At 41.9% G+C, this 72,089-nt stretch overlaps 2 protein-coding genes across 2 annotated transcripts; one reads left to right on the top strand and one right to left on the bottom strand.

The window, feature by feature from the left end:
• Nucleotides 1–20,060: 20,060 nt before the first annotated feature.
• Nucleotides 20,061–23,289, bottom strand: IAPP (islet amyloid polypeptide). Its single transcript, XM_065399162.1, has 2 exons — nucleotides 23,210–23,289; nucleotides 20,061–20,250 (listed from the first exon to the last, which is right to left on the bottom strand). Exons 1-2 carry the CDS (start codon nucleotides 23,287–23,289, stop codon nucleotides 20,061–20,063), a joined length of 270 nt encoding a protein of 89 aa, XP_065255234.1.
• Nucleotides 23,290–49,025: 25,736 nt separating this feature from the next.
• On the top strand, nucleotides 49,026–70,435 carry LOC135875033 (solute carrier organic anion transporter family member 1A2-like). Its single transcript, XM_065400016.1, has 14 exons — nucleotides 49,026–49,085; nucleotides 50,365–50,506; nucleotides 52,509–52,641; nucleotides 54,147–54,256; nucleotides 56,538–56,684; nucleotides 57,160–57,258; nucleotides 57,717–57,950; nucleotides 60,293–60,457; nucleotides 60,570–60,765; nucleotides 61,797–61,962; nucleotides 67,732–67,916; nucleotides 68,466–68,530; nucleotides 69,162–69,279; nucleotides 70,276–70,435. The coding sequence occupies exons 1-14, from the start codon at nucleotides 49,026–49,028 to the stop codon at nucleotides 70,433–70,435; spliced, it is 1,980 nt and encodes a 659-aa protein (XP_065256088.1).
• The last annotated feature ends 1,654 nt before the right edge of the window (nucleotides 70,436–72,089 follow it).

Here is a 72,089-nt window from a genome sequence, read left to right as displayed (position 1 = left end):
TGAGTCACTGCAATTTCATACTTGTCACAAGCTCCCTAAGAGAAGTCTATAGAAGGGCTCAAAGGGAGTTGGGCCTGCTAAGGTAAATGTGGTTGGTAGGCTGTAGCTAGTGATCTAGTCAAAAAGTTGGGTGAATTGTGGGATCCCACTCTGAGAGAAGTGCAGGTGTAGGACTGTCACTGGAATGTGCAAATGGAGAGACTGAGAGATCAAAGGAATAGTTCACCCCTGAAATGTAACAGAGAGATGTCTGATGATCTCCCTCCCAGGACTTTTCAAGATGAACTGAGACTGGAAAATTTTCCTTTCTACTATCTATTTTGAGGGTCAGTCTATAGAAATATCTCCCTGAATATACCTGCTAGTTTCCCTTGATGGTTGTTTCTAACATTCAGTGCAAGGTTTTTCAGTCAGGTAATTTCATTCATGACTAATACTTTTCCTCTTTTTTTCAACAGTTATACCTTAAGTTTTATCTTTCCTTCTGCCCATTCCATTTGTTTTAATCAGTCTAGCTGTCTGTTCCATTTTTTAAAATTGTTTTCATATACTTATACTGTATAATATCCCACAGACATATGCTGGGTACTATAGACATCAAATTCGTAAAATAAATATATAAATCATTTTATAAATGGAAGTCTCAGGGTGGGTAGCAGTGGGTGGGTGATATGGTTAAATATTGCAGAAGGGGCTGGAGATGAGGGATTTGGGGTGCAGGAGGGGGCTCAGGGCTGGGGCAGGTGCTTAGAGTACAGGAGGGGGTGTGGGCTCTGGGAGGGAGTTTGGGTGCAGGAGGGGGCTCAGGGCTGGGGTAGGGGGTTGGGGTGCGGGAGGGGGTGAGGGTGTGGGGTCTGGAAAGGAGTTAGGGTGCGGGAAGGGGTTCTGACCTGGGACGGGGGGGTTGGGTGCAGGAGGGGGTTCGGGGTGCGGGCTCCGGCTGGGTGGTGCTTACCTCAGGCGGCTCCCGGTCGGCAGTACAGCGGTGCTAAGGCAGGCTTCCTGCCTGCCCTGGCTCCATGCTGCTCCCGGAAGCGGTTGGTATGTCTGGCCCCTAGGCAGAGGCGCAGCCAGGCGGCTCTGAGTGGTGCTCGCTGTCCGTGCCCACAGGCGCCACCCCTGCAGCTCCCATTGGTCACAGTTCCCAGCCAATGGGAGCTGCGGAGCCAGCGCTGGTGGGGGGGAAAGCATATGGAGCTTCCCTGATCGCCCCTGTGCCTAGGGACCGCAGGGACATGCTGGCCTCTTCTGGGGAGCTGTGCAGAGCCAGGGCAGGCAGCGAGCCTGCCTTAGCCCCACTGCACTGCCAACCGGACTTTTAACTGCCTGGTCAGTGGTGCTGGCTGGAGCCACCAGGGTACCTTTCCGACCAGGCGTTCCGGTCGAAAACCAGATGCCTGGCAACCCCAGGTAGAACAGGAGATGGAAAAAAATCTACAAACAATGCAGGAGCAGGTGGGACTGGGAATTACGGGGAAGGATGGGAGCAGGATTAAAAAAATAGTCCCACTCAGGGCTCTAGCAGAGGGTGCAAATGTTTAGTTACGGCACTGGGGACCAGCTGGGAGAGAAGTTGACTGAGGGCTACAACTGGCCTGAAATGTAAACCAGCTCCAGAAAGAGAGCTTTGGACTCCTTATCTGGTGAGCATGAGATAACTCAGCTCCATGAGGAGGGCTGAGAACTCCTGATTTAAGAAGACCCTGACAGGAAATTCCTTCAGCCCTAAGAAGGAGGGCTAGGAAGTCCCCTGAACCTAAAGGGGGAGCTCTGAACTGATTGGACTAAATAAATTGACTCCAGGAGAGGGGGAATACTGTTTTTAAAGACTGGAGGGAGCTGAGGGCTGTGTACCTGCAGAGCCACAAGGAGATGTGCTCAAGGGTCATGTCCCATTTCCATCAGATTCAGGGTTGTCCAGTATCATGTTTCACACATGGCACTCACTCATGTGGGAGCCATGTCTGCATTCCTGCAGCTCAGCCACAATCTCCTGGTTTTCCTGAGCTGTGGGAAGGCCGCAGGCTTTTGTCTGCAGTTCTACCTTTTTGTCACCAGAGCTGCTGTGGCATTGTTGAGCAGGCAGGAAGGTGCCTCCTCTTTTGCTGCTGCAGCTGCTGGATCCCTCCATTCCCAGCTGGGAAGGAGCACTCAGGTGGTGGTGGTAGCAGCAACAGCACAAGGTGAGATGTCTAACGGTAGCCTCAGGTTCTCCTCACTCAACTACACTGGGCTCCCCCCAGACACTACACTTCCAGCCACCCCAGCACTCACAAACATCCAGCTGTAGATGTTCAATGACCCCATGCCCCACCCTAGCACCCTTTATCCCAAAACACCTTCTTATTAGTAAACCTGGTACCTCAGATGTCCCAGGAGCCTCTTACCCCCTGCATCCTTTGAGCTCCAGCAACCCCTCCCCTCCCAGGAGCTTCCTGTTCCAGCACCCAGGAGCCCTGTACCCTGCAGAAGCCACCTACCCAGCTGCCCCCAGATTCCCCCACAAGCTGCTATCTACCCAGCCATAATTCTGTTTAGCTCTGTCCTACCTCCGCCATTGCTTGGGGCAGGATGTGTTTGACCATAAGAGTAAGTTTATGGTTATATGCAAATCATATTTAAATATACCAACTAGCTCATTAAATAACTTGCATGAAATGTCACTCAGAGTGGTGCCCAACTTGGCCTCTATACCAGTCTGTTCCTTACGGTAATTTGCAATGGTTAGCAACACCATTATTGTGAAATTTTATCAGAAGTCTCATGATATTTGGTGTTTTTCTTAAACCCCTACCTGCTGCAACAAAGAGACTTTATGAATCTTAGCTTTACTTAAAAAAAAAAAAAGTCTAAGATCCTAGCCCTTGTGGTTGTAGAGAAAAGCTTGCTTATGTAAAGTCAGTTTTCTCCTAAACATTCAAACCAGAAAGCAAAGAAAAGACACCCCCCCAACCCATTTAAAAAAAATATCGCCTATTTTAGGAACCATAGGTCATGATTTTGAATGCTTGAAGTTGGCAATACTGTAATAATGTCATTTAGGTTCAGTCATTTAGGGGGAGTGTAATGCAGTGTGGCCACAGGAAGGCTTCCTGCTGTGAGGCTTGCAGTTTGAAGGTAGAGGAATGGTAAAAATGAAATTTAGAAGAGCCCAGGTGCCTAATATTCCTTAGCTGAGCAAGTGGGTGAGAAGGAGGCAAGAGAGAGTACTTGACTCCTTGTAACAGATTGGCTAGCAGACTCTGAGTTGCAATTCGTTGGGTGGAGCTGCTCTAATGTCTCAACAAGCCTTTGCCTAGCATTTTTTTATCCAAAAATCCCTGTGCACTCAACAAACTCTACGAAGTGATTATAGGTGTGTGTGAGCTCTCTCTCTTTCTCTCTGTGTCCAGGAATCACTTCATCCATCTCCTAAAAGTAGTCACTTCCAGGAGAAAAATAACTTTTAGACAGCTTGCAGCAATACTACTTAACAGAAAGGAAGCATGGGAGTTGAGAAGAGTGTGGTCACTGCAAAAAATTGTACCTTGACATGGATCATTGGGAATGGTCAACAGGGGATGGATCACTTGATGATTACCTGTTCTGTTCATTCCCTCTGCGGCACCTGGCCTTGACCACTGTTGGAAGACAGGATACTGGGCTAGATGGACCTTTGGTCTGACCCAGTATGGCCATTATATTATTATCTGCATGCAAACCACAGCTTCAACGTGAATCTTTTTATTTATTTTCTGATAATAGTCACATTAGGTGACTCTTTGTTTGCAAATATGTTTGTGGAAAATCAAATGCTTGTCAATAGTCGCATAGATACGCATTCATTCTGTTGTCTTGAAGTCTGTTTTCCCTCCTCCTGCTTTTAAAAGTTTGTCTCCTGAATAGGGAGCAGAAGCAATGCCATGAGATGTAGGTGACCGTTATTCAAATGGTGAATAGCTGAGGATGTATTCAAAGTGAATCACTTGTAAATATCTGATAGACAGAAATATATTTGTACAAAATGTTCATGAAAAAATTAAAACAACAAATTGAATTTGGTTCTGTGAAAATAATTCACAAAGGATAAAAAGGCTAAATTTGTTGAATAAATTACTTATTATTAATAGTTTACCTATATTTACACAAGATATCAAGGCTCTTTACCCAGCTTTGCCAGAGACTTGCTATGTAATCTAGGGCAAGTGACTGGCTAGTGCTTTTAAGTGCCTGAAGTTACGCATCCAAATCCATATTTAGATTTATTCGGCAAAGCACTTAAGCACATGTTTAGTTTAAGCATGTGCGTAATCCTATTCTTAGTCAGCGAAGCACTTTAGTATGACTTCCACTTCAATGATGTTTAAGAATATGGTTAAAGATAAGTTAATGCTCAAGTCCTTTGCTGAATAAAGTGGGATTACTCATGTCCTTAAATGCTTTGCTTATTTAGTTACCTAAGGCCAGCAGCACCTACTCCAAATGCCTGCAGCAACCCACATCTTTAGAGGTATCCAGACTTTTACAGATCAGTTTGTCCTTGTTGCAGCAGGAAGTAATATCAGTTAGAATTCTTCATTGCTTGCTCATTCTCATTGTTTACCCTAGTAAAAATGCTGTGAACACTCATGTTCTAAGGTCATATAGTTAACACTTGTGTCAGGTAATTAAACTACAGTGTCCCAGTATCTATAGGAGGGGAAAAGGGGGGAGTGTCACCTGAGATTATTGGTCACAGTGACCATAGTCCATTATTCTCGGTGACAAGACCTAGTATGTTGTCCATTTAAAAGGAATCAGCCCCAGTAGCCGAATGGAATAAAAGACCAACATGTACTAGGGTGTGTGAAGTATATACGCAGATAAAGAATCTAAAATGCATTAAGTCTTGAAATAAACAGCCTCAAAAAGGTTCATTAGTTAGTACATAAGAACGGCCATACTGGGTCACACCAAAGTTCCTCTAGCCCAGTATGCTGTCTTCTGACAGTGGCCAATGCCAGGGGCCCCGAGGGAATGAACAGAACAGGTAATCAACAAGTGATCCATCCCCTGTCGTCCATTCCCAGCTTCTGGTAAACAGAGGCTAGGGACACCATCCCTGTCCATCCTGGCTAATAGCCATGGACCTATTCTCCAGGAATTTATCTAGTTCTTTTTTGAACCCGTTATAGTCTTGGCCTTCATAACATCCTCTGGCAAGGAGTTCCACAGGTTGACTGTGCGTTGTGTGAAAAAATACTTCCTTTTGTTTGTTTTAAATCTGCTGCTTATTAATTTCATTTGGTGACCCCTAGTTCTTGTGTTATGAGGAGTAAATAACACTTCCTTATTTACTTTCTCCATACCAGTCATGATTTTATAGACCTCTATCATATCCCCCCTTAGTCGTCTCTTCTCCAAGCTGAAAAGTCCCAGTCTTATTAATCTCTCCTCATACGGAAGCCGTTCCATACCCCTAATAATTTTTGTTGCCCTTTTCTGAACCTTTTCCAATTCCAATATATCTTTTTTGAGATGTGGCGACCACATCTGCATGCAGTATTCAAGATGTGGGAATACCATGGATTTATATAGAAGCAATACGATATTTTCTGTCTTATTATCTATCCCTTTCTTAATGATTCCCAATATTCTGTTCGCTTTTTTGACTGCGCTGCACATTGAGTGGATGTTTTCAGAGAACTATCCACAATGACTCCAAGATCTCTTTCTTGAGTGGTGTAATAGTCTCTGCCGAGGTTCGGCCCTCAGCGGGGCTGTGGGGTATCCCACCGCCTCGCTCTGGTCCGCCGTCAGTCCTGGTCCAGTGGCAGTCTGGGACAGCAAACACACGGTTAGGGGCTCAGGCCCATAAGCAGGGGCTGAGCCAATAGGTCAGAAAAAGCCCCGAGCCCTCAATCAGGGCGGGGCAGTAATCACGCAGTCTGGAGCTCAGGCCCTCAAGCAGGGGCTGAGTCAGTAGTTCGGGAACCCAGGCCCTTAAGCAGGGGCTGAGTCAATGTCTATAGTAGCCCAGGCCCTAGGTCAGGGCGGGGCAGCACTCAAACAGTCAGTCAGGAACCCAGGCCCTTAAGCAGGGGCTGAGTCAAGGAGCAAGAGGTCCCAGCCTCTCTAGGCCAGGAGAAAGGGGGAGTCTGCCACCCAAGGAGTGGGTGGCAGGGGGGGACGCAGGCCCTCCCACTCCACTGTGTCCCAGCCCGGGGCCCTAGCAGTGGCGGAAACTCGCTGCTGTCAGTGGGGATCCTGGGTGCAACACACTGACATAAGCTCTGGCAGTGCAGCAGCCAGACTGGGGTCGGCTGCCCCCGGGCTACTTCCACACTCCCCCTCGTAAGGTACCTGGGCTGTAGTAGTGTCCTCGGTGCTTTCCACCAGCATCGGTTCCTCCGGGTAGGTAGCGAAGGGTACGCTCGGCTCCTCCTCGGGATAGCAGGAAAGGGGCAGGCTCGGCTCCTCCTCGGGATAGCTGGAAAGGGGCAGGCTTGGCTCCTCCTCGGGGTAGCAGGAACGGGGCAGGCTTGGCCAGTCCTCCTCAGGATACCGGGCGAGGGGTAGGATCGGCAGGCCTGGTGAGTCAGCAGGCCGGTCGCGGCCTGCTGCTGTCTCCCAAGCGGGAGCTCGGCCACAGACATCTGCTCTCTCCGCCGGCTTGTTCTCCACTGAGCTCTGCAGGTGGGCGTTTATACTTCCGGGTCGGCGCCGTGACCTCTGAGGGGCGGGCGCCGGACCCGGTGGCTCTGCCCATGTTGGTGTTAGCGGAGGTTCTGCCCTCAGCGGGGCTGTGGGGTATCCCACCGCCTCGCTACAAGTGGTAACAGTTAATTTAGACCCCATCATTTTATATGTATAGTCGGGATTATGTTTTCCAATGTACATTACTTTGCATTTATCAACATTGAATTTCATCTGTCATTTTGTTGCCCAGTCACCCAGTTTTGAGAGATCTTTTTGTAGCTCTTCGCAGTCTGCCTGGGACATAACCATCTTGAGTAGTTTTATATCATCTGCAAATTTTGCCACCTCACTGTTTACCCCTTTTTCCAGATCATTTATGAATATGTTGCATAGGACTGGTCCCAGTACAGATCCCTGGAGGACACCGCTATTTACCTCTCTCCATTCTGAAAACTGACCATTTATTCCTATCCTTTGTTTCCTATCTTTTAACCAGTTACCAATCTATGAGAGGACCTTCCCTCTTATCCCTTGACAGCTTACTTTGCTTAAGAGTCTTTGGTGAGGGACCTTGTCAAAGGCTTTCTAAAATCTAAGTACACTATATCCACTAAATCCCCCTTGTCCACATGCTTGTTGACCCACTCAAATAATTCTAGTAGATTGGTGAGGCATGATTTCCTTTACAAAAACCTTGTTGACTCTTCCCCAACAAATTATGTTAATCTGTGTCTGACAATTTTGTTCTTTACTATAGTTTCAACCAGTTTGCCTGGTATTGAAGTCAGGCTTACCAGCCTGTAATTGCTGGGATTACCTCTGGAGTCCTTTTTAAAAACTGGCGTTGCATTAGTTATCCTCCAGTCATTTCGTACAGAAGCTGATTTAAATAAAATAATAGGTTACAGACTACAGTTAGTAGTTCTGCAATTTCACATCTGAGTTCCTTCACAACTCTTGGGTGAATACCATCTGGTCCTGGTGACTTATTACTGTTTACTTTATCAATTTGTTCCAAAACCTCCTTTAAGGACACCTCAATATGAGACAGTTCCTCAGAGTTGTCACCTAAAAAAAATGGCTCAGGTTTGGGAATCTCCCTCACATCCTCAGCCGTGAAGACCGATGCAAAGAATTCATTTAGTTTCTCTGCAATGGCCTTATCGTTCTTGAGTGCTCCTTTAATATATCTCACTCATCCAGTGGCCCCACTAGTTGTTTAGCAGGCTTCCTGCTTCTGATGTACTTAAAAAAAATTTTGCTATTACTTTTTGAGTCTTTGACTAGCTGTTCTTCAAATTCTTTTTTGGTCTTCCTAATTATATTTTTAGTCTTCATTTGCCAGAGTTTATGCTCCTTTCTATTTTCCTCACTAGGATTTAACTTCCACTCTTTCAAGGATGCCTTTTTGCCTCTCACTGCTGCTTTTACTTTGTTGTTTAGCCACGGTGGCACTTTTTTGGTTCTCTTACTATGTTTTTTTCATTTGGGGTATACATTTAAGTTGATCCTCTATTATGATGTCTTTTAAAAGTTTCCACGCAGCTTGCGGGGATTTCACTTTTTGTGCTGTACCTTTTAATTTCTATTTAATTAACTTCCTCATTTTTGTGTAGTCCCCCTTTCTGAAATTAAATGCTACAGTGTTGGGCTGCTGTGGTGTTTTCCCTGCCACAGGGATGTTAAATTTAATTATATTATGGTCACTATTACCAAGCGGTCCAGCTATATTCACCTCTTGGATCAGATCCTGTGCTCCACTTAGGACTAAATCAAGAATTGCCTCTCCTCTTGTTGGTTCCAGGACTAGCTGCTCCAAGAAGCAGTCATTTAAGGTATCTAGAAACTTTATCTCTGCATCCTGTCCTGAGGTGATATGTACCTAGTCAGTATGGGGATAGTTGAAATCCCCCATTATTATTGAGTTTTTTATTTTAATAGCCTCTTTAATCTCCCTGGTGACAGGTTTCAGAGTGGTAGCTGTGTTAGTCTGTATCAGCAAAAACAATGAGGAATCCTTGTGGCACCTTAGAGACTAACAAATTTATTTGGGCATAAGCTTTTGTGGGCTAAAACCCACTTCATCAGATGCATGGAGTGGAAAATACAGTAGCAGGTATATATACACAGTACATGAAAAGATGGGAGTTGCCTTACCAAGTGGGGGGGTCAGTGCTAACGAGACAATTCAATGAAAGTGGAAGTAGGCTATTCTGAACAGTAGAATACCAAGGGTGGAAAAATCACTTTTGTAGTGGTAATGAGGGTGGCCCATTTCAAACAGTTGACAAGAAGGTGTGAGTAACAGTAGGGGGAAATTAGTATGGGGAAATTAAGTTTTGTAATGACCCATCCACTCCCAGTCTTTATTCAGGCCTAATTTGATGGTGAGAGAGCAAGGAGTGCATCATGACATGGAGGCTGCCGACTACAGGCTGATTTGGATGGAGGGAGGTGGCCTGCACTGGCATCATGGTTTTCCCACTCTGCAGTGTCTAACCTGTGACTGAAGAGGTTGCAATCTACCAGACATTATGGTAATTCAATTGGGTGGCAATGATCTGGCCCTTATTCCTGATGTATACCTTGTACGATGTATGAAAGCAGATTTGGACCGCCTCAGATTTGTGTCTGTGATAGTTTTCTCTGATTTGTCTGAATGTCCGAATAATTGGTTTAGTGACAATAATCAAGCTATTAAGTGTTGGAGGGTTCCTGGCTGACCAGAAAATGTGTTCTGTGCAGCATAGAAACATTACACACTCTAACACCTCATGTTTCTTAGAGATGAGGTACCTCCATTGGACAGGGTCAGATGATCTTTCTCAACACAAAGTTGTCAGTACTTTGGAACAGAAACCCTGTCTGATTTCTCTCACCAGCCCTGGCACATACTGCACACTCGAACCATTCCGAAACATGGCCAGGAACACCATTCCATTGCAACATAGCTGTCATTCACTCCAGGCATTGCAAGTGAGTTGGGTTGTGGGGTGGGGGTGTAGTAAATGCAAAAGAAACTTTTGTACGCCAGGGGGTGAGGACTTAGTGGAGAAACGTTCCCTGCTTGCGTCTGGGGGTTCTGGGTACAGTAGTGAGGACAGGAGGGGCCCAGGCTGAAAGGGGAAACACAGTGAATGGCTCAGAGGTGCGGGTGGGACAGGACTGTCTGGCTTGGTATGTAAAATGAGGACATAATATGTACAACTACCTAAATGACAACTAACTCCTACAACAAACATATTTTTTTTTCTTCTGTTCAAAAAATCTAGGAAATTCAATGGCAAAAAATGACAACACAGTTAAGGTTGCTTGGTGGTATGTTGGCCCAACTCCTTCTTCCCCCATTTATTGTGTGTACACCTAAAACACTGGCTGCACTGGGAGTATACCCAAATAATTCCCATTGGTTACTGCCAACTCCAGGGGAACAGAGGGAAGGTGGCATGGGCAACTTTTTTATTTTCCTCTTTAGCGTTGCATGGAATCCGATGGGTGAGAATAAATGGATTGTGAAAGGATACAAAGAGATTGTGCATTTAAATATTTAGGAAGTATTAAGTGGGGCTGGCAGAGTACACGTATGTGGGTTAACAGGGCATATTGGGACATTGCTGAAAGAGGGCAGAGTTAAGGTTGCATTAGCAAACTTAACTGTATTTCCTGGTTTTCAGAAGTTTGAGTTTTGCCAATTCATTGTTCTGCAAGGGGACAACACACCACCAAACAATCTTAACTCTGTGTTAACATACTTCTTATGCCATTTAGTTTAAATAAATTCATTCCTAAATAAATTGTCATCTTAGACTTTAATCAGATTTCATAGAAATAGTTGAAATTAGTGGATGTAATTGATCCTGAATGCTCACTAAGTTCACTGAAGACAATAGACTTTGGCCCACGGGACATATTCAGCTTACATTTTGATATCATAAGAAGGATTTAACTGAAGAAGGTATTACTTTTATTCAAACTGAAGTGCATGTCTGCATTGGGGTGGGGGCAGTTTAGCCACTTTTCAAACTTCAGTTCACTGTGGGGGAAGGTTTTTTTTTTTTAATGTCAGGATTAAACAATTGGAAGAAGTAATGTGTAGTAACATTGTGCTTTTTTTTAAAAGGTAGATGTGGCCCTGTAGATTCATTCTACTGAACTGCAGGTTTGTGACCATCAGTCTCTGAACAAAGTAAGTTCAGTAATGGGAACTTGTTCTATCAAATGGAACCATATATATGTTCAGAAAGATTGACCTTTATATAATATTTATACAAAGAAAAAAGTCGTTTGAATTCAAGACATTCCTGGCAGAGGCTATTTGCAAGCAATATTAATGTAAATGACAGGCTTCTTGGTACTCTGAGAAATAGGGAATGTTAGCAAAAGAGTGGCCTATGAACAATAGTTTTGTATAGTCTTCCGGAAAGACTCCCATACTCTTATTTGTTTAATTGATAATCATCCCATTGTGACTTTTTTCTGAACTATGATTTATTTACTCATTTAGGCCCCAATTCAGTAAAGCTCTTGGTAATCATAGAATCATAGACTATCAGGGTTGGAAGAGACCTCAGGAGGTCATCTAGTCCAACCCCCTGCTCAAAGCAGGACCAACACCAACTAAATCATCCCAATGATGAAGCACTTTACAAAGGAGATCTGTATCATTCTCATGTTAATTTAAACATATACTTAAGCCTCATGCTTAAACATGTCCTTAAATTCCATTGAAGTCAGTGATATTTAAGAGAATATTTGAGCGTGTGCATATGTGTGAATTTTTAAAATAAAAACAGTCTTAAGTATGTGCTGAAGTACTTTCCGCAGTTGAGGCCTAATTTGTTTATTTTGCATAGGACAGTTTGCTTCTTAAAAAACAAGATAAGAGAGAAACCAAATTTATCATTGTTCTACATGGACTAACTTTTAATACACAGAAAACTGAACTCTAACTTTTAATCCCCCCACCTTTTTCTGGCCATGAATCAGCAAAGCACTTAAGTGCATGCTGAACTTTAAGCATGTGCTTAAATCTCTTTGACTTCATTGGGATTTAAGCCTATGCTTAAAGTTCAGCTTCCCCTACCCCCAGCCCTCGACTTGGGACCCGAAAGTGCAATTCTGCTCCGAAAAGTGACTCTGGACAAATGGCATAATGGGGTTCCATGTTTATTGGCTCTCAGTGACTTAACATGCTCTATTTACAAAGTTAGGGATTTTTCTCCTTTAGCCTGCCAGCATTACAAACTCCCCTCGGGAACTGAAAAGTCAGACTGTTCTTTGTGGCACTCATATCCTTGCCAGTAACCCTGACCAAGTGAGGTGTCTTATTTTTTTCCTATCGTAACTGCTGCCTGTAATAAAAAGTAATACTTTTTCAAGCTCTACCAACAATCTGAGCTTCTGTTTGTGACACCAAACTGCAAATTGTGCAGATCATAATATGATTTTTCCTTGTTCTTGCATGCTTGTATAAGCAGTGAAATAGTTAGCAATGTTCACATTTGAGCTGCAATCATTAGGGGGTCAGGGTTAACAGCCTTAGTGATAAATGAGGGCAGTTCACACTTCTCTCAGGACTGTGGTTTCAGTCTATTTCCAGACTCAGGCAGATCTTACTTCTTCAGTGGGGTCTTTTCACAATCATAAAGATTAGAGATTTACTATTATAGTTATAAAATGAAAGCTGAGATTCTGGAGCTCAAGCTGGAACTAAGCATATAAAAGTAACAGGACAAAACCCTATGCAGCCCACCTGTGCAACTTTTGATTTCAAGTGTAGACAAGATGCAATTGTGGAAACCTCATAGGTTATTTATTTTTTTTGTATGATGCATGAGCCAAAAGAGAGTCCAGGTTGTTCACTCTGATCTGTTTTGGCTCTGCAGAGCTAACAAAGGTGTGTGTGTGGGTGTGTGTGTGTGTGTAAAAATACTACAAGGTTATTCTTGTCAATAAATAGATACAGGGAGCAGAAATGTGGACTGAGAAGGGTGTAGGTTTTTGATTAGAACTGCACTTGAAATTATTAGAAAGTGATGGATGCATTTGGATGAGGAGAGGAGGTTCACGGTTAGTTTTTGATTTCTTCTCTGTGAAGTTTACAACCTTAGCATTAGTCAGATGTACCCAATCTTCCTGTTCCTTTGATGCCATATAAATAACTGTAATGAAGGTGATATATATATATATATATATATATATATATATATATATATATATATAAATGTAATGTAGTATGCGAGCATCAAAACTGATGGGCATTGCTTGACCTAGCTGGAGTCTCCTGCTTATGTTTATGAATATGTTACAGAAAATGATTCCATCCAAAATATAAAATTCTCATTCTTCCCTATGAATATGAAGTATAGTATCAGTGGGCCAAATCCTGCACTCCTTACTCAGCCAAAATTCCCACTGAGAGTAAGGATTTAGTAGGGACTGCAAGATTTGGTTCTGAAGAATGTAATTCACCCTTGTGCAGAGGACCCATGAAAGGCTTATATTCAATTTAAACCCTATGTTGAGGACTTAAGTGGTAAATAGGTCTTGTGCTGGGGTGAGTTCGGAGGAATGAATGTCACCCTTAGTCAATGTAAAAAGATGCAAATATCTCTGTTATTGATGCTACCCTCAATACCCTTTCTGTTTTTCTTCTACTCATGCCTTCCTCCATGCTGTCCTTAAATGTGGAACACCATGTCTGTCCCATCATACCATCCTCTTTCTCATTTAAATCCCTTCCATTTTACCCAGAAGGCCAACAAACAGAAGTAGTAGTAATTTCATTAGTATTATTTATTAACTCCTTCCTCTAAGGCTACATCTACACTCAAAAGTTGAGTCTAAACTTTTTGATTTAGATTCATCTCTAGTTCGTATTCTAGCCAATTTTTTTTTGCCCCAAAGTTACAGGAACTCTCACCTGGGTGATTATTGACCTGAAAAGAAAATTCACACCGGAAGTAAGCTATGTGCTCTTAGGTCCCTAACTATACAACAGAAATAATGAACACTGGACAAAGAACAGTTTACAAACAACCCATAGTCTGAAAATTATTTAGCCCAACTGGTCAGGGCCAGATTTGTGATCCCCCTCATTGAATACTTTAAACACTGGGTAGACTCTGATACTCTTGCTCATGCTGAATAGCACCTAGGGTTGCCAACTCTGACTGAAGCTATTCCGGGAGATTTTTTTCCCCAACATGACATAAAGTCATTTTCTTAAATGATCCTATTAAAATCTCCTTGATTGCTTTCAATAGTCACTGGGAGATCAATGCCAATTCCGGGAGACTCCAGGCCAATCCTGGAGGGTTGGTAACCCCAGTAGCACCTTATTCCACAAGAGATCTCAGTGACTTCCATACACTCATGCAGTAAGGTACTATGAGAATCTGCCCCCAATGAAATCATTTGGAAACAAAACAAACAATAACCAGGAATGATTCACTAAGCAAAATATGGAGCTAAATTCATATGTCTAAATTCTGATACCTTTACTCTCACAGATTAGTACTTTGCAATAAATTCATTGAAGATAATGGGATTACTTGCACAGTAAGATACTAATTATTGTAAGGATCTTCGGATCTGAACTATACATAAGAAATAGTTCTAGCACTGAACCTAAAAGAGTCTCATTAACACAGAAGAAAAAATATTACCAGAATATAGAAGAATGATCTCTAATTTGAATAATTAAACAATCTGAACTTGTATGGCATTCTCTGAAGAAATAAGTAGTGACTTTATGGCAAAATCGTTACATAAATCAGTCTCATTGTTAGGATCAAAATGCATTTAAATGTATTCTTTTTGTTAGGAATTTTTAGTATTAAGAAGAATAACTGTTGTACAATGAACAGAATTTAAACTATTGTCTTAGTGTTACCATTGTCTCAGGCTTCATTGGTTTTTCAGGCTAACATCATGTGATAACTATCAGAAGATCACTACTTTCAGGTTTTGATGGCATGTTAAGTATAATGTGAATTTCCAGGTTTATCAGAATAGAATTATCATTCTGGTAAGGAAATCGTTTGCATTTAAAGAAACATCGCCTTCTTAGAGGAATATAATTCAGGATATATTTTTTTCTTCATGGCAGTTCTGAAACAGGCGACCAGTCTGCATAGGATTTTCAGATTAGTTTTACAGAGTCATAATGTTCAGAAAATCATCCAAACTTTAGGGTGCTTATAGAAACTGCCCTGATTCTCTAAGGTAGTGGTTGACCTGAGCCTATGGTTTCAGCTCTGGTTTTGAGTCTGGGTATTGAGCTATATCCTGCTCTACAAATATAGTTTATCTATGTTTTAACTTTTCAGTATACTTATCTGGATTTTTTTTAAGTGTGTGTGTGTGTGGGCAGGGGGAATTAAGAGCTAATAATAAGATGACTGAAGCAGAAGTTGTCTTTCGGTTAGAAAGATTCTATTTTATGGTACTTCAACCATTATTTTTAGCTTCTGTACACAGCAATGAGATGTCATTCTAACCAGAGCATTTTGCTAGTGGCGTACAACAGAAGCAATGCAAAACAGTCTCTTTCTGACATGATAACTAAGTTAGACAACAAAATTACTTAACTGTGTTGCTGTCAACGGAAGCAGTCTACCATAAATGTCAAGCTATATTCATATATGAACTAATAGACTCAAACAGCACACCTTCAAAAAGTGAAGACTGCAGCTACCCCAGACATGAACTAAAGCATTTCTGGAAACTGATTTTATTTATAGGATCACTTGCAAATGGTTTTAGAAAACCACTCACCAAAATCCATACTTGTTGCTAAACATTGTCTCCCGGACGTCAATGGGAGCATTTCCAGCCTAAGTTGGGTGCTAATTCAGAATCCTTCTGGGCAGCAGAAATATTTGTATTTCCTTCCTGGAAAATGAAAACATTCATTCAAAATATTTTTAATAAAATTTATTAATGTCACATGAATACTATGTGTGCTTTTCAAAATTTTAGTCCAAGCCTTTTAAAATGAAACCAATTTCTTAGCTAAGCCATATTCATCCAAGAAGATGCGAATTCTACCTTTTATGAAAATGTCGCAGTCCCTGGGAAACATTAGGCCTTAGTGCCTGCTACTGTTTTAATGCATTCTTCATACTCTTACTCTCCTGTTTACCTTCTGTGATAGACCCAGACCAGTTGGGAACAGCAGAGTAGTCGAAGGGAGATATACTGGCCACTGGATAAGCAGTTTTCTGTTCCCTGAGTGACCAGAGCAGGGGCTGCTCCAGGCTAATGAGAACACCTGACTCCAATTAACCTGCTAAGAGTCAGGTGAGGCAGTTAAGCACCTGACTCTAATTAAGGCCCCTCTGATGCTATAAAAGGGCTCACTCCAGCCAGGCCAGGGGGAGCCAGAGGAGAGGAAGTGTGTGAGGGGAACTGGGAGCAAGAGGTGTGCAAGAAGCTGAGAGAGAGTAGGCGTACTGCTGGAGGACCGAGAAGTACAAGCGTTATCAGACATCAGGAGGAAGGTCTGGTGGTGAGGACAAATAAGGTGTTGGGAGGAGGCCCTGGGGAAGTAGCCCAGGGAATTGTAGCTGTCGTGCAACTGTACCAGGAGGCACTCTAGACAGCTGCAGTTCACAGGGCCCTGGACTGGAACCCGGAGTAGAGGGTGGGCCCAGGTTCCCCCCAAACCTCCCAACTCCTGATCAAACACAGGAGGAGTTGACCTGGATGGTAGCTTCTACCAGAGGGGAAGGTCTCTGGACTGTTTCCTGACCCACAAGGTGAATCTGTGAGGTGAGCAAATCTGCCAATAAGTGCAGGACCCACCAAGGTAGAGGAGGAACTTTGTCACTCTTCCTTTTTGCTCCTTTGATGACTTTTTAGATTTATATTTTTCTCCATTCTTTTTACACTATTTAGTCTTCTCCATATTTTCCCCCTTTATTATGTAATTTAATGTCAGTGAATAAAAAAATGCAGAGCTTTCTTACCTGTATATTGTTTATTGTGTTTTTATGTCCTTGTTTTTTCCTCTGTTCCCTCTTTTTTTTTCCTCTTAAATTTTTCCCTTGGCCCCCAATGCTGCAAGCTGCTAAGCACCACTTCATAGGTACACAGCATCTTTAACTCCAGTTGAATCCAAAGGGCATTGAGGGTCCTGATTTTTGAAGGTATTTTATGGGCCTAAAGGTGCAGATAGGCACCTAGTGGGAGTTTCAAAAGCACCTAAGCAAGTTCGGTGCCTAATTCCCACTGATTTCAATGGCACTTCACACAACAGTGCCCCTATTCTGCAATGTTTAATATTATGCCATTTGTGGTTTTGAAGAACCAATGCTTTACTGTTTTCTATTTTTATTTAAAAAATAGAGACCAGTGTCATATGATCCTCCCTTCCCTATCTAAGGGCCATACTAAAAATAAGTAGTACCTAACTCTGCAAGTAGCCTCAATACAATCAATAGGACTACTTGCAGAGTAAGAAACTACTCTAAATGAGTAAGGGGATCAGAATTGGGCTGCAAATAGTGAATTCAAAGAAACAACTCTCACTTTAGGCCATTTCTCAAGATAAAGACACTTGAGCTGACAGCTTTATTCATTTGTCTTTTTTGCCCTCCAGGCACCTAATTCTTTATGGCTTTTTTGCATGTTTCCAGCAATGTGGACCAATCATTCTGATGGTTTAATAGCCTGGCTTGTTTTCCGTGGCACCAAATGGACTGTTGTCATGCTGAGCAAATCACACCAGTAACTGAGTCCAGATAGAACCAGAACCACAGCTCCAGAAGCTATAGCTGGAAAAGTCTTATGCATTGTCCAGCTTCATTTTAGATGTCTCAAGTGATTGGGCTTGAGAGACTGTTCCACACCCTGATAGATCTCCATGGTAGAAAGGGAGTTGGTGAGGGGGGCATGCAACAATTTGCCGAGAAGAAACTCTATACAAAATAGACCAACGGTTCTGTTCCGAACTCTTTATTCAGGCATAACTCCTATTGACCAAGTGATCAAAGGAGCACTGTCTAGGGCCACTAGAAATGTACAGTTTTGCGTTATAGTGTTCTAGATATGTTATGGCAGGCTCCAATCTTGTGAAGGATTGGCTATCTCCAGGCAGTTGAAGTTAATGGGAATGGTGGGTACTTGCACCTTGCAAGACTGAGTCTAAAGTGACATAGCTTTGGTGGGTGGCATCAAGGCCTTGATTTAGCAAAGCATATGCTTATGTCCCATTGAATTCAGTGAGACTTAAGCACATGCTTAAGTGTTTTTGCTGAACTGGGTCCTAAGTATATTAAGGTGTGACCCACTATTAGTTGATCTGTTGACTTTGAGGAAAAGTCCCCTTTCGGGGTATCCTTCCAACTAAAGAAATGGTACTAGTGATACCATCACAATCACTGGACGGGTGCATTGGACAGTCTAGAAAAAGATGTACTTGGTACCACTGAAATTGAGGAGGTGTTGCCAGTCTGTGCAGAGTTTTAGTGTGATCAGTTTTATCTGTGTGGTAGGGTCATCAAATGACAATCTAGAGACTGCTGATGCATTGATAGTTAATATGTATAAAGCTTTTAATTCTGGGATTACCAACATTCTTTGTAAACACAGTACAATAAACCTTGAAGCAACCACCTGCAAGATGCTATGCAATTACTGTAATGCACCATTACATTCTATCTGTGACAGCTCACCACTATTCTAACAATATCTGGTTGTTTGCTTTCTGGAGAGATTGTCATACTTGAATTGAAAAAAAAAATCAAACTAAGCTGGATACATAAAGAAGCTGTAGAACTTGAGTAAGAATGAAGTGAAAGTACATCTGTTTTTAAGCTGCCAGAAGTATTAATCAAGCGGAATAACATTTGGACAACTTTTTCAAAGACTTTATGAATAACTATCCTTTGCAATATCATTAAGGTTAGCCTTTTCTGAACAAACAATTATAATTAGCAATAGCTTGCACATTGCTTTAGTTTTTATTTCAATGTACTTCAAATCAGTCCATAAAATGAAGGCAAAACATAAATTAAAATAAAGTTTAAACTTAGTTTGTAATCTAAGGCACACTTTATAAAGAAAACACAACAAAGTGAATCAACCCATGCAGAGTATTCAGGTTTAATTTACTTTTCCGCTAATGGTGCTTTTCAACGAGAAGGCATGAGTGGCCTACAGAACTTCTGCTAAAAGGTTTTCATAATTTGACAGAATTAAGAAGCTACTACCCAGTATGTGGTTTCCTGATGTCATTAAACTTTTAATTGAGAATATGATGAAGAGAAACAAAAATTCCTATTGTAATATACTGGATGAGGCAGTTTTTCTGAAAGCCCACAACAGAGATTAAAATGACATGTACATTTCATAAACGTACACTGACGTTGTGCTGGGATAAGACCAAGGAAAAGCTTATGGTGTCAAACTGCTCTTAGATTTTAATGAATTGCTTAGTACTAGTAAATACTAGTTGGAAAAAATCTTTGTCATGAACAGATTTTTTTTTTAAATAAAGCTATCATAGATAGCTTAATGCTTTTGCTTGCTTTTTAATCAGTTTATTAATTCAGTTCAGAGAAGGGAACACACAAAGAAAGATGCCAGTTCTTTTGTAGGACATGCTTTTAAGAAGAATACAAAGTTCTTGTCACCCTATTAGCTGGGTTTGCTTGTGCTCCGCTTTATAATTTACTGTTTCTCATAGTGGTTAGAGTTAAATGAGCTAAAATTTAGACATAAGAATTTTAAACCCTTAAAACAGCATATTGCAATATGCAATGAAACCTGTACATGAGATCACCCTTATTAGACTAAAAGATTTTTCGGTGAGAAGGGACCATTATGATCATCTAGTCTGAGTTGCATAACATAGGCCATAGAATTTCACCCAATAATTCTTGCTTAGAGTGCAGTAAGGGACTATAACCCCTCTAAATCATTTCCAAAAGCACTGAGTACAATTCTGCTTCACTTACATTAGGACACAACCTCCATTAACCAACTGATTTTTGTTAGCTCCCTTAGTGGTTGTTTAGGACAGATTTCATTTTTTCCCCCTCACCCAGCTGGGACTATAAAGACATACACATCACAGTTGTCTTTTTAATCTTTTTAATTAAAAAAAACCCTATAGCAATTACATTTCAGTTTATTTTTGTGATTTATTTTTTTTCCACAAAGGAATGTAATGAGCAGATTTCTGAAGCTTTTAGTGAATTCAAAACCATACCCTATGCATGTCATCATACATGCATAGTGAAATGAGAACCATGAAAGTCACATACACAGACACACACACAAATAAAACAAGGCACTGTTAAGAATGTATAGGTAGTAAATGATTAAAAGATTATTTATACATTAAAAACTTGGGAGAAACTCCTAATGAGGAGTGCAGCAGGAATCATTTCAACACACTAAAGCTGTAGATAATTTAGGGGTTCTCTGTTTAAAAGCCCAACTCGGTCCCTCTTGCCATATGTATTGGATCCCACATCGGTAGGTGAATAAATTGCTCCGATGTTGTTGCTGGATCGAACTAAAAAGTCAGCCAAACGTTGCGTCACACATGTAGCAGTGTTGCATTTCCGTTTCTCCAAGCGGTGACTGGTAACATAAAACAAACAGAGCCATGGTGAAGTCTAATGATGAGCAATCAAATATGTCACCTCTAAAAGGCATTTTAACTGATAATGTAGGAGTTCTTTTAATGTGAGCACAAATTTGTGAACAGTACAATATTCCTGCCTCCTACTTTGTGCCTGAAAAAAAATCACATTGTATGCTATTATCTATTTTAATGATAGGTGTAGGTTAAATTCAAAAACCTCAGGATTCATATGTCATTTTTATTGATATTCAGCACAGTAGCTTCTGGCACCTAGAATAACTGTAATAATAGTATAGTTAAGTCAGTAAGTGACAACAATGATTTAGCTCCAAGATTAACTTTTATGGCTATTTAGAGAACTTGCTGATATCATGAGAATGATTAGCATTATAATAATCACTTACATTTATTCAGTTCCCTTAATCTCAGACAGCCCCATGCTGGTCCCATTAAAGTCTATGGCAAACCTTCAATTAATTTAAAAGGCAGCAGGATTGAGACTAGGGCTGTGGGCCAGATCCTGAGAGGTGCTCAGCATCTGCATCTTCCATTGGCTTCTGTACCACTCAAGCTTTGGCTCTGTACAAACAGTAATTCTTCACTACTGAAAATCAGCCACTTCTGTTGGAGCATAGCAGCATGGCAATACTGCTGTGGTGGGGGAGAGCCATTTTTGGACAGGGCCCTACCTTTCTTACAAAATGTGTCATTGAAACATCCGTGTGCAAAGAAAACCTCAGTTTTAAGGTCTTATCCAACTGACCCCCACACAGTAAGCTGCAGGGGACTCACTTCAGAAAGAGGAAGAGTTGAGTTCAAATCTTTGGTTCCGGGAAGCTCAGGGATTTCAAACTTCCTTCTTAGACCATTAAGCCATGCCCTTAAACAGACATACTCTGCTGTTGACAATAGTTCCTGAAATAAGGACCATCCGTTCCAAAGGATTTCCCTTTACTTCTTCAAAGTAATCTATATGCTGATGTGACATGAAGTAAATTACATTTTGTTGATGAATAGGTCAAATAATTCATTGCAAATAATATGAATTTTGGCAATGTTACTCTGACTAATTCCTGATTTAATAATTTTCCCATTAATTGACTAGGTCTAGTATTTAAAATGTCACATTATGTTTCAGCAGTGTGATTTTGAATCTCAGATCCCAGGTGAAATAGAAACTGTGCTAAATGTCTGAGCTATAACAGCTGCTGGTTAGCAAATGGGTAATAGTTTATAAGTGATTCATATTTTAAACATGTCATATTTCAGTTAAATGGTGATTTAGGGTCTGATCCAACTTTCCTTGAAGTCAGTGGGAGTCTTTCTATTGACTCCAAGGGGAGCTTGATCAGGCTCTTAAAGCCTAGTAGAAAAGACATAAAATTCTATCACACAGCCAGCAAACAATATATCATGGATGGGAAATTTGCTAAGTACTTTCACCTTAAAGGACAAATCAATCACTTATTCTCATGAAATTGCTAATCTGGTCATGAAGACAAAGCACCCATTCTCTTAAATGTTGTAGGCCCAGGTCCTAAAACTCTGGACCTATATTTTTATAATAGTTAACATTATGAAACTGATGCAGCAAGTTATTATATATTTTATCAATACCTAACATTATAACACAGTTGAACAAAATGACACAAAAACTCATCATGGCTGTGAATGGGGAGTACCATTGGTTTCAGTGGGGGCTGCTTACTTTGAAGAGGGCTGTTAGACAGGGACATTGATGAGTAGGGTATCAGACTCCACACTTGAAGAAAATATCTTGTAGAGAAATGTTTGATTTTAACTGTTTAAAATAAAGAGGACTAGCTATAAGAGTTCTGGGATTGTGTGTTCACTACCCATATTCTATTGGAGGATAATCATTTTGGTTTGTAATAATCATTCTTTAGGTTGGAAGAGATACTGTGATCAGAGGTAAGTATAAAAAGAGATGTATTTAATGTCTGGTGAAGGAAAATCACGTAAACATGCAGTAAGCAGACAGACCAGATAATATAGCTAATTTTCCTAGTGTTATTCAATACTGTTTAACACTTAGGATAAACTCCAAATTCTTTTAAAATTGCTATTTGTATACATCAAGAGTCTATTGAAAATTACATTTATGCATTTGTAAATGTACTACAAACTAGTGAAACTCTAGCATGACAAATTTTCTGTTGATTCTTGCTATGCTGAAATTGCTGTTTATCTCAAAAATGAGCAATCATTCACCTACTGAAGAAAGTAATATTTTAAAATAATTAAATTCACTCCAAAAGGAATTCTGTTGTACATGGAAAGAACTGTCATATGTCCCCCCTCACTGAGGCATGAAAAATTAACATTTAAATAGCAGATCCCTTTCAGAGTAAACCTCCTTTCACAACATAACCTAAAAATTGTGTGCTGAAAATTCAGAGAACACATTTTGAAAGCTTTTCAGATTTCCATAACAGATCTGGTAAAACTGATTCTTTCCAACTATATTTCACTTTTTAACTTGAAATACTTTGCTTTACAGAATGGCTACATTTCTACCAAAAAGGATATTTTAAGCGCTCTTTGAGAGAATTTGAATAGAATTGAAGGGATCTAACAGAAAAGAAAAACGCTGGCACAAATTATGCTTCTTAATTTAATTCTATCTGGTTTGAATAGAAGAATGCAGAAGAGAATTGATACCTTTTTGGCTTTGCTGCAGCTGGTTGTGGCAATGCCCCGTTAAGTCCCCAGGGTGTATTCCTTGACAGGACTGGTAATAGCCATCCTTGTCTGTTGGAAGTCCCATCAGATAGATCATCAGCCACAGAGAATAGTCTTTAAACAATAACAAAATACACAGTGAAATTGAATAGCCCTATTTCGCTCATATTGTTTGATGGCAAAAGTGAATAATGCAACAGTCTGAAACATCTGATTTCTCATTAAAAATAAATAAGATTTTTCATTACTTACCTTTCCATAGGTGTAGCCTCCAAGTAGCTTAAAGCAACAGAGAGCACAATGAAGACAACTGGCAGCTTTAGGTTGCACATCTTTCCTTCCTAAGTTTCTGAAAAGAATAATAATTCAAAACTAAAAGAGATCCTAAGTACTGTTCAACATACAATAGATCCAACCTCAGTGCTGTTCTAAACAGGCAATAGTTAATCTCTGCCATTAAATTAGAGCAAAAGCATGATCAAACTTTAGTGACACAACAAAGATAAATTCAGATGGCTCTCTAGTAAATTTTGGCATCTAGTGGATTAAATCCTCTTCCCATCTCCCTTGCTTTCTTTTCCCAACATTTTCTAAATTTTAGATTGTGGTTTCAGCTACAGATTGTACCGAGATCTTTCTTTTAGCCTTTCTTTGAATAATACTGTTCCTTAATAATGAGGCAGATTGTGCCCTCCCTTAAAGTGTGTGTAGCTTTATATCTGAAATAACAGAAAGGATAAATCATTTACCTTGTAGTGGTCAAGGAACTAACTGAAGAAGTTCAACACACGTCTGTATTAGCAGGAAGGGTACATGCAACAATTCCACGCTTGCATCTGACTCTGCAGTATCCCTTTTTTCGTCCCTCCTTGCTGGCAAGTAATACAGCTCTTATATACCCTTCACACCTTTCTCAGCTCTGACATCAGGCAACACAGAGAGACTCTGTCATTCATTTCCATCCCTATAGATAGAAAGTGCCCCAGAGATGAGAAGAGGTAGATGGGTCATTATTATATTAACACATCAGTAAATATTAACCTAGCCTATGCAATATGCCCTAATGAAACTACTGTAATATTCTATTGCACACAGAACTAAAGCCACAATTTTACAGTTCTAATAAGATGCTGAGGTCATATTTCCTGGGGGCGTTTTCAAGGGCTAAATAAGGTAAGAAAAAATTATAAAGGAAGCAAAATGAAACACCAGATCAAAAGTAAATGAAACACAAAATAGACAGAAGTACTGGAAATCATGGAAAAGAGAAAAAATGATAGAGATTTGTAATAAATACACAAATATATAAACCAAAATCAGAGCAAATGACAGGAAAGGATGAAACTTAGATGAGGACTGAGAAGAAAGAGGATGTGATTAAAACTGACCAGTAGGAATAGCTTGAACATCCAGAGAATAAGTTGGATAACACTTTCAGTTGAGTATGTTTTCCTGTTGCTAGTATGTTCTCTCTCTAGATATAGAATATTTCATACATGAAAACTAAAATAAATTAATGTTAACTTTTATATGCCTGACTTTACATCCTTAAGAAATTACAGAATAGAGGTTGCCCGTGCAATCTTCTTTCTGCCTCCTTGTGAGTATGCATTATGCCACAGAGTAAAATTTTCAGAAGCACCTAAGTGGGTAGGAGACAGTCCTGTTTTCAAAAGTGACATGCAGCCAGATTTACAAAGGTATTTAGGTGCATAAAAATGCACATTAGCCACTTTTGAAAATCCCAATAGGTGCCTAACAGGTAAAGCACCTAACTCCCATTTAAATCAATTGGATTTAGTAGCCTAATCTGTTTAGGTACTTTACAAAATCCTTCTAAGTGCCTATGTGCATCTTTAGGCACTCCCCCCCCCCCCCCCAAAAGATACCGTAAATCTGAGCCCTTAAGCTTATGAACGTTTGTTTTGAAATGGGGACTTAGCTCCTAAATCACTGTGGATACATCTACACTGCAATTAAAAACCCACAACTGGCTCATGCTAGCTGACTAGGGCTTGCGGGGTGTGGGCTAGGGCAGTGGTTCTCAAAGCCGTTCCGCCGCTTGTTCAGGGAAAGCCCCTGGCGGGCTGGGCCGGTTTGTTTACCTGCCGCGTCCACAGGTTCGGCCAATCGCGGCTCCCACCGGCCGCGGTTCGCCACTCCAGGCCAACGGGGGCTGCAGGAAGCGGCGCGGGCCAAGGGATGTGCTGGCCGCCCTTCCCGCAGCCCTCATTGGCCTGGAGCGGCAAACCACGGCCAGTGGGAGCCACAATTAGCCAAACGTGCGGATGCGGCAGGTAAATAAACCGGCCTGGCCCGCCAGGGTGCTTACCCTGAATAAGCGGCGGACCGGCTTTGAGAATGACTGGGCTAGGGAACTGTTTAACTGTGATGTAGATATTTGGGCTCAGGCTGCAGCCCGGGCTCTGGGACCCTGCAAGGTGGGAGGGTCTAACTGAGGTGTAGACATATCCTCAGGGCCGGCACAACCCATTAGGCGACCTAGGCGGTTGCCTAGGGCGCTAACATTTGGGGGGCGGCGACTTTACCCACAGCCTTTAATCACATTTTTCCTACAGGTTCTCTGCCCATTCAGGGTACTGGATGGTTCTCAGTGAATGAAGCAACAATTTAATATTTCTTTTTATGCTTATCATTCGTTATGCGGCTATGTAATATATGTAATGCAAGTCTTCCAAACTATTTTATTTCCTCATGGAATTTTCTACTGTGATCATCACTGTTGCATGTGAATGCCTTACAAATGTTAATGGATTATTAGCCCACTTTTCAGATGGGGAACTGTAGCACAGAGATGTTAAGGCCAAAATTTATGTAAGTGTCCTAACTGAAGTGCCTCAATAATTGGCATCCAACTTGAGATGCTGAGGGCCTGATCCTTCAGAGGTGGCAGATACCAACAACTTCCACTGGCATTCAATAGACTTGTGAGTGCTCAGCAGTTGTGAAAAATCAGGCCCGAGGTAGCTCAAGTTTTTCACAGAGAAAATGAGAATCACACGGTTACTAGCCACATCTGAAAATTCTGGTTTAAGTGTTTTGTCTAACACAGGGAGTCTGTGGCAGAATCGAAGATATTTCCCATTTCCCCCTGTATCCAAGCCCAGTGCCTTACTCACAAGTCCGTGCTTGCTTGTTGCAGCCCCCTGCCTCATTTATTACACACTTTCCAGTTTCTCTAGTGGATAAGGCAAGGTAGCGAGAGGCAACAGCAGCATCGGTTATATAACCTTGGCTTATTTGCCATCTATGCTGAGCACTGAGCCAGAGATCCTGTGGAAAAAGTAGCATGTGATCATGTAACTGAAGACTATTATAATGCATATGGACAAGGGGCAGAGTTAAGGTTGCCTGGGCACACTTATTTCTAATTGGCAGCCTTTCCTAACTTCTGAGTGCTTGACTCTGCAACTGTAACATTCTTTTAATGTAGTTTTTTTGTCTTTGTATAAAATTTACTAAGTTTTTTTAAAAAAAAAACTGAAAACCTAGAAATGTATAACCCAAAAGCCCTTTCACATCAGTTGTCAGCACAGGTTTGAACTGATACTGTCAGATCTATAGCACAGACCAACACTACATGAGCTAAAGGAGTAACTATTAGCTACAGTAGACTGTTATCCTGTATGAAGAATAGTCACTAGAGTGGGACACACACTTTGCCAGTGGGTTACACAACTACGTTATTTGTGAGACAGCACTAGAATATTGGGAATTAGTGTTCCTGGGTTCTATTTCTGGCTTTGGGGCAGGGGGATTGTGATCTAGTCCTTAGAATGGTCATAACAGGTGGCATAGCCAAGAAGATAGATTTGGCATTCTGAAAAAGCAGCAGTTGAAGTGGGTGCAGATGGGTCTGCCATACTAAAGAACTGGACCAAAATTTCAAAAATGTGTGCTTTAAGTTAGGCATCTAAATCCTGAACTAAATGGTAGCTGCTGGGTTCTTAGCACTTTTGAAAAACCAGGACACTTATTTAGGTGCCAAAATGTGGATTTAGCACACCGGTTTTCAAAAATGTTTGCCCTATGTTCTGTTCCCAGCCCTTTTGGAAGTGACCTTGTGCAATCTCTGTTACCTTGCAGGGAGGGGGGAAAGAATGATACTTGCCTGCCTGTAGCACCGGGATATGAGGCTTTGGACAATGTCAAGGATTGTGAAATAAACAAAAATATAAAAACCAGTGAGTGAAAGAGGTGAAACTGGATCTCATGGTGTCCCAAGCCCAGTGTATATTCTTTTAGGCCAACCAATGTTTTGGCGGGGCAGGCCAGGGCAGCTCAATGAGATTTACAAAGCATTTGCAGTACAGATGCAATGTTCAGAAAATTAAGGAATGGGTGCTTACAGAAGTTCTTCTGAGCATGTATGTGCCAATTTTCACATCTTATAACTTGACCAAACCAAGGTAGATTTTCAGAGTGACAGCAAAAGGCACCTCTCTGACTCCAGGGCTATCCTTGAACCAAGTTTCAAGATCCCACCACAAACCAGAGTGGTGCTAGCAAAGAACAGTTGGAATATATTGTTATAATTGACAACACTGCCATTTTCCTCAACTTTGGTCCCAGAAATAATTGCACTATTCATACTGAAATTCTTTCCTCCCACCAACCTCCGCCTAAATCAGCCTACAGCAGAGATCAAGCATGGCAAATTTCATACTGAATAGTTAATATTATTGGGGTTCCTGTGAGACCTCTTCCTCTTGGATTCCCAAGAACTCAGTTTGATCTTCGTTTTGTTTCTCGGGTTTCTTTAGCTGGCATACAGCAAACCTAGGCTGAGTTTATTAAACTCAAGCATAGCGGGAGGGCACAGGGGCGTACCGCATCTCCGAAGTTACACAGCAAACCTTTTCCTGTATGTACATTTACACATTACAGTGCATTTACTATGCATTGCATCACATGTTTTGGGATAGGCTTAGTTACTTTGTAGGAACCAGTCCCTGTTCAGCATGCACTGTCCATGTATGGCCTACTTTTTACCTCATCTTGCTTTCCAGGCTTTTGTCCATTGGTATCTTGTCCATTGTTAATGGTTTGCTGGGTGTTCCCCTTTATCTTAGCTAGTACAGACATTCTGTTTCCAGCCTGCAGCTTCATTTACCTCCCTATCCCTGTCTCCCAAGAAATGAGGCCTCACCTATGTCAAATTAATCATGTGAAGCCAGGCTTACAAGTATATGGCAAATTTACAAGCAGCTGAATATATTATAAGAGGAACTTATATTAGCACTTAAGCCAGTATTTTCAAACTTGTGGGCCTATAATTGTGCACCTCAATTCAAATCTAGACACCTTGGCTGAGGTTTTCAAAGGATCCTAAAAGTGTTAGTTGCCAATCCCAGGGTTAAGTAAGTGCCATGAGTTGCAGAGATGCTGAGCATGCATCATACCCAAGTTTGGGTTAAACAGGATTAAAGGTGTTCAGTCCTTTCTCAAACATGCTGTTGTCCTTAGACTGTGGCTGCCTCCATCTCTCCATCCCTCTCACCTAGTTCTATAGCCTCAGTTTCTCTCCAGTTTGAGATTGGTTCCCTGCTTTTGTCCAACCAGCGCTTTCCTTATGCCAGTCTCAGCATGTGACTGGTGGTAGTTTCCCACTCTCCTGACTGTATTTTAACAGCTGCTAAGTGACACATTTGCCTAAACACTGCTAACGGCTCCCATAGATGTCTGTGATTGTGATAGATGTCTGTGATTCAGGTACTGCTAGGGTTACCATATTTGAACATTGAAAAAAGAGGACACTCCATGGGGGCCCCCAGCCCTGCCCCAACTCTGCCCCTTCCCCACCCCCATTCCAAGCTCTTCCCCAAAGTCCCCACCCCAACTCCGCGCCCTCCCTGCCCCATTGGACCCCTTCCCCAAATCTCCGCCCCGGCCCCGCCTCCTCCCCTGAGCGTGTCGCATTCCCCATCCTTCCCCCTCCCTCCCAGCTGCGTGAAACAGCTGTTTCGCTGCACAAGCGCTGGGAGCTAGGGGGGAAAAGTGGGCACTCTCTCGAGTGATCAACATTCACATTCTTTCTCAAATGATCAATTCTTCTATGGGGACAAATAATAATGGCAAAATCCCGGACGTTTTTAGATATTTAAAAATTCCTCCCGGGTGGCAATTTAAGAACCAAAAAGCCGGACATGTCTGGGAAAATACAGACATATGGTAACCCTAGGTACTGCTGTGATGCATAATCTTGCTCCTTCCAGCAAATTACACTTTTGCTCAGTTACTCTTGGGCCATCATTGCCTTGGGGAAAGTTCTTCTGTGTTCCTAAAGACAAACCCTGTATCTGCTGTTGCACCAACTAAGCATTCTGTACTATACACTGATACGCTCATCTTACATTTTGGTGCCCTTTTAATAGAGCAAATATTTGTGCCCCCATTATTTGTGGGGGTGTATGTATGTGTGACTGTATTTTTTTCTGTGCCTCTGTAACACAAACAATGTATGTGCTGGGCCACCTGTTATGTTCTGTTAATAGTAACTGTGGTGGGTTACACAGCTAATGTCAAGTTATAGAGGTGCTAATTTATAAAGGGCACCAACTGCATTTGCATCATAAATGATTTTATGGGTATCGTCTCTCAAACATGCTTTTGCAATCAGAACTTTGGTATGTTGTCCTCACTTAGCATGGATCACTTCAGTGGTGATACAAATTCAGCTGTGCCTCCTGTTGACCCCAGACTGAGGCCAAATCAGTTTAATAAGTGGCTGTTGGTAGGGTGACCAGATGTCCCAATTTTATAGGGACAGTCCCAATTTTTGGGTCTTTTTCTTATATAGGCTCCAATTACCCCCCACCCCCATCCCGATTTTTCACATTTGCTGTCTGGTTACCCTAGCTGTTGGTGATAGTAGCAGCAGGCGCGATAATGGGAGTGGGAGCAAAGACAATAATTTTTCCTCTATGAAAAAGCCTGTAACTTGATTGAAGAGGGGGGAAGAAAAAATCAGGTAGTTTGGATGGTTAGGAAAACCTGGGTACAAACTGGTATGGCACACTAAGCTTCTTCACTCATGTTGTAGAAGGAAGAATGGTTGTTGCTGCCACAGAAGGAAATTCTAGAAATAAGAAACATGATAATGTACAAGAGGGTGCTGATGCTGATTATTCTTATGAGGATGAGATCAGCAGCATTGGTGCTGTATGGGTTTCTTAATCTAAAAAAGCCCAAACAAGGGAAATAAAACCTGCAGTTGCACCTGTTAAAGTCAAAATTTACAGTACAATGACTGATGAATTCTAGGTCTGAATGCAACTGCTACCTATAGTTCATAAAATAATGATTCCTTGGCTTATTCTCCAAAAGGCTAGCATCCAATGTGGTATTTGGGAATGGCTGCTTATGAGGCATGGCTCCTTTAAGAAACCAGGAAGTGGGGCTTGGAGGAGAAAGAGGAGGGGCCCCAGTGGTGGTCAAGAGGAAGAGAAACCTAGAGGGGGTGCCAGTAAGACCCCTGGAATAAAGTTTGTTCTTGTTTGCATTTAAACCTGAGTGGTCTTCAAGTTTATTGGGATACCAAATCCAACACTACTCTCTTTTGGATCTGGATTTTTTTGTAATAGTTAAGTGTAGGAAGTGACATAAGTCCTGCCCACATCATTATATTGCCAGTGATACTTGTTACAGTATGTGCCTACTCATGATGAGGTCCATATTGATAATGATTGTATACCAGAAGGAAAAGCACATCTAGGGGTTGCATTTTCTTGATCAGGAACAGATGACCTTTCCAATTCCTTTTGTAACCAATCTCACAAGAGTGTCTTTGTCTAAGACTGTTATGCCTTCAGTGTCACTTAGAAGTGTTCATTAACAATAAACCTCTGGCAGTTAGAAAAGTTCTAGTGAAGATGCAGACAATAATAGTGAAATACAACAAATCAGCAATACCATGCTAATTACCACCTTTGCTACCACACATTACCCTATTGCTTACTACTATGTTTTCCACCTATAGCACTGCCTATAAGAATTCATCTATAACAAGATATTCAGCTTTCAGCAATGTTGCCATAAGTGTCTCTTGCAAGCAGCTTAAAACTTTGCCAAACATTTGAGAGAATAACACTTAGAACTCAGGGACAGAACTATTGCTTTTACTCCAAAAATATCTGATGCAAGTTATAGACTTCAAGTAAAAATTCCAAAAGCGCCTAAATGCTTAGCAACCTATGACCCATTTTCAAAAATGATTTAGGCACTTAGGGCCAGATTGTTAAAGGTATTTAGGTGGCTAAAGATGCAGATAGGTACTAAGTTGAATTTACAAAAGTACCTATACAAATTAGGTGTCTAACCTGGTTGGGTGCTTTTGAAAATCCCACTAGAAACCTACTTGCATTGTTCAGCACCTAAATACCTTTGAAAATCTGACCCTTAGTAGCCTAAATCCCATTTTCATTCAATACGTTTTAAGTCCCTAAGTCACTTTTGAAAGCAGGCTCCTAAATCACTTAGAAACTTTTCAAAATTTTAGCCCAAACTGTGAGTCTAGCATCCAGCCTGACTAGCTGGTCAGGGACTAGGGCAGATGTGCAGGATAGCAGAGAGAAGGCTGTGGAGTAGACACCTCTTACCCCAAACTAGATCCTCACTTGCCCACAACATGCTGGTAGGCAGTGAGCTGCTGTAGGGCCGAGCTCCATGCACAATTGAGCTGTTTGGAAACATTGTGACAAAACATTTTCTCATAAAAATTTGCTGATTTGTCAAAATCAAATGTTTCTCTGAGATGGTTCGATTTAGACAGAAGTTTCCATCGGAAACCTGCATGGTTCCTGCCAGGTTGTCAGCCTGGGTCCTTGGCAGCACAACTGGCAGGGAATTAGGAGACTGGAAGCCCTGGCTCCCAGCTCCTTAGCAGTCTGGGCCCCCAGGCTGTGGGGCAGCCCACAATGTAGACTGCCCTGGAGCTGGAGCTTCAGTGGAGCTGGGCAGAGAACTGTTATTCTGTTACATGGAACATTTTGAAATTTTGGGGGTTTGTGCTAAATTGTAATGAACCAAATTTTGAAATCCTCTGTGAAATGAGTTTAGTGTTCCCTGCCTAGCTTGAGTGCACCCCTTCTACAGCCCTCCAAATCCTGTTCAGCCTTCACATTAGTTCCACTATCAGCAGCTCTCAGTATCCACTGAGGAGGTGACAGGATGGGCTTCTAAGTGTGCTATATATTAGTATCAAGAGGCTTGGAGGCTTCTTGTAGCTTTTTGTGATGCAAGGGGAGAAAAGGTAATAAGAGAGGAGTGACTACTGCTGTGACAGGTGTAGCAATATCATTGAAATTGGAGGGAAAAATCAGTTTGGGTGAAACGAATCATTTAGTTTGACCTGAAACAAAATATTTCATTTTTGAGTTTTTAACCTTTTTAAAAATAAAATTGAAGTAAATTTTGAAACAAAAAATCATTTTGAATTGAAAAAAATCAAAACATTTAATTTAAAAAATATCAAAACAAAATGTTTCAATTTTTTCAGAATTTTTAGTTTTTTGGTTTTTTATTCCTACCAAAACAATTTGGCAAGTTTTGGCAATTTGGCAATATTTCAGTTAACCCAAATTTGCATTTTTCAGCAAGAAAGTTTTTTGTCTAAAAAATTTCGCCCAGCTTTATGCAGAGATACCTGTGTTTTGAGGATGCTACAGTGAAACCAGAAAACCTCCCACGTTCTATCTATGTCTATTTCAAGGCAAGTGAAACACAAATAAAAAGGGAGCAAACAGGGAGCAATCCAGCATTCAGAACATAACAAAAAGGGCTTGCTTTTTTAAAATAAATCTCCACTGACCCATATCAACTCCTATTTTATACAACTAAGTTTTAGCTAAGTTTTCTTTTAAACTGTTTCACTTTCAACAATCAGGTTCCCCCTCCCTACCAGTTACAGAGAGAGTGACAATCTAGCTTTGTCTTAAAACACTCTTAGTCTTACAGATGATGTTGTCTTGACAGCTCTGCTATTAATAGTGGCATTTTCCCTTTGGTTTAAAAAGGAGAGTTGTGCTGAACTTAGAATCAGTCATGTTGGTAATAGTTTTCCACTAGGAGCAAATGCAGTGCACTAGCTTACGTAGGTGGATTTACGTTGGCAAATGGCGTGAAACATAAATGAACTTATCTATTGTATGTCGGCATGTGCAGAGTAGGTTACTTATTGTGTTTTAAAGAGAAGTGAAATGGTGCTGCCTTAAAAGTTATTTAAAACTTAAGTTATTGCATGTGAGAGGAGAGAACCTGACCTTTTTGTTCTACCTGCTGATGAGAAAGGAGTTCAAAAAGCACTGGTTACATGAATCAGTACAGGAAATTGTCCTTCTAATTTAACAAGTCATTAAAAATTCATTAGAAGATTGGCATATTTAACTGGAAAAATTCAGCAGATCTCTGCTAACAGCTATGGCAGTGCAGTTTACAACAAATGCTATTATTTTGCATATGATTAGCAGCCGTACCACCTCAGGCCGCAATCTTGTCAGATCTCACAGTTCAGAACCAATGTGGAATAGTCATAAGAACATAAGAATGGCCATACTGGGTCAGACCAATGGTCCACCTCGCGCAGTATCATGTCTTCTGACAGTGGCCAGTGCCAGATGCTTCAGAGGGAATGAATAGAACAGGTCACTTTTGAGTGATCCATCCCTTGTCCCCATCCAGTCTCAGCTTCTGGCAGTTGGAGTTTAGGAATGCCCGGATCATAGGGTTGCATCCCTGATCATCTTGGCTAATAGCCATTGATGCACCTATCCTCCATTAACTCATCTATTTCTTTTTTGAACACAGTTATACTTTTGGCCTTCACAACATCCCCTGGTAATGAGTTCCACAGGTTGACTATGCATTATGTGGAGATGTACTTCCTTTTGTTTGTTTTTAAAATTGCTGCTTATTAATTTCATTGGGTGACACCTAATCCTTGTATTATGTGAAGAGGTAAATAACACTTCCTTATTCACTTTCTCCATACTGTTCGTGATTTTATAAACTCTATCATATCCCCCCTTAGCTGTCTCTTTTTTAAGATGAACAGTCCCAGTTTGTTTATTCTCTTCTCATGTGGATGTGGTTCCATACCCCTAATAATTTTTGTTGCCCTTCTCTGCACCTTTTCCAATTCTAATAGCTCTTTTTTGAGATGGGGCGACCAGAACTATATGCAGTATTCAAGGTCTGGGCTTCCATGGATTTATATAGTGACATTATGATAGTTTCTGTCTAATTATCTATCCCTTTCCTAATGGTTCCTCTTTTTTGACTGTCGCTGCACATTAGGCGGATGTTTTCAGACAGCTATCCATGATGACTCCAAGAGCTCTTTCTTGAGTGGTAATAGCTAATTTAAGACCCATCATTTTGTATGCATAGATGGGATTCGTTTTTTGAATGTGCATTACTTTGCACTTACTAACATTGAATTTCATCAGGCATTTTGTTGCCCAGTCACCCAGTTTTATGAGATTCTACTGCAACTCTTCACAGTCAGCTTTGGACTTAACTTTCTTGACTAATTTTGTATTGTCTGCAAACTTTGCCATCTCACTGTTCACTGCCTTTTCCAGATCATTTATGAATATGTTGAATTGCACAGGTCTCAGTACAGATCCCTGGGGGAACCCCGCTATTTACTTCTCTCCATTGTGAAAACCAACCAGTTATTCCTGCCCTTTGTTTCTTATCTATTAATCAGTTACTGATCCAGGAGAAGACCTTCCCTCTTATCCCAGGACTGCTTAGTTTGCGTAACAGCCTTTAGTGTGGGACCTTGTCAACTGCATTCTGAAAGTCCAACTACACTATATCCACTGCATCAACCTGGTCCACATGCTTGTTGACTCTCTCTAAGAATTCTAATAGATTGGTGAGGCATGATTTCCCTTTACAAAAGCCATGTTTACTCTTCCCCATCGTATCGTGTTTATCAATGTGTCTGATAATTCTGTTCTTTACTATAGTTTCAAACAATTTGCCTGGTTCTGAAGTTAGTCTTACTGGTCTGAAATTGTCAGGATCACCTCTGGAGCCTTTTTAGAAAATTGGCATTACATTAGCTACCCTCCAGTCATCTGGTGTGGAGGCTGATTTAAGCATAGGTTACATACCACAGTTAGTAGTTCTGCAATTTCAAATCTGAATTTCTTCAGAACTCTTGGGTGAATACCATCTGGTCCTGGTGACTTATTACTGTTTAATATATCAATTTGTTCCAAAAACCTCCTCTGTTGACACTTCAATCTGGGACAGTTCCTCAGATTTGTCACCTAAAAGAATGGCTTAGGTGTGGTGATCTCCCCATATGCTCTGTAGTGAAGAATGATGGAAAGAATTCATTTAGCTTCTCCGCTACGGCCTTGTCTTTCTTGAGTGCACCTTTAATACCTTGATCATACAGTGGCCCCACTGACGGTTTGGCAGGCTTCCTTCTTCTGATGTGCATAACATATTTTTTTTTTGCTATTAGTTTTTGTGCCGTTAGCTAGTTGTTCTTCAGATTCTTTCTTGGCCTGATTTATTACAGTTTGACACTTGACTTGCCAGAAGTTATGCTCCTTTCTATTTTCCTCAGTAGGATTTGACTTCCAATTTTTAAAAGATGCCTTTTTACCTGTAACCACCTCTTGTACTCTGCTGGATAGCCATAGTGGCATTTTTTGATGCTCTTACTGTTGTTTTTTTTAAATTTGGGATATACATTTAGTTTGAGTCTCTATTATGGTGTTTTTAAATACTCTCAGTGCAGCATTACACTCATTTCAGTATTTCTATCTGAATCTTCAGGGAAACCTCAGGGGCTGCAGAAAATTCCCTAACATTTTTCACAAGAACAATGTCCTGGACAAATTTCAGTTTGCCTATCTACATTCCACCTACAATTTCAACTGGATACAGCTCAGCATTCTTTCTATCATAGGCCCTAATTCAGGAAAGCATTGGAGAAAGCACTTAACTTTAAGAACATGTTAAACCGCTACCATATTCAAATTCCTTGGTTCAAGCATTTCAGTGGTTTTGACTGGGAAAGCCAAGAACTTTGGGATGTTTTGAGGTGAAAGGTAATGCACAAATGAATTACACTTTATATTAAGGTTCCATTTGTAAATGGTTTACACAGGCTTAATAAAAGATTAATAGATTTTATAATCCGGTGCAATAGATGATTATAAGCATCTCAGTAGGAGTGGCAGAAGATTATAAGCAATTTTTTGGCCTGTTGGGTTCTATAATAATCTATAACAATTGGTTCACCAGTTATTAGAACACCTATATAAATTATTTATAAATGGAGCATTGATATAAAGTGTGACCCACAAAGGCCAGATATTTTTATTATGATAGATTTAAGATACACTATGCTACCTGAATTCAATCTTTTCATTTCCAGTGTTAAAAGAGAAAATATGTAACTTCAACATTTATCAGCAAAAATGTCTGTTTTTGGAGATCCTATAAACATTGCCCAATATTTTAAAAACTGGAACCTAAAGTTAGGAAACTAAGTCCATATTTAGGCTCTTAAATAGGTGTCATGATTTTCAAAAGCACTAAATCCCGAGTAGCTCCCACTGGGAGATGAGTGTGTTTCACACCTGGCAGGACTCATCAATACAAGAAGAAATCTGTATTTAAAAATGTACTTAGAAATTTTGAGGGTATTACCTTTAAACATTCTCTATTAACCAGGAGACTAACAAGATGTATGATGATATCAGTGCACACAAAGCATGTTATCAGAAGCCAAAAAACTGGGGCCTGATGGATAACGAAAGTGAAATGGTTTCAGGTTATATAAACCATTGACTGATGAATCATACTTAATGGCATTTTTCAGAGAGAAAGACTCAGGAGAGACCTTGAAGCTTTTGAACTGCCAGTCAACCTTCAGCACATTTGTTACTTTATGAAAAGTTAAAGGATGTTCACCATATAATATGCCTCGTTAGCAGAAAACTGACAAACCGGAACACACAACAAATTTCTTTGAATCTTCAGCAGAATATCTTCCTGCCCAAAACTGCATCTTTGGGTATTCACCATTTTTTTTCTATAAGTCAATTAATTTGGAAAGCTGCTTTGACAGCCGCAACATTTTATGTTTCCTAACATTTAAAAATAGAAGTTTGTGTAACAGAATGTCTTAGTAAATTTACCACATGGCTGGAAGACATCAACCTGTTTTATTTAGAAAACAATGATGATACAATACATAATGGAAATTATTATGCTAAATAGTGTTCTGATAGACTTTGGCTTCTATCTAAATTACCAGGGATAATAATTAAAATAAAATAATAGTTAATAATAGTTTGTACTTATGTCAGAGTAGTTTTCATCTGAAGAACTGAATGTGCTAAATTACTATTATTCCCATTTTACAGAGGGAGAAACTGAGGCAGGGGGAGTTTAAGTGGCTTGCCTACAGTCAGACAGTCAGTCAGTGGCAGACTGGGAAACAGAGCCGCACTAACTCCTGAATCCATGATCTAACCACTAGGCAATGCTGTCTTTCAGATAAGAATAGACTGTCCCCTAAGCCACCTCACACTCAAAATCTAAACTCAGGGGTTAAAGTAAGAGTGTGTGCATGTGTTTAGGGGAGAGCACAGCTCCTCATCCTCTGCTAAATGCAGAGGGAAGCTTTGCCTCCTCTGCCTGGCTTGGGAAAGCAGTGTTCTTGAAAGTTCCCTAATGCAGTGACATCTCCCTCTCTTGTTTCAACCTATTGTGACAACTTCCTGAACCAACACTGCTTTAAATGAAAAAACTTCAGTTAACTTGCCTACTATCTCATTATTTTTCATCCTCTCTCTGTGTTTCCTAGCTCTAACTGGGTCTGGAAGAGAAAGACCCCCCCATACCACAAGGACAACTGTTTTCACTATACCTATTTCCAGCCCAATTAGGGGCCATATGTATAGGAAACTACTTGACAGAGATTGTTTTTGTGAGATTCCCAGTCCGGTTTTTGCAGATCATCCCAAAAGGCAAAGACATGCATCCACACTTTGGTACTTAGCCAAATGAAAGCAGAACTCTGAGTGGCGGATTCTGTGCTGTGCCTCACAGGACGTGCAGCACAGAGGGAAGGATGGCTTTAAGCCACTTGAGTGTCGCTCGGATTCTAGGTCAGCAGGCAGCTGACATGGAGGCTACTGTAATTTACAGCTGCCTTACTCAGCGTGCCTATGGACTTCACTACACCCTAGGGCAGCCCACAACATGGGTGGTGTGTGACTCCTCCATTTGGGGAGGCTGTGCACACCTGGACCGTGGCCCCACCCCGAGGCCCGTCCCCACTCAGCTTCCTCCCCCTGAAACCCTGCCCACACTCCACCCCCGGTCCCACTCAGCCCCCTTCTTGAGGCCCACCCTGCTGCCACTTATGCCTCTTCGCCCACTCCTCCAGCGCCCCCCCACCGGCCACTCACTACTTGTGCGCCTATTTGCTCCCTCTCCCATCCCCCCCTCACCGCTTGCGCCTCTTTGCCCCCTTCCCCAGCCCCTCACTGCCAGCTAGCCAGCCACTCACCACTCACACGCCCCTTTTCACCCTCTCACACAAGGCCCTCATGTGGGTGGAGTGGGGATGGGAAGAGGCAAAGCCTTGGGGAAAGAGGACGCATGGGAGCCTCAGGGCCGGGCCACAGCTGGCCAGGGTGCCCACTCTTTCGGTGGCGGTACGCTCCAAAGGCAGCGGGCTGGCTGTTTGGGGAGGCTTAGCTTCCCCTGGCCTCTTATACCCGCCTCCTATGGCCCACAATCTCAGTAATGCTCAGCTCTAGTATGGATGCTTCCCCTTTCCCTCCTAGTTCCACTCCAGCACATTCCCTGTGTGTAGAGTGCCTCTGCACTGCTCGTGTGCTCTACTCTGCTCTTGTGCTGGAGGAAAGGCCTTTGTGGTCTTTATATGCTAGCAGAAAGGTATATAATATCCCAAGTGGCAGCCAGGATTGGCCCCTGAATCTTCTGAAGTTCATCCATGGCTATATAAAATATTGCCCTGCTTTTAGATTAGTACCAATAGGTTTCCTTGACTGAAATATAAGATGGAGACTTGGGGTCAAATTCTGCATTTCCTACTCATCACTGGACATTTTTAAGAGCAGGTTAGACAAATACCTATCAGGGATGGTCTAGATAATACTTAGCCCTGCCATGAGTATGGCAGGGGACTGGACTAGATGACCTCTCAAGGTCCCTTCCGTTCCTATGATTCTACTCAAACAAACTCCCATTGACTTCAACAGGAGAGTTATTTGAGCAAGTGCATAATTTCTCCTCAAAACTTATTATTTTAATACATCCTGCAAACTATAGATTGGAAATTCTTCACAACAGGGGCCGTCTTTATTCTGTATATTGAAGAGTGTTAAACATATGTTCAGTGCCAAACAAATAATAATAATTATTAATAAAAGCATTTTTTTGGAGTGCACTGTAATTTCTTTGAATCAATACAGTCTAATCTGAATATTTTAAGTATTTCTAAGGCACCCACCCCCTGGGACTCAAAGGGCTTCTAATGCCCTTTGAAATACATTTCTTTATGTATTTGTGATCTGTGAACCTCAAAAGATTTGGAGGTTCAAGTTTAGACAACCACACAAAAGTTCAGATGCTTGTTCAATAGCACTTTGATCTAAAAATTGATGAGGAAATGTCATGACCTCGTTTTGTCTCAAGATTTTTGGCAGTTTCTGGTTTGCCCAAGTCAATGATAGTCAAAATAGGCTTGTGGTATGTCTAGAACCCTGCTCAGGCCAAAATGAAGAAGTTCAGAGGCTTGTGAAAACTTATTCCTTCTCCATCCAAAGGTCAGAAAGGCTGGAATTCCCTATCCCCAGAATCATGGAGCAAAGTTAAGGACAGCAGCCCTTCTTCACCTGCAAACAATAGCCTCAAGTTGCCTTATCTTCTTACAGTTCAGTGTAGTTTTTCTATCTTCATGATGCCTTAAGAAAAATAGAACAAAAGAATCTAAATCAATCTTCCATGAAGTCAGAACCCCCTTGGGTACATTGAAAATACAGTTGTGCAAGCTGACCAAATTAGGGCAAATTAAAAATGAGTTTAGGAGTATTAAGTTTAAGCAAAGTGTACCGGAAACAAGTCTTGTATAATGAGCAATCTGAATCTCTGGAAACGTAGACATTTGAATGTCAGATCTCAGTTCAGATAAACCAGAATATACATTAATTTGACGTCTTTCTGAAGATGCATTAGTCTTTAAAATAGAAAATGTGGGTATTTTTGTAAACAGAAAAGAGGGCAATTATTTGTTTTAAGATTCTAAAATGCAGATTGTTTATGACATGGCTCAGTGTAAAAGCAGAGCTTCCATAATCCTGTGGAAGTCTATGGGATTACTTGTGTGAGAAAGGACTCCTCACTTGAGTAAGGGTTGCCCTTAAAAATTACATAATAAGATGCTCTCCTTCAGATTTTATCCATGTCTATTTAGCAAAGATCAGGGCTTTTCTGCTACTGTTTTGTTTGCTTATTTTCCAAAGCCTAACATGTTGTGGGGCATAATTTCAAAAGTTCATGTTGAAATGGACAGCTGCATAAGTATGACTGGAATACAAACTTTTGAAAATATGGCCTTTTCTGACCCATTGTACAAAAACTTTGACTATTGCTTAGAATAAATAGACAAGAATTAAAAAATAAAATACCCTATAATTAGCTAATGGTTAGAATAGCACAATAGTTGGGTATGTGTGTGTGGAGAGAGAGGCATACAGAAGAAGAGATTAGCACCAAGATACAATGAAAATAGTGTCTGCTAAACATGAAGTGAAGAATAAATAAAAACTGGTTTGAAGGCATGGGATCTAATTAATTAATTAATTAAAACACCTTTTATTGGATTATTTCCCCCAATCCCTATTGTCTCCAAGTTAACTTTATTAGGCTAATTAGGCCTTGCTTCTGCAATCTGATTTGCATGGATGGACTGTTGCAGTCACATGATTGACATCTCTGGAGGGAATGCTCCTAATGCATCGGGTGCCCCATGGCTTTTTAATTGTGTTGTCTTCACTCCACAGCATGCAATATGTGGGCAGGGAGCATATGGGTCATTATCTTTATGTTTTTCTATTATTCTGTCATTGCTAATATTTTATTCTCCAAAGCAGTAACTGAGAAATTGGGTTGGCATTTAAAATGCAACAATCTCCAATACATACTACTCTACATCTTATAGGGAAATAATGTGTAAGCATAAGGACTTTGCACAAGAAAACTAAGGGTTAATAGTGTTTCTATTTTTAATTAAATAATCTAAAAGAAAACGGACCAAATTTTCTTAGCACAGCCAGCAAATAGGAGGCCATCATGAATGTAAATTTGAAAGCAGAACTGTAGCTCTCATTAAATTAGAACTTTTGTGTGAAATTTTCACATATTGGAAAATTGTCTACAGATTTTCATGCAAACTGTTTCCCTCTATCTGTGAAACTGAAAAGCTACTCTCTCTAAAGTACACATTTATGAGTTCTTGACCTGAAGGCAGATGGGAGAAAAGAGACAACCTCACCATGTGCTCTAGTGGATTGACCACGCAGCTGGGGGCCAGGAATTCATGAGTTCCTTCGTCACTGACCTTAATAACACTTAGTACTTACATGGCTCTTTACACGTATTAGTAGCACACACTGTGAGGCAGGTAAATATCAATGTCCTCATCTTACATAAGGGTAAACAAACTCGGTTGACTTGCCCAAGGTTATATAGGAAGACTGTGTCAGAACTAGAATTAGAATGCATTTCTCCTAATGCTCAATCTAATCCCTGATTTACTAGACCACAGTGCCCTCTGGACAAATCACATACCCTCTCCCTGTTACAGCGACTAAAGTCCCCCCAAACTGGCCAAACTACATTCCACTTTCAGTATGTGCTAGCATAGATGAGTATGTCATGCTGTATGGTAACTGTCATAACACAATTTGTAGGATTGGCTCTGCTACAGATCTGCTATGTGACCTTGGGCAAGTCTCTTCATCTCTCCCTGTCTGTTTTTCATCCGACCCTCTGTCTGTTTTGTCTGCTTACATTACATGCTTACATGTCTGCTTTGGGGCAGGGATTGTTTCTCACAATAGGTTTGTACAATGCCTCGCTCAGTGGGGCTCTGACTTCTGTTGTGGCCTCTAGACGTTATGGTAATAAAAATGATGATAAAATAATAAGAAGCCTGAATCCACAGAACTATAATTTCTTGTATAAATAACTTAAATTGTGGCCCATTCAAATACATTGATTAATTCATTATTTTCAACATGGGCATATCTGAGCTCAGTATAAAGGCCCAGAGTGTGAACCTAAGCAGAAAATTGCTCCTATCAAATCAAGCTGAATTAAAATCCTAAATTGTAAATGTTTGACTAAAACAGAACTTTGGCTACTGCACAGGGCTTAATTTTCAACAAATTAGAATTAAGAGCAAAGTCTCTTTTTTGAAGGGACATTATCAACCACTTCTTCAGCCAACTCGGCAAGTTCAGTAAGTAGATGACTTGGCAAGTTCAGTAAGTAGATGACAAATTTTCTGTTATAATGCTCATAAAATTGCTCATAAAATTTGTTTTCCCCAATATAATTTACTTGGTTAGCAGAGTTTGAATTGGTTTTATTAAAACACGATCGGCAGTTTTAAGTGTTTTTTAAGAATTTCTTAGTTATGTCTATTTTGCCAGGAAATTGCCTTTATACACAAAAGATTAACTTAAAGTCATCACATTGTCCATGCAAAATGGTTGTGCCAACTGGTTAAGGTATTGGCATTGGCTCAGTACCTCAGATAGTTGACTGCAAAGATATGTCTCTAAAAAGCTGAGAAGTCTTAAAGGTGTCCTGCAAAGAAATAAAACACAACAAAACTGGGTTTATAAAGATGACCTGAAAGATTTTGTATTCTGCTTGGGGTTTTAATTGTTGTTGTTGTTTAGTTTTACATTAGAAATTCAAGTCCTGTCTTCCCAGAAGACTATAATGGCTGGAAAACTAGTGAAATGATGTCATTTCAACAGTCAGGAAAGTGAAATTTGAGCATTCAAGACAAGAAGAAATCTTTAGTCAGGTTAACAAAAATCTAATTGATTTATTTATTTGTCACCACCTATTTAACTTCAATGGCCAATTAATATTTTGGATAAAGGACATCTCTGTTAAAATTCAGCACCCTAAGGCCTTCAATTTAGGTGTAAGATCACTCAATAAACACATCCTCCTCTAAACACAGGAAAAATCATAGTTGGTATTCCTGATACTTGAAGGTAACAATCAGGCAGATGCCCCCTCCCTCCCCCTACCTTCTTTTTACATCATAAAGAAGGTAAAAAGAGCACAAGCCTGATTAAAAAAAAAGGCTTAACTATTTGTTCAAACTAAATGTTTAACATCACCTTTACAGCTTTTAGACTGAAAGCAGTAATCTGTTTATCACACTTCCAGCCATTTTTAGGGCAAAGTTGTCTTGCCGTTTTGATACAGCAGGGAGATTGAAATGAGAGCTGAACAAATAGAAGGAAAAATTATTGGCAATCAGTCATTAGACTTCAAAAATGAATTTCAATTCACCCATGTTCACAAAAGTGAATTTCACATTGTGCATTGATTGTTAAATTTGTAATTCAGACTTTAGGTTAGTTACTTAAGTCACTGAATGCCTTTTGACAATGGACTTTAGGTAAGGAAGTTACAGAGAGGTCTCTATAAATCTGTAAAAAGAACAGGAGTACTTGTGGCACCTTAGAGACTAACAAATTTATTAGAGCATAAGCTTTCGTATAAATCTGTGTTTGCTTGAGCAGCATATGACTAAGCATTTGGGACATGAAGACACAAAAACATTTGAAAGCTAGGACTATTATCCACTGTACCCTCCACCCTGTCTCAGGAATATTGCTGGAAATGATATGGTTGGATGACAATTATGACTTTCAGGTGATCATCCCTCCCACTCAAAAACAGATTAAAAGTAACTTTACACAAATAACTTTTAAAAAATACAGATTAGAATTAACAGTTGTGCTTCAAATAAATACTAATTAAGGGCAAAATTGCCATTTTACAGACTGCCCCATATGTAGGACAATACGTTGTGATGCCCCAAGAGGAGACCAGAAAGCTGATTGTGATTCTGAATCATAATCTGTCTCCTGGTTTCCTTCTGCTCCAGCAGGGGCCAACCCCATAGCTAGCACAGCATATGTCCTCATATATGCCAGTGCAGCTGAACTGGTTGGCATGTTGGCAGAACCAAGGATCCACCCATTACCTGCCCCATACTACCTTTTCTCCACCCAGTATCTGGGGAGGAAGGGCATAGTGGCCTCCGGGAGACTGCTGTAGCCTACATACTGCTACCCATGCTATGGCATGCTGTATGTGCCAAAAGCTTCATAAGACAAGGCATACATTTTCTCGTGATCAAACTCAGCAAATAAATGTTCAGCCTAATAATCAGAATTTAATTCTTTGCACTGTTGTTATAACCATGTTTGTCCAGGATATTAGAGACACAAGGTGGGTGAGGTAATCACTTTTATTTGACCAAGTTCTGTTGTCTCAAAAGAGACACGCTTTTGAGCTACACAGTGCTTTTCTTTACCTTACCCACCTTGTCTCTCTGCAATTTAATCCTGGCAGTGGAATAAAATTTGCAAGTAGATAGGTTTGCCTTACAAAATAAAAAACAAACAGCATTTATTCTACTATAGTAATGGTCTAAAATGCTGGAGCACTTACATTAGTTAGTGCAAATAGTTAAAGGAATGTTATAATACTGTATAGCTTCATTAAAGGTTGAAAATGAAGAGATGAAAGCTGGACTGTAATATGGGTTAATGCTAGTGAATCAGCCAAGAATTAAGTTAATGAAGAAATATATTTGAAAGGATTAACATTGCTGTGGAAATTACAGTTCCACGAGATCGATCCCATGGGATTAAAGAGAGAGACTGTGAAAGAGCAGTTGAGTGCAACTGGTAGATCTACTGGAGGACGTTACTTTTTTTTAGTTGTGATCAGTAAGGTGAAGTAGTTTGCGAGGAGCACGGAAAGCCAGAATACATCATAAGGCAGAGTAGAAGAGATGAAAGAGATGAACTGATAAATCCACATCCATTCCTGGTGTAAGTGTAACACACACCCCCTGGGTGTGGTGTTCTGTCCCATCTAGTGGCACTGAGACCACTTAGAGCAGGGGTGGGCAAACTTTTTGGCCTGAGGGCCACATTGGGTATAGAAATTGTATGGCGGGCCATGAATGCTCATGAAATTGGAGGTGGGGTGTGGGAGGGGGTGTGGGCTCCGACTGGGGGTGCAGGCTTTGGGGTGGGGCCAGAAATGAGGAGTTCAGGGTGCGGGAGGGGGCTCTGGGTTGAGGTGTGGGGGGAGGTGACGGCTCTGGGGTAGGGCTGAGGATGAGGGGTTTGGGGTGCAGGAGGGGGTTCCAGGCTGGGACCAAGGGGTTCAGAGGGTGGGAGGGGGATCAGGGCTGGGGCAGGGGGTTGGGGTGTGGGGGAGGGATGTGAGGGGCTCTGGGGGTGTGGGCTCTGGGGTGGGGCTGGGGATGAGGGGTTTGGGGTACAAGAGGGGGCTCTGGGCTGGGATCAAGGGTGGAAGGGGGGATCAAGACTGTGGCAGGGGATTGGGGCGGGGGAGGGCCTCAGGAGTGCCCCGTCAGCAGGCACCACCCCTGCAGGGAACTGCGGCCAATGGGAGCTGCGGGGGTGGCACCTGCAGACAGGGCAGTGCGCAGAGCCACCTGGCCACATCTCCGTGTACTACATAGGAGTTGTAGGGGGGTCATGATGACTGCTTCCTGGGAGCCACGCGGAGTGGGGCAAGCACCCGACCCTGCTCCCCGGCTGGAGCGCCGGAACGGGGCAAACCCCCAATCCCGCTCCCTGGCGGGAGCTGAGGATCAGATTAAATGGTCCCACAGTATTCTTGCCATCAAGTTAAAGAAGTATGGGCTGGATGAATGGACTGTAAGGTGGATAGAAAGCTGGCTAGATCGTCGGGCTCAACGGGTAGTGATCAATGGCTCCATGTCTAGTTGGCAGCCGGTTTCAAGCGGAGTGCCCCAAGGGTCGGTCCTGGGGCCGGTTTTGTTTAATATCTTTATTAATGATCTGGAGGATGGTGTGGACTGCACTCTCAGCAAGTTTGCAGATGACACTAAACTGGGAGCGTGGTAGATACGCTGGAGGGTAGGGATCAGATACAGAGGGACCTAGACAAATTAGAGGATTGGGCCAAAAGAAACCTGATGAGGTTCAACAAGGACAAGTGCAGAGTCCTGCACTTAGGACGGAAGAATCCTATGCACTGCTACAGACTAGGGACCGAATGGCTAGGTAGCAGTTCTGCAGAAAAGGACCTAGGGGTCACACTGGACGAGAAGCTGGATATGAGTCAACAGTGTGCTTTTTGTTGCCAAGAAGGCTAATGGCATTTTGGGCTGTATAAGTAGGGGCATTGCCAGCAGATCGAGGGACGTGATCGTTCCCCTTTATGCAACATTGGTGAGGCCTCATCTGGAGTACTGTGTCCAGTTTTGGGCCCCACACTACAAGAAGGATGTGGAAATATTGGAAAGAGTCCAGCGGAGGGCAACAAAAATGATTAGGGGTCTGGAGCACATGACTTATGAGGAGAGGCTGAGGGAACTGGGATTGTTTAGTCTCCAGAAGAGAAGAATGAGGGGGGGATTTGATAGCTGCTTTCAACTACCTGAAGGGGGGTTCCAAAGAGGATGGAGCTCGGCTGTTCTCAGTGGTGGCAGATGACAGAACAAGGAGCAATGGTCTCAAGTTGCAGTGGGGGAGGTCCAGGTTGGATATTAGGAAACACTATTTCACTAGGAGGGTGGTGAAGCACTGGAATGCTTTACCTAGGGAGGTGGTGGAATCTCCTTCCTTGGAGGTTTTTAAGGCCCAGCTTGACAAAGCCCTGGCTGGGATGATTTAGTTGGAAATTGGTCCTGCTTTGAGCAGGGGGTTGGACTAGATGACCTCCTGAGGTCCCTTTCAACCCTGATATTCTATGATTCTATGGTCCGGATGTGGCTTGCGGGCTGTAGTTTGCCCACCCCTGATTTAGAGAGAGGTTAATGAGTGTGCTCTACAGTCTTAGCTAACAGCCATATGGCTTTTAGCTCATGCAGTAGAGGCTCATGCACTAAGCTCCAGAGGCCCTAGGTTCAATCCCGCCCGCTGATGATCAGGGTCTGTTGGTGTTACAAGTGGGGGCTTGTCTGGGATTTCAACTGGGAAGTCTCTGACGCTTGGGACGCACTTCCTCAGCTAGGGAAAGTTTGTAACCCATAAACCTCCTGGGTGTTGTGTTCTGTTCCATTCCATCTAGTGGCACCGAGACCACTTAGAGAGAGAGAGTAATGAGTGTGCTCTACAGCTATATGGCTTTTAGCTCATGCAGTAGAGGCTCATGCACTAAGCTCCAGAAGCCCCAGGTTCTATCCCGCCCCCTGCCACTGGTCTTACATAAGTTAGGGCCTGGCTGAGCTCCAGCTCACTCTTATTTTGCTCACATTCCCTCCCTTACAGTCAGCTGGTAACTGTATATATAGCTTGAGTTAATGAAGCCCTTTCATAGACTCATAGACTTTAAGGCCAGAAGGAATCATTGTGATCATCTAGTCTGACCTCCTGCACATTGCAGGCCATGGAACCGCACCCACCCACTCCTGTAATAGACCCCTAACCTCTGACTGAGTTATTGAAGTCCATGATTTCAAGACTTCAAGTTACAGAGAATCCACCATTTACACTAGTATAAACCTACAAGTGACCCATGCCTCATGCTGCAGAGGAAGGTGATCTTTGACAACAGTCATTAAAGGTAAATTCCTTCAATTCTGGCATTTTCTCTGCTTCACTCTGGCTTTCTGCTGTAGTTAAATCTCAAACACTCAGGGGCTTTTCCAGGTCAGTGGTGCCCCAGAAAGTATTGCCCTTTCTCCTCTCACATCTTGGAGAAGTCCCAGAAGGCATGAGATTTGAAGACAGCAGCTGGCTTAGCAGAGCTGCTAGATCTACTAAAATACCAGGAAGAATCAGTAAAGGTAGGAGGCTCTTTGAGCAAACGAATCAAGTAGAGTGGAATACTTATCAAAAGTTTTATGGGAATACTGTTTCTGGTTCAGTTCAGTTCAATATTTTAGGCCAGTCCAGGGTTTTTTGTTCCCCCTTCCCCCCATACAACTTGAAACCAAGAGATTAGGTCCCAATCTAGCTTCCATTAAACTTCCATTGACTTAAGTGGAAGTTGGATTGGGGCCATAGTAGCATTCAGAATAGGACTAGATGACCTTGATATGGCTAATAAGAACATGCATAGTTACATTAGGATAAAAAAAATCATGACGATAGAAACCTTTGTGCTTCAGGGTATACCTTAACCACTCATTGACAGTGGTTGGGAAGAAACATCCTGTATGAGCAGGTTAGTATATAATTGTCCATAATAGGTTTTTGCTCCTTCCTCCGAAGCCTCTGGTACTGGCTATTATTGGAGACAGGATATCAGAATGCATGGCCATAGACTACGGCTTTGAGTGGTAGCCAATCTTCTTTCTCTATTATGCATACATGATCACTTCACAAGTGAGCCCCAGAGACCATCAGCCAAGGGCCTGATCCTGCTAGGGCAGAGTGCAGGCATCTGCGTGCTTTTAATCACCATTGGTGGTTATTATCTCATAAGAGGTGGCCAGCACCTTGGAGTTTTGAGCTTCATGTCTTAAAATTTCTAAATTAGAAAAGTTTATAATTCATTTCCATAATGGCCTAATTTCTTATTTATGTATTTATTTAATTGTGTTCACTATTTTGAATGGAAACTGCTCCAGTTTAGTGACATTATTGACTCTCAGAAGGATTTTGTTGTATTTTTGAGAATATTCCTTTATTATGGTTTCTTTACTTTCTTTTATACGATAGTAGCATCATTAGAAATTTTCACAAGCAAACATCCAGAGCCACCTTAAAAAAGCAACATGAAAGAAACTAAGAAACCAGCTGCAACTGAGAAATTCTGCTGTATTTCCAAGCTTAAGGTGATCTTTTAATTATTGTATTTATTTATACACACAGTTGTTGTAGCTGCTTGCCTCTAGGTTAAAAGTTATAAACCAATGGAATTTTAGGTACAAAGGTTGCAAGCACTGATTATTTTTAAAGCTTACAGTTAACCATAAAGTTCAAACATAGTTTATTGTAAAATGTTGTTTAATGTCCATCGCTTTAAGCTCTGTGATGCACTGGAGGGAGCACGTGAAAGCTCCTTGTTAAAACTCCCCTCCAAACTGAAGGAGGGACTGAGGGGATTTCCCTTCTTCTGCTAAAGACACCTCATTTCTGGAAACTGCTAAAGGATTCTTGGCAAAGGTGACATGTCAGATGTGGAGTCAAAAATACTTGTGATGAGCTAATATTTTGCTTTGAATATACCGAATTGTGCCAGTTTTTTTTTAAAAAGCTTAGAGGCTTCATTTTGTATTAATATTTCACAGTCACTGTTTGTTACTAGTTTTCCTACGCTTGAAAATGATCGTTAAAAGTTTGGAAGTTACTTAAAAATATTATCATTTTTATTTCGTGTTTACTAAGTAATACCCCCAGATGTAAATGAGTGCATTTGTATTTAAATCATCTCTTGTCAATTACTAAATTTTACTTGAAAAAAGGACATATCATTATTTACCATTAATATTTTAAATTTACTAACTTTGGGCCAGATTGTGAACCCTGCTCACATGGGAGAGTAGTTACTCACACAAGTAGTCCTCTCAAAGCCAATGGGACTGCTCCTGTGAGTAACTGATGACCCACATGAGTAAAGCCAAAGGCCTTTCAGGTCACTACCTTGGCTGGGGTTCTTTTTCCTTTGGCAGATGTGTTATTCAGTCCCACAGATGGCGATCTTGCAACAGACATCTGCTCAATGGGGAAATTGCTGACACCTACATTTTCTAAAAATGAACCTCAAACATATCCTTGGCTGTAGAACTCCATGTTAAGTAGTGTCTGGTGAAGAATGGGGATCCGAGGGTTCTGAAGGATGAACAGCAATGATAACATAGATGTATGTGAACAGATGGAACATAAAATCCTGCTCTCCTTATTCACGCATGTAGTCCCACTGAAGTCAGAACACTATGCACAAGTACAGCAGATAAAGCGTATGGAGTTGAATTTGTATTTAGTTCAAAACTCCAGGACTATGTATTAGCTTTCACTGGAAACACAACGTTGTTGGGGAAAGTAGCTATGAAATATGCCTTAGTAGCCATACTTTTGTTAATTTGTGCATGTATTCTTCTCTTCCTCTCCCAGGTATTTCTGCTGGCATCATCATTTGCATATCTAGCTAAAACTATGTCTGGGGCTTACATGAATAGCATGCTCACACAGATAGAGAGAAGATTTAATATTCCAGCCTCTCTGGTGGGCATTATTAATGGAAGCTTTGAAATTGGTAATAATCTATTTTAATATTCTTTGACAAAACAGTATTTTTCCACAGCTTGGGTGAGGGGCTGTTTCGGCTCTTCCCTTTTTTCATAAGTTTGTCTGGTTTTGCAGCCATTGTGTGACCTGTAGATGTGTCTGTGACCAGATCCTATAAACTGTGACTCGTGTATTTAGGCCCATTGAAATCAATGGGACCATTTATGTGACGAAGGGAATGCAGATGCAAACTCTGATTTGACTAGCTCCTGGATCTGCTTAGGAGCTGCCAAAGAGCACCTGACTGTTATATTTTGCCAATAGAATGTCCAGTTTAACACCAAAGATACTATTTAACATTTATATGGCACTGTTCATCAGATGCTTTCAAAATTCTTTACACGGGTAAGTACTTTTATCCTCGTTTTACAGGTGGGCAGATCTCAAAGCTGTAAAAACATACTTTTGTAACTAAAGTTTGGAGATTTGACTCTGAACAGACAGGGAGCAGATCTGTTGAGAAAGAAGGTGCTATTTCTTTGGTCACTTTTCAGAAAACAACTATATACACTTTAATGCTTAAGAGCAGGACTGTCCCCTGGAATTGTGGCACCCTCCTGACTCCCATTTCTGGCTACCTGCCTCATAGATCATAGGGCTAGGGGAGAGTAGCCCCTATTGGGGCCAATACTCCATCTCCCACACCAGCAGGGAGAGGGAACGGACAGACCCCTGCCTCCACAACAGGTATAGATCCACAGCAGATTATTTTGCCCCAGAGCAAGGAGGAATCCCTCTGAGTGTCACAATTTCCTCCCTGGTCTGTTTCTTGGGTAGTGCAGCTATGGGCCACCCATTACTCAGGGAAGCTTGTGTTCTGCAGCACCTAGATTCAATTGCTCATTTGTGGCCGTGGCACAAGCCTCGAGCAAAGGGCACTAGGTAACCGAGCTGCTACAGGAGCAGCTCAGGAATTAGACTTTGACTCTAAAAGGGTATACTTCACAGTGTAGGTCCTGATTACCCCTTGCTTCGGGGGGAAGGAATCTGCATTAGCCCCATCATTGTATTTGTGTGTTAAAATCTGTGCAATAAAATTTGTATACATAGAAAGTGTCCTAAGAGAATAATAACAACATACCAAGACATGTACTATCTTGGAGCTGCAGGGCCTAGTTTCTAGAAAACAGTTTTTACAATATATCTTAAAGCTTTTCCTCACATGAAATGTTCCCTCTCTAAAGAGAAATGATTTAATGGGAGACTTTCTTTGTCCATGTTATTCCTCACAAATCAGGGAAGAAATAAAGGGGATATCAAACTGACTACACTACGTTGCATCCCCATCAGAGCTTAGAAAATAATAGATTTTTGAGTTCGGTTTCCAAACAAAAAAATACTGGGGGGGGAGGAGAATTCGGTTAGTTTTGAACAGAATTTAAATTTTGTTTTTCCATGCCAAATGAAAAAAAAAAGGTTTGTTTAGAAAATGTAGTTTCAAATCAATATTTTGTTTCATTTTAAAAACAAACCATTTTGACATTTCAAAATGTTTGTTTTCAATTGTTTGTTTTTCAGCTGAAATTAATAGCTCAATTAGACCCAAATTTGAAAATAGTGCCAGTGCCCTGAAAAAGGCATTTTTTGGCAAATTTTTATTTGCTGAATACATTTCACCCAGCTCTAATTCACATGGATTTCTGTATTCATCTGTGTTTTCTCCATTAACTTGTAATTTACATTTCTCTGAAACTGCACTGACGGCAGTAATTTAGTATGCAGGTGGTTGTTTTCTTCTTCTGACAGCCTCAGTTGATATTCTCCTCTTTAGTCATAATTTCTACTTTATTTAACATTCTATTATCAGACTATTTCCTAGTTGGCCTAACTCTTTATGCAAAAAACACAGACGTCATAGATGGAAAAGTCTTATTTAATCATCTAGCCAATCCCCTTGCTAGTACAGTAACACCCAAATAGGGTAACTTGGCATGTAAACGTGAAAATGAACCATGCTCTTCTTTCTGCAGGAAACTTGTTGGTGATAGCATTTGTGAGTTACTTTGGTGCAAAACTTCATAGACCAAGAATAATTGCTTTGGGGTGCACAGTTATGTCTTTTGGCTGTCTTTTGATATCACTACCTCATTTTCTCATGGAACGGTGAGTATTTAGCTAATGATGGACCAGATTGTGGTATCCTTACTCACCTTGAGTAATACGTTATTCCACAAGTGGTCCACTGAAATCAGTAGGACCACTTGTGGAGTAAGGTACGCTCAGCATGACTCAGGGTATCAGAATCGGGTCCTTTTTTTTTTTTTTTTTTTTTGGCAAGAACTTCAAAATTAATAGCTACTTCCTAAACACAGATTAATGGTTGGGAGATTCACATCTCTACTGGGCAACCGATAGGAGCTGACTTTTATTTTTTCTCAGGGGTGCTCCACCCCTGCTCTGCCCCAAGGCCCCTCCCCCACCCTGCTCCCTCCCGAGGCCCTGCCCCTGCCCTGCCTCTTCCCACCCCCACTCTGCCCCTCTCCCGGGGCGGCTCTAGGCACCAGCGCACCAAGCGCGTGCCTGGGGCGGCAAGCTCCGGGGGGCAGCCTGCCAGTCGCCGTGAGGGCGACAGTCAGGCTGCCTTCGGCGGCACGCCTGCGGGAGGTCCACCGGTCCTGCGGCTGCGGCGGCAATTCGGCAGCGGGGACCGGCGGACCTCCCGCAGGCATGCCGCCGAATCCGCGTTACCAGCAGACGTCCCGCAGGCGTGCCACCGAAAGCCGCCTGACTGCCGTACTTGGGGCAGCAAAATACATAGAACTGCCCCTGCCCTCTCCTGAGGCTCCACCCTCACTCCGCCTCTTCCTGACCCCTCTTCAACCCCTCCCCCAATACCCCCAAGGCCCCGCCCTCCCCCAGCCACCAAACAGCTGATCAGCGGCACCAGCAAACAGCTGTGGCAGGTGGGTGCTGAGCACTGGAGCACCCATGGAGTCAGCGCCTATGGGGCAACCTATGTTCTTCCATTTTGTTTCATCTCCTGATCCGAATGGGCACCTGTCACCATGGATGATTACCTCCCTGCTCTGTAATGTCTCAGCATGTGCAGCTCCAAGTTGCATTGCCCTTTATTACTATCATATTAGGATACCATAGTAGAATTATTAGTATACCTTATTATATTTCCTTGGCCCTGAAGTCTCTTTCTTCTATGTTTGTAATGACGCCTACAATGACCTCAAGTAATATCACACATGTACATCACTGACCTCTACAAAATCCTTTTTCATGGCTTCATCTCCTCTGGCCTTGATTGATTCAACTCTTTCCTGCATGGATTTTCCAAGTCCCAGCTCTCTGGCTGCAGCACATATAGAATATATAGGTTTCTATTATGGGGTTTCTTTCATCTTCATCTGAAACATCTGATACTGGATTCTGTCAGAGACTGAATACTGGACCGGATAGACCACATAGATCGCGTATGACAGTTTCTTTATTCCAGAGATGACTTTTGGTTAATGAATGGAACATTCAATTAACTTTTGATGCAGTTTTGGTTCTTATTATATCTGCTCATTCCTTTTCTAAACAGCTTCAATACAAGAGAACAGCTTTATGAGCTGGATCTGATATATTCTCTCTTAATTTTATTTTGGCTCAAACAGGTATCAGTATGAAACTGCCCTTTCACCATTAGAGAATTCTTCATCAAGCATGTCCATGTGTCTCATAAACCAAAGCCAGTCCTCCACACATATGGAGAAACAATCAGCAGGTGCGTCTCTTTCTATGTCTAGTGCTCCTTTTTTGCTTAATTACTTTTGTAGGATTTGAGTAGGCTGGATGTGTTTCATTAATGCTTTTTCTAGGGCTCAAAGTTAGGTATAAAAGCTCAGGCAGTTTCCTCACCTTAGTCTTTTTCTTTAGGGCAGTGTAATAGTCTGTGGCCCTAGAGACATTCATGGATCCACATGCAGGTCTTACAATGTTCACAGGCATGGGTGGGCCTCCTTTCACTGCCTGACTGTGGGAAAAGCTAACAGAACACAGATTTTGGAAACACTCTCCAGGCTATCTCGCACGCACAAGGCAGCATTGCGAGTGCTGGGAAAATGGGTAAGAGATATAAGAATCCCACCTTGTTGTATCAAGCAGTGGAGAAAAGGAGGAGTAGGAGCAGAGAGGAGAAATAGCATCTACTCCCTTTCAATAGATGGTATGTGTGATGGGGAAGAAACTAGATGGTATAAATTAGGGTCTGTAGCTTATTTTATTGCTTGAAATGTGCAAGTACCTTGCCAGTGCCATATTATTGTAAATTAATGATATTGTTATCAAATGGCATGCAGAGACCAATGAAATACTCATGGTATAGCATCCTGCCACTAAGTTGTTATATTTTTGCCATGGTGTTCCATCAAACTATGATAAGGTTGTATCATGGTGATGCAATATTATTTTGCAAACTTTTCAATACGAAGACAGGATGTCATTATTAGGTGGTTCTTTGTGGCTCAATTTAATGAAGAACATGGCCTTCAAGCTCTTCATGGTTGTGCATCACTGTTCTGGAACTTAAAGAAAAATTAAAATACTGCATGCTACTTAATACTACATGCTATTTAACAACCACACTTTGTGTTACATATCACCTTTCATCTGAGGATTTAGAGAATTGTTTGCCTCATTTTATGAAGGTAGAATATGATACACAGAGAAGTTAAACAGTTTGCCTAGGTTACACAGCAAATCAGTATGCAAGTAAGGAATAAAACCCAGAAGTCCTGATTCCCAGTCATTTGCTTTGGGCAAATGATTTTGGTTTCTCTATGAACATTGTTAGATTTGCATAGCTCTGTATGAACTTTCAGCCTGAGTTTTCAGTTTAAGTGATAGCACAAAATATTGGTTTCATACAACTGTAAACTGAATCTCCTGACAAGGTTGTTGAATTTTGGGCTAGCTCAGTCCTGTAGTTTCATGATAGCTCTAATGGTGGCATCAGTTTTGGGAACCTTAAGTCAGGTCTTGAAAGGCAAAAAAGCTTTTAGGAGGGCTGGTAGAAAAATTTCAAGTGAAACATTTTCATATTGGAAAATGAGATTTTTTTTAAAATCAATTTTCTGAGGAAAAGCAAATTTTCCATCAGGAATATTGAAACAAAATGCTTCATTTCAGGGAGTTCAACCCAAAACAGTGAGCACAGCAAGCTACAGGGAGCAACCATGGTGTATCACGGGAGATGTTGTGTAGCCAGGTAGCAGTACCCATAGGAAAGAATCAGGAAAGAGGGAACCAGAACCAGTTTTGTTTTGGTTTGGAACTGTCAAAATGTTTAATTTTGATCAAAAATGTCAAAATATAATGCACCATTTCCAAACTGAAATTTTCTACAACTTTTTTTTATTTTAAGAAAAGTTTTGATATTTTGTAAGCATTTGGGATGAAAACAAATGGTGAAATATCATTATGTTCCATGGGACAGAAATGCTGTTTTTCAATCATTTCTCACTTTTGGTTCACAAAGGTGTTTGTCTGTCATTTTAAGGATACGCATCTATTCCATGAATTATCTAGAGGTCAAATTCTGCCAGGCCTTTATGCAGGTAAACAGCAATTTTGTAGGAGGAAGACATGGTGCAAGACCTTCACCTAAAGGCCAGGCAGAATTTCAGAATCTTGTGCTCACAAGAATGCAGGCACCATTGTCTGCTACTGACCTCAAAGTTACAGTGGTCCAATAGGGTGGAGAGGAGGCAAAGACCTGGTCTAGGCAGTGGCCAACACTGCTGACTGACTGTGTTAAGGGAGTAAGTTGCATGCCATAAAGTGATGTAGCAGCAGGCATAATGCCTCTGAGGCAAACTCTTTCCCAGTTCTCTGACCGGGTTACTATGTATGACTACTCATTGCCCCATTCTCTGGGCTGGGCCTATAAGGCCCTACCAAACCCTAAGTGGTTAGATGGCTTTTCATATTCATTTCTCTTTGTAGAAAATATTTCATTTCCAGGCAACATTAAAACCACTAATACAGGTTTCTTGTTTTATTCACAGAGTGCGAACAAAAGTTTGGGTCCTTGATGTGGGTGTTTGTGTTGGTAGGAAACATAATACGAGGCATTGGTGAAACTCCCATCATGCCGTTAGTCATTTCATATGTGGAGGATTTTTCCAAAGCAGAAAATTCACCTTTTTACATAGGTATATCTTCTAGTGCTCAGTCTTGTTGTCATGTGCTGGCTTAAAAAAAAAAAAATCCCCCCACCCACCCTTTTTGGCTCTTCAAGGTAAATAGTGCACCATTTTTTTAAATTATTATTTACCTATAGTTAGAGGTGGGTGCACACTCCAGAAAATGTCATTCAACTATTTGTTCAAATGTTTAAATGAATTTGAATGTTCACTGATTGTATTTGCACCCATGTAGGCTGGGATCCTGCATTGAGAATCAACTGGGCAGACCCCTGAACGTAGGTGGAGCCCCACTTAAATCAATGGCGCTCTGCCTGGGTTCAGGGATTTACCCTTGTGCCCTTAGCATTCGCTTTCTGTAAATATTCTAGTGAAAAAGTTACTTGGTTGGTATATTTGACTAAACAAAAAACAGAGAGCTTTCCATGAAAATAACGCTCTATAGTTTCTAATTTTGTGTATTTTTCCCTTTTCCCAATTTTAGGGTGCCTACAGATAGCAACTGTGATAGGTCCTTTTCTTGGTTTCATGTTGGGATCATATTGTGCACAGCTGTATGTGGATCTGGGATTCACAGATATAGGTAATGAACTAATATATATAAATAAAATCTGTATGTATTAATCAACAGGGATGATTTGTGTATATCTCAGCATCAACTGCCCTTGTGGTTTTATGCCACTTTGCTAGTAATAGTTTTCTGATGGGAAATCATATGTTGTTCAGTTCAACAAAATCACCTGAATTCAAACATGAGTGAAAGAATCTGTCAAACATATAATTTGCTAAATTATTCTGTCATCTGAGATAGTTTAACAGTGGGGAAAAAAACATATTCAATATAAAACACCCAGATTTGGCAGATAAATTATTTGCATAAGAAAGAGATATTGGTGACCTCCACATGCCTCATTCAAAGAGATACTTTGAATCTTTCAAACAGTTTTATTCTATCTTAAATATGAGAAGTAACCAGCACAACCAGTGACAACAGGGAAAGATAACTCAGAGCTAATCAGATGTGTGTCCATTTATTTTTAGAGGAGGTGACTATAACACTTACTGATGCCCGTTGGGTTGGAGCATGGTGGCTGGGCATTCTGATTTGTGGATCAGTAAATCTGCTCGCTGGAATACCTTTTTGTTTTCTGCCCAAGTCCCTTCCAAAGGAAGGACAAGCAAGTGAGACTGAGTTATTAAGTTTGAGAAATGTATCACTACTACAAGAGAGAAGTGAAACTCAAGCCAAACGGAAAATGCGTGAAATCACTAAAGGTAAGTTAAGCTAACTATCTTCTGAATGTACCATTGTCGTTCTATGGTAGAACACATTAAAACCAGCACCATGCTAGGTAAGTCTTTCTTTTCTCTATATGACTGGACGCTGTGTTTTATAACTAAAGATGGTACCAAGCTGCACCATTCATACCGTGATTTTAAACTCCCCAAAGTATAAGGGTGTTGGATCTGGGATTTTGGATTGTCCCCTTATAGAGATAAACGCGTACTGTGAAATTGAGATCCAGATTCACCTCCCCACTTCTCCTAAATTTCAGATGTATTTGGATCTGGAGTGTTGCTTCCAGCCAACCACTAGTTATAACTAGAGCTGGGCAAGACTACTGTACACTGACAAAGTTTAGACAATGAAACTGAAAAAAATCATAGGAAGTTGCAAATCTTAGAGGGTGAAATCCTCCCCCCTCCCCACTTCCCCAGGCAGAGAACCAGCGCAAGGCTTGTGCGCCACTTAAGTCCCAATTAAATCCTCAAAACAGGACCTACAAGGCACTTAAGTGGTTCATAGGCCTCTGAAAACAGGTGGATTTCATCCAGAAAGATTTACTAATTTTTTGTTTTACTGTTGCATGGATATAGATAACAAGCTTTATATTTGCAAATTTCCAGGTTTTCTATATGTGCTATACCTTGTTTTTTCTTTTAATTTCTGTGTGTCTTCCAGCTCTTCATATTGGCCCTTTAGGAACATAAATAAATAAAATTCAATATAGGAGAAGATTGTCAGAAGCGGCTAGTGGTAGTGGATGTCCCAATAGAGACATTTTAACAGGCCCTAATTTTTAGAAAGGGCTGAGCACATGCCCTCTGAAAATCTTATCCCTTGAAGGTGTCTCAAGATGGGTGCCACTTCACATTCAATGTATCCAAAATCATTAGTTACTTTTCAAAATCTATATTGAATCTTCACTCTGTTAAATACAAGGTCATTTCTTTTCATTCATGTAGTCCAAAAAATCAACAGCCAGTTTTCCTTCCATGAAGTAATCTTTTGACAAAGAAAGATGCCCATTCCATAGCTCAGAATTTCTAGTCCTATAGTGTTATTTGAGAGCACTTTTCTTTCTATTATTATTCATAGGAGCAGCACTTTTTATTATATTTATGTGGAAGTCCATTGACCCTGAAAATCCCTAATTTAAAAGTGTCTTGGTTTCAAGTGAAAAATCCACTTTGTGTAGTTCAACTTAACACTCCCATCCCTTCCCCAGAATGTTTTGATCCTAGACCATGTGGCATCTATAAACAAGGCAGCCTGGTCATAGCATTTCAGCCATTAGAGCCATTTGATTTTTTTATTATAAAACTAAACAATATTGTGAGACTGATATATTAACCCTCATTTACTGAGATACTAGTCCTCCCTCCCTCGAAGGATACATTTCAATGAAAAGCGGTGCCCATTTTCGATAAATTGTGGTCATTGTGTTATAAAAGTTTCCGTTTGTTTTGCAAAGTTTCTTGACAGTAGATCAGCACACTAGCTTGTGGAATTATTTTTTTTATGGTTTGGGTTGTGATTCTGCAGGCTTTATGCAACCCAGTCCCACTAACGTCAATGGGAGGTTTGACTGAATGAGAACTCAGGATCAAGCCCTTAGAAGTGTGGTGGAGGAGCCAGTGGTTAGATCCTAGGTAACCATTATGAGACCAGCAGTGCAGCACTTCAGGAATGCAAAATCAGAAAGAATGATGAGCTCTAGTTAGCATGGTGCGGTGGGAAGAAGCATTAATATCCATGTGTATTTAATATATGTGGGGCATGCTTAAAGAAGTCATAATTTAAAATGAAATGCATATGAATTCCACTGTGAAAGAAAAATGCACAGAACCAAGAATGCCTCCATGAAAGGAATGAGGACAATAAAAGATCCTGTATTGGAAATGGAGGGGAGGGGGAAGACTCAAACAAGAAGAGAGTCAATGAAGGTTTTTGTTTAAAAGATGAGGGCAGGAAACCAAACTCGGAACAAGTTAATGCTACCCACATGGTTTATTAGCAACCAGAAGGGCTTACACATCATGAAAAAAAAAGAAAAGAAAAAAAAAGATAAGCACTCAGTTGTGCTTTACAGGCAGTTCCTTGCATTGGGATTGGGGTGTATTGGGGTAGGAGAGGGACATCCTGGGCTAACAAAAGACCCTCCAGGGGACCATTCCAGATGGTATTAGTTACAATAGGTCTGTGGCCTCTGACCAAACCCAGGATTGAACTGGATCCAATTTAGGGCCACCTCTGCTTCCCTTCTTCCTCAGCCACAATGACCAATGTCATCTTGTAAAGCTTCAAAATAACATGTTACATTCTTTCATTCCAGATTTCATCCCATTCCTCAGGAGTCTGTTTCACAACCCAGTTTATATGTTGTTTATATGCATAACTGTGATGCAGTTCAGTGCTTACATTGGTATGATAACCTTCATGCCAAAATATTTGGAACAACAGTATGGGAAATCTGCATCACAGGCCATCTTTTTAATAGGTACACTTCCATTATATCTCGTTTTTGCCTACCAGCTGGTGACTCTGCTGAGGGCTTTATATGATAAATATTTGCACAACAAGAAAAGCTTTATTTGCTTGTGTCTTCATAGCTGTTTACAATTTACCAGTTATATGCATTGGATATTTTCTTGGAGGCTTTCTAATGAAGAAATTCAAGATAAGTACCATTCAAGCTGCCAACATAGCCTTTTGGATCTCTTTAATTGAATACCTAATCTACTTTGCTGCTTATTTCACGGTCTGTGAAAATTCTCCAGTTGCTGGTCTAACAGTCTCCTATGAAGGGTATGTTCTTTAAATCACAATACTGAAATGATCCATCATCCCCTTGTAATAAAATAAATTTTCTAGTTAGAAATGGGCCAAGGAGTCCACAGTTTGGTTTTGCAAAAACAAAACCAGGAACACTTCAGATTCAGGTTCTAATTTATCCAAATCATCAATGTCCAAGAAGGCAAAGGCAGTGAGTTTCTCTCTCCCTCCTCTGCTCATCCTCCCACCCTTTATCTAAAACCATAGTGTTCAGAAGTTAGTTAACACGGTGGGTTAAGTTCACTGAGTACTCTCCTTGGAAGATGACTTACCCTAGGTCTCAAACAAAAGTGAGAGTGTAGTGGAAGAGGTGAAAGTGCTGTAGTGCTGTGAACTGTGTTCATATGTTCTGAACATTTAAAATAGCCTGTTTGCCTTCAGTTTTCTAAAGCTTCCATGCAACAATACATAAACCAAAATGCACATACAATTGCATGTCCCACTTGCACGTGTGACTAATACAATTGTATATTCAAGTCAGATATTTGCTGATGTAAGTGGCCAGTTATGTGTCTGGCTGACCATTCACATATGCAATTGCAATAACATAGAGGGACCTACAGGAGCTTATTTGAATATTATTTTCATGTAGATAACATGGAATGTTTTATCTGCAGTTTCTTGATTTGAAGGTTGCCACTAATCTGTAGGTGTGTGCCTGTGTGTATACAAACCTACACACACACACACACACACACACACACACATGAATAGACGATATAAGCACCACAGGCTATGAAAGTCATGTTGTACAGCAGTCATAGTATATCTCTGTGGACTGTACAATGTCTCGAGCCAAAAAAATTACACAGAAGAAAGACTAAACCCAATGAATGTTTTATGTAAGAAATGCAGGGCTGAGTCCTGGAAAAGCTCCTGACCTACTGAGAGGGTTTATGTAGTCAATGATAAGAAGCTTCTACTGGGGGGTTGTTTTAGGTGGTGGTAGTGATGGTTGTTTTTTAACTCTTGAATTGTTTGTTCACCTTTTAAATATATTTCAGAATAGAACAGGTCTCATACATGGAAACAACCCTACTTGCTGACTGCAACAGTGATTGTGATTGCTCAGTTAAAGTGTGGGACCCTGTTTGTGGGGAGAATGGAATAACGTATGTTTCACCTTGTCTTGCTGGTTGTACAGCTTCAGATGGAACAAGAAAATATACAGTAAGGCATACCAGCTCAAATGATGAAATCTAGATAGCCCGGTGCAGTGGATCTATACATATACGTTTGACTAGGATTTTATAGAGTGATAATTAGAGATGAGCAAAGAGGTTTGAATACACCAAGGACTGTCCTGACCCTTTGCCCCAAATTCAAACTGAATCTGAAAATTTGAAGCTTGAAGAAGTTCAATTAAGTTTAAAGAAAACAGAAGATTGAACAAGCCTCTTCCCTTTTATGGAATAGACAGAAGTGGAAATACCAAAATACATTCGAGAAGTTATGCCTGTGGTATTTTCCACTTGTCTAAAACCTGGAAGTGCCAGTGTTTAAAGTGGTCTAAAAAAGTTGGGGATCTATCATAATCTGGAAGCAGCAGCTTTGGTAAGATAGTGCTTAAAGTGCCCCGCTCAGCAACCAAGTGCAATTTTAAATGGGGGGGGGGTCTTGCGCACCCCCCCCCCCGCCTCCCCTACACCTTTTTAAACACTGGGAAGCACTAGAAATCTCACAACAATAATAGAATTCTAAAGCAGGGCTATAATGATCTCTAACAGGATGGTTAACATACAAACAAAAACCCTGTGGAGAGGTTATCATCTTAATACGGTAAGAATTTTCCATAAGGATTTAGTTATAAATTCTTGTATGCTAGGTGGAATGTGACTGAGAATGAAAACTGCAATACAACAAAATAAAAAACAGACCAAAGAAGAGTTTAGAAAGTCTGAGAACCAATAAAAACATTTTAAATAACTCCGAGATCACACAGAGGGACAGATTTTGATGCCTTAGGGTATGTCTACACTACGAGAGTAGTTCGATTTTACTTAAATCGAATATGTGGAATCGATATTACAAAGTCGAACGTGTGTATCCACACTAAGAACAGTAATTCGACTTTGTGAGTCCACACTAACGGGGCAAGCGTCGACATTGGAAGCGGTGCACTGTGGGCAGCTATCCCACAGTTCCCGCAGTCCCCGCTGCCCATTGGAATTCTGGGTCGAGCCCCCAATGCCTGCTGGGGAAAAAAATGTGTCGAGGGTGGTTTTGGGTAACTGTCATCATTCAACCGTCACTCCCGCCCTCCCTCCCTGAAAGCGCCGGCGGGCAATCAGTTCGCACACCTTTCTGGTGAGTGACAGCGCGGACGCCACAGCACTGCGAGCATGGAGCCCGCTGCGACCATCGCTGCAGTTATGGCCATTGTCAACACCTCGCACCTTATCATCCACCTTTTTCAGAGGCAGATGCTGAGAAATCGGGCGAGGAGGCTACGGCAGCGCGGTGAGGACATTAAGTCTCAGAGTGGCACAGACCTCTCGCAAAGCATGGGATCCTGCGCCGTGGACATCATGGTGGCAATGGGTCATGTTGATGCTGTGGAATGGCGATTCTGGGCCCGGGAAACAAGCACGGACTGGTGGGACCGCATAGTGCTGCAGGTCTGGGATGAATCACAGTGGCTGCGAAACTTTCGCATGCGTAAGGGAACTTTCCTTGAACTTTGTGAGTTGCTGTCCCCTGCCCTGAAGCGCAAGGACACCCGGATGCGAGCAGCCCTGACTGTCCAGAAGCGAGTGGCCATAGCCCTCTGGAAGCTTGCAACGCCAGACAGCTACCGGTCAGTCGCGAACCACTTTGGCATGGGCAAATCTACTGTGGGGGTTGCTGTGATGCAAGTCGCCAACGCAATCGTTGAACTACTGCTCTCAAAGGTAGTGACCATGGGAAACGTGCAGGTCATCATAGATGGCTTTGCCGCGATGGGATTTCCAAACTGCGGTGGGGCTATAGATGGAACTCACATCCTTATCCTGGGACCGGAGCACCAGGCCAGCCAGTACATTAACAGAAAGGGCTACTTTTCAATGGTGCTGCAAGCACTGGTGGACCATAGGGGACGTTTTACCAACATCAACGTCGGATGGCCGGGCAAGGTTCATGACGCTCGTGTTTTCAGGAACTCTGGTCTGTTTAGACGGCTGCAGGAAGGTATTTACTTCCTGGACCACAAAATAACTGTTGGGGATGTGGAGATGCCTATAGTGATCCTCGGGGACCCAGCCTACCCGCTAATGCCCTGGCTCATGAAGCCCTATACAGGTGCCCTGGACAGTGAAAAAGAACTCTTCAACTACCGGCTGAGCAAGTGCAGAATGGTGGTGGAGTGTGCTTTTGGACGTCTCAAGGAGAGATGGAGAAGCTTACTGACTCGCTCTGATCTCAGCGAAACCAATATCCCCATTGTTATTGCAGCTTGCTGTGTGCTCCACAATCTCTGTGAGAGCAAGGGGGAGACGTTTATGGCGGGGTGGGAGGTTGAGGCACATCGCCTGGCTGCTGATTACGCCCAGCCAGACAGCCGGGCGATTAGAAGAGCCCAGCGGGATGCGCTGTGCATCCGGGAGGCTTTGAAAGCTAGGTTCCACAGTGAGCAGGGTAACCTGTGACTATTAAGTTTGTTTAAAGAGAAGATGAACCTGCCCCCGTTTCTTTACCCACTTAGTGTTGACTATCCTCTCCAGTTACATACCCCCTTCACCCCGTTGCCCCCCTTCCAACACACCTTTAAAAATAAAATAAATGGAACTTTGTCCATTAACACCGTTTTCTTTAGTAAGTGTTTCGTGGTAAAGGGTTGAAACTGGGACGCAGACTGTGGTGGGGAGCGGGTGTAGTGATGGAAAGGACGCTTCTAAACTCGAGGAATGACAGGCTCCTGCTCCTAGAGCGGTCCGCAGTGGTGGACTGGTTGTTTCAACAGAGCCTGCCACCCCTCCTTTTCGGGACTCTGTGTGTGGGGGCTATGTGACTTTGTGGCGTGGGAGAACGGTTACAGATCCCCTGCTGCGTGGCTCTGTCATCCAGGCTAAGGACCGCTGCATAAGATCTGTAACCGCCCTCCCCCACCACAAACTCACATAGCCCCCCCCCCACAGAACATGAAAACCACCTCCCAGACTGACCAGGGTGCCTAGTGACTGCAATGTGTGTGTGACCTGTTGCTGAACCTGCCCCCGTGTCTGTACCCTGGTAAAGGTGACTGTCCTCTCCAATTACCAACCCCCTTTCCCCCCTTCAAACACACTCTCCTCTAAAAGAACCTGACGGAAACAGTAATTAACAGAAACGTATTTTTTATTAACAACTACACAGTTAGGGGATGACACTGGGATGGGGACTTGGGTGAGGTGCTTTTGGAGTGAAGGAAAGGACTTATCAAAACTTTGGGAATGAGAGCCGTCTGGTACTTGAGCAGTCTGCAGGGATGGAGTGACTGTTTTCACGGCCCCTGCCGCCCCTCCTTCTTGGGACTTTGGGTGAGGGGGGGATGGGACTTTGTGGCGGGGGAGGGCGGTTAGAGAGAGACTGCAGCAGGGCTCTGTCCTCCTGCCTCCGGTCCTGCAGAACATCTACAAGGCGCCGGAGCGTGTCCGTTTGCTCCCTCATTAGTCCAAGCAGTGTTTGAGTCACCTGCTGGTCTTCCTGCCGCCACCTGTCCTCCCGTTCACTGTGTGATCGCTGGTATTGCGACATGTTCTCCCTCCACTGGGTCTGCTGTGCCGCCTTGGCTCGGGAGCAGCCCATAAGTTCAGAGAACATCTCGTCCCGTGTCCTCTTTTGGCGCCTAATCTGCGCCAGCCTCTGGGAGGGGGATGCCGGGGTAGGTCGGGAGACACTCGCAGCTCTAGGATGGGAAAAAGGGAGTGAATACATTTTTGTGAACAATGAACATAGTCTTTCTCTGTGAACAAGACCACGCACAGCACCTATCACATGCGCACTCGGGACAAGGTCGAATTTTCGGCCTTCCCATTCAGTGCCTGGGGTCTTGGAGTACAGATCACACAAGCGGGGCAGGACAGCGGAATTCGGCTAGCAGGCGGACATGGTAAGCCGTAGACTTTTGGCTGCTGAAAGCTTAATTTATAGCAGTGCCCTCCTTTCACGTTGAAAGCAGTGCCCCTAGCGTTGGCCAGTTCCTGCTGCCAGCAATCCGGCCAGCATGAACTCTGCCCCTGTCCCACCCCCCTCGCGGCTGTCCCCAGGAAAGATCCCTGTATGCTGCCCCTGTCCCGCCTCCACCGTGTGGCTGTAAACCGCCGGTTACAGTTATGTAAAGGATCAGGCAATCAGTCCCAATACTAACATTCCCCTAATTTAAAGCAGGTCACCATGAGTGATATCACTCTGATGAGGATCTCGGACACAGAGAAAGACCGCATGCTGCGTGAATGCCAGCAAAAACCAGGGCCGTATGCGGCCATGCTGTGCGAGGCACTGATCCCGGAATACTTTCTGCTAGCCTGGCGCGGAAAAGTTTCCTACCATGGAGGACGCAATAAGGCCGCTCTCCCCAGGAACCTAATGCAAAGGCTTTCAAATTACCTCCAGGAGAGCTGCGTGGAGATGTCCCAGGAGGATTTCTGCTCTATCCCCGGACATATTGACACAATTTTCCAGGAGCTGCACTGGCAAGGACTAAAAAGTAGAGCGCCTAGGGCAAAGTAATCATGCAAAACCGGACATTTTGAGATACTTTTGCAGTAGTTGCACTGGCAAGGACTAAAAAGTAAAGCGCCTAGGGCAAAGTAATCATGAAAAACCCATTGTTAATATTCCATTCCTGTTCTGATCAAAATAAATGTTTACATGTTTAAAACACTTACCGACTGATCCTTCCCCTGATTCAGGGTCAGGGTTAACGCCTTGGGAGGGTTGGTAAGGGATCTCCGTCAGGGTGATGAAGAGATCCTGGCTGTCGGGGAAACCAGCGTTGTTTGCGCTGTCGACTGCCTCGTCCTCCTCATCTCCTTCCTCATCTTCCCCGTCCGCGAACATCTCCGAGGAAGCAGCCGTCGACAATACCCCATCGTCAGAGTCCACGGTCAGTGGCGGGGTAGTGGTAGCGGCCGCACCTAGAATGGAATGCAGTGCCTCATAGAAACGGCATGTCTGGGGCTGGGATCCTGAGCGTCCGTTTGCAGCTTTGGTCTTCTGGTTGCCTTGTCTCAGGTCCTTGATTTTCACGCGGCACTGCGTTGCATCCCGGCTGTATCCTCTCTCCGTCATGGCTTTGGAGCTCTTCTCGTAGATCTTCGCATTCCGTTTTTTCGATCGCAGCTCCGAAAGCACGGACTCATCGCCCCACACAGCGATCAGATCCAAGACTTCCCGATCAGTCCATGCTGGGGCCCTCTTTCTATTCTGCGATTGCATGGTCACCTCTGCTGGAGAGCTCTGCATCGTTGCCAGTGCTGCTGAGCTCGCCACAATGTCCAAACAGGAAATGAGATTCAAACTGCCCAGACAGGAAAAGGAATTCAAATTTTCCCGGGGCTTTTCCTGTGTGGCTGGTCAGAGCATCCGAGCTCGGACTGCTGTCCAGAGCGTCAACAGAGTGGTGCACTGTGGGATAGCTCCTGGAGCTATTAGCGTCGAATTCCATCCACACCTACCCTAATTCGACATGGCCATGTCGAATTTAGCGCTACTCCCCTCGTCGGGGAGGAGTACAGAAATCGATTTAAAGAGACCTCTATGTCAAACTAAATAGCTTCGTTGTGTGGACGGGTGCAGGGTTAATTCGATTTAATGCTGCTAAATTCGACATAACCTCCTAGTGTAGACCAGGCCTTACTCATGTTCATTATTCTCTTGCTCTGTGAATTGACTTCATTGGCACCTCACATGGTGTAAGATACTACTCAGTGTAAGGGTATTGTAGTCTGGGCCTAAATGATTAAAACCATCTTTTGACAGGTATTTGAAAATTGTACCTGTGTTGCAGCTTCTGGATTTTCATCTGGAAATGTCTCTGCGGTTCTGGGCCAGTGTGACAAAGAAGCAAACTGTGACATGATGCTTCAGTACTATTTAATATTATCCATAGTCTGCAGCTTAATTTATTCCTTAGGAGCCATGCCTGGATATATGGTTTTAATAAGGTACAGTAGAACACCCTTACTGTAAGCACCCTACTAGAAATTTTATACTGAGGTCATGCGTCCCTATGAGTTGGTGGAGGTTCTCTGTCTTCTTATGCTGATTGTTAGGGCTTCTATTTCAGGATAAGCCTTCTCAACTTTGGGAGGTGATTTTGCTTTTGCTTTTGCCCAGATTAATGGGAGCTCATTGAGTCAGTTTACTGAGACACCTTAGCAAGGTGCATAATAGCTATGAATTTACTGATTACATCTGCTCAGCATGCATATAAACACAGCCCTGATTTAACTCCCAAAGTCTGGTCCCATCTTGCGATGGGCTCATTGCAAAACAGTAGATGGTAATATGAGGGCAGTCGTTCAAAAGTCTTGGTCAAGGATCTCGAAAAGACCTCCTCTTTCATGAGAGCCACTTAATCAAGATAATGGACCCCTGTAATTAATGGCCAAGGTAGTTGGATTGATGCAGAATTAGATTGACAAACCAATGGCAACTTTGTTTCACATTTATATTGCCAACGTTGTTTAATATACAATGCAATTCTCGCTTAGGTCTCTAAAGCCTGAAGAAAAGTCATTTGGTGTGGGTATCCATACACTTGCTTCAAGAGTATTTGGTAAGAAATGTTTTAAACCATGCTGTGAGTGCAAACAAGGACAAATGCAGAGGTTGTATTCACAATATGCATCTCCACTTATCTGAAAAAAACATCTCTTTACTGCTGGTACAGGGGGCATGGCCAGGCAAACAGGAGCTTTGCTTTAGAGCCAGAGGAATCTGGGTGCAAATTAGAGCAACTTTCAGTCTGGGCTAATTTATGCCAGGGACTTGACCAGCCTCCATCTTAAAGCCACCTTGTGCCATTTTCCTCCTGCCAAATGTTCACTGAGTATAGTTCAGCTGGAAGAGAAAATCTCTCCCAAGATATCTTAAATATTTCTGTTTGATGAGTGTGGGCAAATGTTGACTTTGAATGGCAACTACAGTATGTATGTTTTTAAACTGCAGTGTGTATAAAGTGCTAAACAGGCATCAAGGAAGAAACTACTTAGGTGGGAATAAGAGAAGGAGGCTAAGGAAAGAGAGAAGCTTGTATGAACTATAGAAAAGGGGGCTGATGTAGGAAAAGGAAGGAACTGTGATGATCCTATATTTATTCCATTAATCAGCAGAAAAGTGTGCTTCTTACAAAAACATTGAAAAATGTCTTACTTATCCTCACAGTCACACCTTTCTCTCCCTTCTAGCTGGAATTCCATCTCCCATTTATTTTGGAGCTTTGATAGACTCAACATGTTTGAAATGGGGAACTCTGAGTTGTGGTGGTGAAGGAGCATGTAGGATGTATGACATTGTCACATACAGGTACAGTTTCTTTTGCACACCTATCTATATCTAGTCCTCTATACTGTGTTCATCACTATAGTATCTGTTCTATTGATCTTCCTCTAGTTGACAAACCACAAAATTGGATTATAGATTTGGCCATAAACATATTCTTCATTTTCAAACTATTTCCCTGTTAAGGTTACCTTTGCCAAGTATTCTGTTTCCATAACAGCTTCTGAACAAAAGTTTCTTGTTATTGCATCATGCCTGAATATAACCCCTTTCATCACAAAGAATCCTAAAATGCTTTATTATGGTACAAGTATTATTATTAATTATTATTATTATTATTATTATTATTTTATTATTGTGTTTATTTATTTATTTATTTGTATTACCATAGTGCCAATGGGCCCTAGTGATGGACTAGGACTCCATTGTGTTAGGCGCTGTACAAACACCTAACAAAAAGACAGGCCTTACCCCATGGGGCTTCTACCTCTGAAATGCAGCTGCTGCTGTTGGGAAAAGGTGGAAGCTGTCTAACAGCTGACAGCAGCATTGCATAACATCTTTGAATAGGAAGTGAAGGACATGGTCTCCAAATGGAATCGCAGGAGTAGTTCAGGTAGAGAGAATGTAGTTTTCCAAGTTGGAATTTGTCTAGGATACCATGGCTGTAGCCCTCTGTAGTCCTAGAAGAAATGCTGTGAGAGCTTTAAAGACCACACGTATTCAGCTCCTCATTTATGTCTCATTGAAAAAATGGCCCTTCAGCAGACCACTATCCACTAGACCTCTGTTAGAATATTGGTTAAATATAGGCTCAGAAGTAAGAATGCCACCTCCTAAATAACCTAAGCATTACCTCATCCATGTACTGATCCAGTGTACATTGAGATCCAAAAGAATCACAGCTCAAGCCATTAGCATACTTTCAGAGCAGCGAGATTTTACAGTGACAAGAACAAAAAGCTATGCTCTAATGCTGCAAGCAGATGTGTTTTTAATAAATCACACCTTTTATTCCAGATGGTTCTACCTGGGACTGCCAGCGATATTACGTGGAGTGTCCTACATCCCATGTGTGTTAATTCTCCTTATTTTAAAGAAACAACTTAAATCTTCTGATGGGAAGACCTTAAAGAGGTCACCAATGGCAATGGAGGCCATAGAAGAGCAAAATGACTGAACAGAGAAGCATTCAAGCTCAGACTTTTGCAGGGCACATCATGAGACAGCCTCATAGTGTAAACTTGAACATATCTTTACTAATGATTGGTGACTGAAACTAGTGAACACTTGGACTGAGACTAATATAATTACACATAGCTAGTTCTCAGTTCCCTTCTTTAAAATATCATATAGAACACAGTAGACAGGAAAAAAGTGTGTGAATGGTATAAAAGCACTGAAACTCTCAATATTATAATAACATAGGAAATGTCAGAGGCTAGTGATCTGAGGATAGTACCGGGAATCAAAAACAACTGAGGTGAAATCCTGGCTCCACTGAAGTCAGTGGGACTTTTGCCATGGAGTTCAATAGGGCCAGGATTTCATCCTTGAATTCTACATCCAGTTCTGTCACAACCTCACTTTGTGATCTTAGGCAAGTCATTTAACTCCCCGTGCCTCAGTTTCCCAAGATGCAGGTAATACTTATTTATCCTGTTGTGAGGTGTCACAGCCATGGTCAAGTTCCCCTTGCTGGACACTCACAGCTTGCTGTTTTTGGATGCCAGCACTGGACCTGTGTACTTCTGGCTTGCTGAGTCCAAGCAGAATCCACGCAATGCCTCTGGCTTTGGGTCTCTAGGTAGACACTCAGAGTACAGATCCTACATTTAGCACTCATTTCTGAGAGCTGGGACTTTGCAGCCAACTGCTTAGGTCTTGAGACTAGTGCCAGCTCACTGAGTAGCTTAAGCACACCTTTCCCAGAGCTCCAACCTTGCAGGCAGTTTACAGTTTACCTCTTCAGGGACACAGTGCAAATAGACAGAGATTACAGAAGGATTTCTAACACAATGACTTTTTTCTTTAGACAGCACAAAAGATACATAGATTTAGGAAAATAAGACCCACTTCCACATGAATCCCTGTCTTATTTCCTCACCACTCTTGAGATTTCTTTGTGATGTGGGTCGGTGTCCTTTCAGGGTCCAAGGGGGTCTCCTCTGCTGGGCCATAATCCTCCAGTTCATGACTTTTCCTTCAAATCATAGAGTCTCTCTGACCTCTGCAGTCCATTTTCTTCAGCTTTGGCTGGTCCCACAGTCAACAGGTCCCCTCTCCCTTCTAAAGCCTGTCCCTTTGTTTCTCTCTTCGAGTCTCTCTTTAAAAGGCTGTACCAACACCTCAGTCTCTTTGTTCTCCCTCTAGGGAAATTCTACTGCTCCTCTCCCCAGTCCCTGTAGACAATTCATGTCCAACTGGATCTCTTAGACTTCAGCCATCACATTGTTTTAAGGTGCTCTCATTTGAATGTGAAGTATTCATGTTATTGACTCTCCATTGTCCCTGGTCTGGAAGGGATGCGACACCAACCCTGATAGCATATGGCTGACTTAACATCCACTGAAGTATTCAGTGATATAGCTGCTGCTGCTTCATCCCCTTATCCCATCAACCAGGGTTGAGTTATCATGCAAGTATCAGCCATCTACATCTGTCTGAAGTGGCACTAAGGTCCAGCTGTTTACCATCTTCTTTGATGAAATCCACCCAACACTTGCTCAGCTTTCCTTGGGGTCTCTTTCCTACCTCCCTTTCCTCCCTTGCTGTCTTCACTAGATCCCCTCCATTCATCCTCTGCATGTGTCCAAACCAGTGAAGTTACTGTC

The sequence above is a fragment of the Emys orbicularis genome, chromosome 1 (genome assembly GCF_028017835.1).
Source record: "Emys orbicularis isolate rEmyOrb1 chromosome 1, rEmyOrb1.hap1, whole genome shotgun sequence".
NCBI lineage: Eukaryota > Metazoa > Chordata > Testudines > Emydidae > Emys > Emys orbicularis.
This window is presented reverse-complemented; position numbering and strand designations above follow the sequence as displayed.

Excerpts from the sequence above, each read along its gene's own strand:
- LOC135875033 (XM_065400016.1), top strand. The coding sequence starts at position 49,026 with ATGAAAGAAACTAAGAAACCAGCTGCAACTGAGAAATTCTGCTGTATT. Across the intron at positions 50,507-52,508 it reads TAATGGAAGCTTTGAAATTG|GAAACTTGTTGGTGATAGCA; the intron begins GTAATAATCTAT and ends TTCTTTCTGCAG. Across the intron at positions 68,531-69,161 it reads ACTTGCTTCAAGAGTATTTG|CTGGAATTCCATCTCCCATT; the intron begins GTAAGAAATGTT and ends TCTCCCTTCTAG.
- IAPP (XM_065399162.1), bottom strand. The coding sequence starts at position 23,289 with ATGTGCAACCTAAAGCTGCCAGTTGTCTTCATTGTGCTCTCTGTTGCT. Across the intron at positions 20,251-23,209 it reads GAGGCTACACCTATGGAAAG|TCACCGCTTGGAGAAACGGA; the intron begins GTAAGTAATGAA and ends TTATGTTACCAG.